We start from the raw sequence: 56653 nt of genomic DNA, 5'->3' as shown, positions 1-56653 counted from the left end.
TGGGCACCCTCTGCCAGAAGCTTGGGCTGGCGGCAGGGTAGTTGCCGTGACTGCGAGCGGGTTACGGTCTCCTTGTGAAAAGGCAGGGAGAAGAGGGTTTCCCTGCAACGCAGGCATGAGCAAAGTCCTGTCCTGTGGGACGGGAGCTCACTTAAAAGCAAGGCGGGATAAAATCCTGTGCACAGCCGCGATTGCCAGCTCACCAGACTTCTTTTTCTCTGACGCCTTGCGTAGTTCGAACTTTTAAAAGTCATGGTAAACGAAGCACCTGGTAAATGAAAGGTTTAATAAGGATATTGCTTCTGTTACGCCACTGAACAGTCGTGTGTATTTCTGGTTTTCATTGCATGGATTTAGCATTGCTAAAATTCACTCACTTGGTGAATGTTGAGACAGAAATGACAGTAGCTTAAAACCAGTGGAAACTCATGTGCAGTTGCCGGACTTGCTTTTAGCTGTTGGCATGGACAGAAGCACCTGAAAGAGTGAGGGAGTTGCTCAATCACGTCTGATGGATCCTTGGTCCATTTGTCAATATAAGAGCATCTAAGATTTTGGCACTTGCCGTGTTGGAAGGCTGGCTTACTAGAGTAGAGGTGTTTATGACTTGCTGTTACAGTTGTGTTTTGAATTGGTGACCTGAAAGTGGAAATCTGTGTGCTTCCATAAATGTCTGAAGCCATCTCTACACTTTATCCTTTTTGTTCTGAATGGGCCAAATGCAGCAATATGTTACACTTTTTTTCAGTTAGGCGTCCTTAAGTAGTGTGGTAGAAATGAAAAAGCTTCATTCAAGTTTGAAGCACTTTGTTTAAAAGGCCTTTGCAGTGTGTCTTGAAGGTCACCATGCATGGGTTGTTAAGACAAGGCTCAGTCATGGGACTGTTCCTGAGCATAATTTCACTATTTGTTTGATAAAGAAAGAACCTAACTAAGTGTTGTGGCTGAAACCAGGACACTAAGCTACATTTGTGGTTCTGTTTGTAACACAAGATGATGAACTCTTGGAACATACCTTTAGAGTCATGGCCAACACCTTAATTTCTAGCAAGATGTCTGTAGGCAGCTTATGCCCTCCTAAGTTTGCTCCTGTGTTCAGTGTGAGCTGCTGTACCTTGAGCATTTAGTGGCTTTCCTTAGATAAAGCGTGGGTTGCTGCACACTAGTCTCCTAAGGTGACAATGGCAAAGTCTGTACCTGAAATTAATTCATAACCCTGCAGTTTAGCATAGCACCTAGAGCTGAGCTGGTGACTGCTGTGAACTGATTACCATTATCATCTGTGTGTGTGAATAATGGCAAAGCATTTTAAAAATACGCTTTTGATTATAATCTCGGCATATGTGCCTCTTCACTGCTTTTATTACTGTTGTTGCACATGCACTTAACTTTAGCTACTTTAGATTAAGAAATATGGATGAGAAAATTTAGTGAAGCTTGAAGACAGTATTAAATGTGCTAAATAGAATTATGTCTCTTGATCATCCAACTAAATGATAACATTGGAAGACAATAGTGTGCTGGTCATACAATATGCTAGAATAATTAAGTTCAACAATGTGAATTTAAAATGATTGCGCATCATGACAGTATCCTCTGTTCTGTTGACTCATCCATTCATCAAAGATTTCACTTCATTCTTTTACCATAGTCTTTTCCAGTCTTAGGCAGTGGGAGTAGAAAGCTGCCAGAGCTGACCGATCGACTTGCTTGGTGTGGGTAGTAACAGTTCAGCAGTGGCTGTGGCTGTAGACAGATCTGGCTGCACCCATTCCTCAACTGCCCATCGCTGCTTTCCATGGACTGCTAATGGCGGTAGTTCAGTGCTCTTCGTTAAGCAGCTCTAGGTAGTACATGAATGTATGAGTTTTGTCCTAGCTTCGTCATTTTTGTTAAGAAGGAATTTTTCTTCCTTGGACAACAAATTGGAAAAATGACTGCCCTTAACACAGTATGGTAAGGATTGCTCACCAAACTATTACCCTAGCATATAGGCAGGAGAACTAATTTTTCCAGCTAGGGGAAGGGAGCCCCTTCCACCAGTATACTTGATCCAGAAAGGATGTATGTCTGGGCTTGTGGTTGGCGGGCAATAGGCAAAGCAAGCATCTTGGAGGCAAGTGTATTATTTCTCCCCAAGCAATTTTATGGCGTTGGGATCTATAAGACAGCATATCTAGTGTGATTTTGCTGATGCCAGATTTTCATGACTGGAGAGAAGGCGCCACAAACAGAAGAGCCGTGAGAGCAGCAGGGTTTTAACAGCAATCTAAGTTCATATGCACAAGCTTCCTTGGGCTCCTTTTAGGAGATGGGAAAAGGTTTTTGTTTCTGCCAAAGCAAGAAAAGGGAAATAAATAGATATGGAAATGTTTTCTGTGTTGGGAAGAAAAATTAACAAACTTGGTTGTTAGGGCTGAACAAGGAAGTAAGAGGTAGCTCTCGAGTTTTGTTGGTAGCAGAGTTTCTTCAATTCTGCAGTCCATATAAATAAACTTAATATTAAAAGGTTACAAAACAAAGGTGTAAAGAACACTTTTAGCTTCAGGTATGTGTGAGAAAATGAAACATAGTAACTATGGCCTCTAATGTTGATTTGCAGATTGTAGGTGCTTTGTAAAACCTTGTGCGGGTGACAGGGTCAGAAGTTTCTCTGAAAAAGAACATGGTCTATTTTGAGAATAACTTCCTCATATACAGTTCTTATCTTAGATATACTTTATAGGTAAAGTCCACCTCTTAATCTATCTAAATTCTGAAGAAAAAAATTGAAAGAAAATTTCAAGTTTTTCAAACCATCAGAGATAGAGAATTCTGAATTAAATGATACTTTGACTGAAAAACAGCTATCTTCAAAATTGTGAAAATACTTAAACATTCGTAACAGCATCTCTTGGGTACAAACTTAGTCTTGATTAAGCGTGCCAGCTGATTATGAAAAAGTTAAGTTTTACTGAAAATAAAACATGAGTTCATTTACAAGACTGGACACTATAACACTAATAGTTACATGTGTCTTTTTACCAGAACTCAGTAGTTTTGCTGACTCTTTGAAAGGGCAACTTTTTTTCTCTGGGGGAATCAAATTGCTTTCTTCTGGGCGAGGACACCCCATTAGTTACAAGACCTGTTGTTGTTTAAGGGCTCAGTGCAGCCTTTCCTAATTATTTTTTAGTGTTCTGAAGAAAGTTAGTAATATGTTCAAATAGAGTATGCAAGGTTTTTACTTTCTGAAGTCTAGTTTAGAGAAGGCGGAGGTTCATGTTTCTGGGATTGATTTCAGACTGTGCAGTACTTCTGCATTAAATGAAAACCAGCACTTCATCTCTAGTGCAGTAGCTTTGCATACTTGTAGGAAACGTTACAAAAAGTTCAGAATATCTGGCATAGACCTACGCATGAATACGAAGTAAAGCACAGAGTTGATTCTGTGCAGATTATGTGTACTAACACAATACTGATAAAGTACTCTGTACTCATTTGTTGTGGATGGATATGCCAGTAGGGTTCAGTTTGCTATGGCTTTCACGAGCTCCTCCAGCATCCCAGGATCCTTTGCGGCCCTCAGCTCTCTGAAGTGTGTTGAGTTTACATTACTTTTTGAAATCGTCAAGGACAGCTTGAGTTTCAAGGATTATTGAATAAGGCCATGGATGTGACAATGCTAATGAGAGCAATACTTGAAATCTGAGGGAATCAAACATACAAGAGAACAGTAAAACTGCAATTGGATAATCCACTTTCATGAGCCTAGTTTGAAGAATGTCACATTAAAAGCAACTGGAAAATAGACATAATTTGGTTTTAAAACTGCAAAAGGAAGTGTGATGTGGCTTGATAGAACTGTTAAATCAGTTGGTTTTGGTGAGGGAAGGTGTCCTGGAGTTTGAGAAAAGCAAGAACAAATTATCTCTGGTTCTTTGCTCTTACAGGTTATTTGCAGCAGAATTGCTCAAGTTATGCTGTTAAACACCTTTACAGTAAGACAGACAGCTTTTCAAGAACTCATAAAAATTACTCTCCCTCTAACTTCTCCACCTAGCAACTTTAAGCTATCTGTTGGGGGAGAAAAAGAGAAAGAGACTCGGGTTAAGCCTTTCTGCTATCTCCTGAACTGGTTTTATTTATTCTGAAATCACTGGGGTGCATAATTTGTCTCTTGGCTCTGTTTTGAAGAGGGAAGACTTGCTCACATCACAAGTAAAGCTGTAAGGATTGCTTAGATGTTACTAAATGATTGAAAATTCAGTGTCTTCTAATGTACAGTTATGAAGAAAATTAAAAATGAAATTATATTATAGTTGTCTTTGGTAGTTTTGAGGGAGAAGAGAGATGGCTTTTCAGCAGATTTGAGCTTCAACCTAAGTTTCTTTTTCTGGAAGTAAAGTTCCAAGGTGTCCTCTAATGGCAGTAGAACTTGGAGTTGTTTCTGTCAACAGTACTGGGCCAATTACTGCTCACCTGTTGCATTGTAACAAAACTAAAACCCCTAATTTTCTACTGGCATGTATTCTGCATCTCCCCCTCCTCCTCGTGCTTCTCTTTCGTGGAACTTCTGCTCTTCCCTTCCACATCCTCAGTGTCCTCGCTGGGCTAAGCCTGGCCATCCCAGGGTGCCCACCTCCAGTACTGGGTGACTCCTGCACCTCCTATAGTAGGCTGCATCCGCTGTAACTGGTTTGAAACTGCTTGTATTGCCTGACTAGCTGCTAAACTACTGGCTGGCCTCTGAGGTCTCGAGGGGAAGGAATGTTTTTTTTTCTGTCAGAACTAACTGCAGTTCCTCTTCCGTAAGGCAGCTGACTTTCCTGAAACCCATAGGAACCGTATCTCTGAGAACGTGGTATCACTTTGACTAATGTCAGTCAGATAAAACAGTGGCACCAGAAGTTAGTTAGCAATTTAAAATTCTTAAGCTGTATTTTTCCATGCTGTGTTCATATAGAAAGTCATGGCACTTAAATGCTTTGCACTATTCTTTATTACTTAGATTGCATAAAGCTAGAAACTGTTCCAGGTACACAAGCTTCATATCCCATCTCTACGAGTGGCAGTAGCCCTGCCTTGTGCTTTGCCGTGAAGATAATGCTGCTGCATTACAACGTAAGAACTGGTCATACATCCTGAAGCATCTGGAAATGTATAGCAGGAAGGAGCTCTAGTTTTAATAAACCTGTCCACTTAGTATTCTTAAAAAACCCCATCAAAAAACAAAATCAAACCACCCTCATGCAAACTGTGGTCGGACTGTAGAATTTCCTCCATGGTCTACCAAGTTAGCATGCTGTTCAATTCTAGTAAGTTTTTCTTTTGAATGTAGTTATGTCACTTGAAAATGTTCTACTTTGTTTCATAAAACATTGCTCCCAGTAATTTGTTTCATTATTTGATGTGTGCTCAGACTATGTAGATAGGGATTTTATTTTTTTAGAGACCCTGAAGGCTGGTTGGATTCTGTGGGAGCAGCAAATACTTAGCAGCCTTGAGCTATAGAGTATCTTTTTCCAGTTCATCAAAGGAAATGTTTTGTGTTGTGCCTATTTTATATTCACTTGACATATTTAGTTGCTGCATAAAAATATGTTGTATATTGTGTTCAGAAAGGGGTGCTGGAATGCCAGAAAGAATGATTTTGAGTAACTGATTGATTGCTGTGGTTGTCTCAATCTGCAGTAGAAATAACTAGTGCTAAAATGTCATAGAGGCTAATTTCCAGTTGAAGGATGTGTTTCAGCATTTAAAATTAATGTTCAGGAACTTAGTGATGATAATGAAATTTTGTGAACTCTACTCTGCAGCACAATATTCATCTGTATAGTCTGTAAGCTTCCAGAGGAGGAGTAACATCCAGCAGTTACTTTATTTGTAGATGAAGACTTAACTGCAATAGCCATTTATTTGACCTCCACCTACTATCTTCTAAATTTATTACCGTTCGATGTTTTTCTGTATCTCAAGTCTGGACATTAATGAGCATTTTTTTCCCACCTGTTAATTTAGAAAAAAATCCCTCAAAGTTAACAAAGTTCAAGTAGATTTACATATAGCCCTTAATACTGAAAACAAGATTCTAAGCTAAAACACTAGCTAAATATCATACAATTAATTTAAAACCCATGAACTTTTAATACCCATGTTTATAACTAATTTTTAATACAGACTTTCATTTTAATGTTTCCCCAACTATGTCCATCTGGCAAGTGTAGAGTTGTTCCTTATTTGGTGTTGAGACTCTCTGCATCTTTAACAGGTAGGATTACTAATTCAAGAATAATGTTACTTTGATCTTTTTCTGGATCTTACTTGGTTCTTCTTGTCTTTCTCCTCTCCCTGTCTTTGTTGTCTCTCTTACTGTAAGACACCAAGTGATCTGGTTTACAGCTGTTGGAAGTTTTTTTTTCTTTTTTCCTGCTCCATGTTGGACTCTTTCCTAGCAGGTTTCTGTAAGAAGTTCGTTTGCATCAAGGTTTCTGGTGACCTCTTCATGTCCAACATGGGGAGTCACATTCGTGTTCTAGTCTGTATGTCACATTTGCTGACTTTTTTTTGTGAAAAAGTGTTCTGTTTTGGGGTAGCATTATAAACTGAAGTGTAGAACTTGTGGATTAGAGTGTTTGTAATATTTCTATATGAAAGAAGACTACAAGCATTACTCGGCTCTTTTTTTTTTTTTAAGCTGGTGCCCTAAGGATATTGGTCACATACTTACCTGCCTCTGAAAATTGCACCGAGCGAGCAACCTATTTGCGTAAAAGTCAATGGAAAAACAGGCAGCTAAACACCTCCCATTAGCTATGAAAGTACTTACATAATTTTGTTTGTTCCCCTAAACAGTGAGAAATAAGTTTAATTTCTGATCATAACACTTGTGAAATGAAGTATTGTGCTTATATGAACAGAATGCAAGATAAGGTTGGGATTTGGGCATTGATAGTGTTAGCCTAGCATTTGAAAAAATTGAAATGTAACTGAGTTTTCAGTTACAGATTATTCCCTGCCTCCTCCTCCTCCCCCCTGCCCCGGGACTGTAAGCGCAGTGAATGCCTTTGGACCCTCTTACCAAATATTACAAGTTCCATTAAAAAGTTATGTTCTGCAACATCAAAAGACTAGAGAAGTAACACATCATTGAACTGTATTTGGATGTTGAATGCTGTTTTGTGGTTTCTTTGACCTTAGAAGAGAATGGCTTTTTGTTTGCAGCCTGTAAGTTTTCTTATCACTAAGTATAAATGTTCTTCTAAACATGCTTCAGTGTTTCAAGTTCTGAAACATGATGGCCTTGTACAATGAAAATCTGCAGGGAGTGTTTGCAGCATGGGTGGTTTCTGTCCTTGAATTTTTATTTCTGATGATATCTTAAAATGTAAGCCATTGAAATTTATCCCAATGACCTTTAGTAATAATGCTTCTAAAAAGGGCAATGCTTTTTTGTATTTTGAGCTTTGGGTTTAGGGTTTTTTTCCTGTTAGAGGCAAAATTATAACATTAAAGTCACAAAAATATAGATATATTAAATACAAAGTGACTTGGCTGTCTTTAGTAGCAGTACCAAAATAACAACTGATGTCATAAATTCACATTCCTGGATTGACAGCTTACAACTAATTTCACCTTTTTTACCTTGCTTGACCATGTTATTGAGAGCTTACCTCAGATCAGTAACTGAATGTAAGTGGATGTTTAAATTTTGATACACTTACTGCATCTTAATATCATGGGTTATATATAGTAAGATGGAAAATTTACGTATTTGTATAATGTCACCACAGAAGTATTCTTCCTTCTTGGAGGTTCCTGCCAAGTTTAACCTTTTTTTTTTTGTATGGGGTCATAGCTCCAGTTAAATCAGTCCTAGACATGCCAGTGTTTGCTATATAATCATGCTTTGTTCTCTTCATAGTGACTAAAATCTGTGTTTTGGCAGGTGTGCTATTAACTTGGAGCTGATAAGCTGGCCCTCCCTCTTGAAAATGCAGGAGTAACTGCTTCATTGCTGTAGTTCATTATGGGACAAATTAACCCTTGAAACTGGTTATATTTTAGCTCTAAATGTTTAGGCAGTTTTGTGATTTTCTTTTCCATTAGGATTAGATGCCACTGTTCTTCCTGAAACTAATTGTGTTTATTTCCTCATGTGTTATGTAAAAAGGAAAAATATGTACTTTTTAACTTATTACTGAATGTTACACTAATTATTGAGTCAAAAGAGCAGGTTTTCCCTTCCATTTTCTCCTCCCGAGAGAAAGAGAGTGCTGCCAAGTTTGCAGCGTTCTCATTTCAAAATAAGTGTTTTGCCTTTGCTATTAGAGAAGATTAGACTTCTTGGAAATGCACAGTCCTAAGGGGCTTCAGCTACTAAAGAAACTGCAAGGATGGAATGCAGGAATCAGTCTACCCCGCAGAATATATTAAAAAGTTAGAATTATTTTTTTTTCCTCCCAAGTTTTGTTTGGTTTTTTTTTTTAAAGCAGTCTGAAAAATTCAGTCTTTTTTTTTTTTCTACTTTGTTTTGGAACAGGTTGTTTGGCAAAAATTGTTTTAAAGCAATAAGACTCTTTCAAATATTCTGTATAAAAGAAACTGACAACCGAAGTCAGAGTTCTTTATGGAGTGTAACCTGTTAAAATTCCTCATAGAAATTATATTAAAGGAGTTGCATGTTAACTGATGAGATCTGAAGGGAACTCAATGACTAAACTTGACTAAGCATCTACAACCAGAGTTTGTCTGGGTTCATAGCATTAAGCATCTTCAAAGGGAGGGAGAAAATTTTTTTGTCTTCAGTTTATTCAACTGGTTCTTTTCAATAATAAATTTCATCAAAGATGATTTAAAATGGAAAAAAGTAGCAAAGCTGTATTCTATCTTTACATCTTTGACTAAAACTGGATGTAGAAGGTTAGAGCTGTTAATTCTGAAATGTTGCTTGACTTCTCAATTACTACACAAGGTGATACGTGGCTTCATTTAGCAGCTATCTGTGCAAGGAGGTTTCCTCACCTATATCCAGGCACAGGTTCTCCCCACTCCCACGCATCAGCAGAATCTACTCATCTCTGCCTGCATGGCCAGTAGGTCTGGGTTAAATCAGCTGAGGTATCCAGCAGAAAACTACTTGTAAGTTGTTTTATTTGCAGGCTTAATTTTCTGCTGAGCTATCTGGCTAATTGTGTCTCCGAAGACTACCCAGTTGCTAGACTCAGTACAGGGGTAAAAAAAGCAGTGAGGATGAGGGGCTATAACTGGAGAGAAAGTTAAGATAACTGTTTTAGTGACAGCAAGCTCTTATGGTCTTGGTTGTGACATCAGCCTACACCCTTGTACTTTGGTTAGCAAGTCACCTTTAAAGGTAGAAGGTGCTTTTAATTTTCTATGTATCTATCTATCTATATATTTATATTAAGCTTTTCTAAACTTTCTTTCATTTTGAAATTATTTTTTGTGCATTAAATATCCTAATTACAACACCTCAAATGCACCTTGATATAGATCACAAAAAATAAAACAACAAGGAAGTCTGTAATTGCTGAGTGTAATACTTTACAATCAGGAAAAGCATGTCAACTATGTAAATACTTGCATGTATTCATAAGCCAGGTATTCTCCTAATTAGCTTGAAATATCAAATTGCATCAAGTAATGTTCTATTTACATTAATAAAAAACAAAACAAATTTGAATGAAATATTCTTGTTTTTCAAATTAAATCTTGAAAAAGTCATTTGACTAATGATAGATAAGTTAACTTGTTAATTCTGAAGAAAGGTAACCTCTGTCAGCTCTTGCCCCTGGATGCCACTTTTGAGATTATAAACCTAAGATGCATTGCCCTGATGAGTTCTGTATGTTGTATGGCATATGTGGATTTACTTCATTTTGAAGGGAATAGCCAGGCCATGAATTTGGGTTAGGGAAGTGATTAATATGTCTTCTGAAAGTTTCTTTTGGAGGAAACTCTACCTGATGCATTATATATTGCCTAAGACTCCTTTTGCAGTTTGAATATAATAGCTTTAGTTTGCCTTGCATTTTGTTTTTTTTTTTAGGAATAGAAAGAAGTTCCTTAAGAAAATAAATAAATCACCATTTCATAACAAAGGTGATGTTCTCTACGGAATGGATACACAGCCACTTTGTTCTGTAGAGTTTGAAACTAGAAGAGAATCATAGTCAGGAATGACTGATTCACCACCTGACTGTTATTACTAGTTGGTTTTAGCATTTCTTTCTAATCTACCTGCATTTTGGTCGCTGTTTTTATTGCATAGCTGCCTTTTAAAAACTAATAGCCAGAAAAGAAGAAAGAGCTTAAGAGAAAGTAATTGCTGTTTCAAATAAGTAGGGAAGTTCCTGGTAGATGCCGCATAAGTGAGTGTTATTGAGTTTTAAATTTAAGTTTCAGTGTTGACTGATTTCCATGTAATTGTAAAATTATGGAGGAATTGCTGTAATGAGGTAACTTTTCTTAAATGTAGTATTTAAACAGGAGAACTAAGCTTAATATGTTATTAAACAGAGAACTTGGGAATGTTTAGTGTACAGTCGGCTTTTGATTTTTTTGCTGATGCAATATCCAAATCCTGCATTTTCAGAATTTACTGTTTAAATGATGATTATTTGAATGTCTAATTATAAATGCTTGTTACCTCTGGTACTTCCTTTCACGGCACAATAGAAATTTCTGGTTTGCATTGCAGAGCTATCTGCAGTGAACACAAATGGCAGGCAGTAATTCGCAGCATCTGCAGCCTGTGCCAATAACTTGTTAAAACTGCTTCTTTCTCTCAAGTTTCCATTTGCCCAAAGTTGCTTTAATAATGGTTATTAAAGAAGTGAAGGGGAAGCAAAAAATGGTGATGCAAGGTGTGTTGAAGCTGTTGAAATTTCCCATCCCTGGTTCTCTCTCTTCTTTTCCCTTCATTCCCTCCGGAGAGCTAGGTGACTCCCTGTCCTTCTCATGCTTTGGTGGTTTTGTGCCACATGCCCCACTATGGGATGTGTTTTTCTTATGAGGTTGGTGTGTATTTGTCAATTTGTGCTGTCAAGGTCTTTTTGTGTCAAGTCTTGTCTTGTTTTGGCTTTCCAATTGGGAACACTTTGTTCGGGATTTTTTTTTTTAATCTATGTTGGTTCCTGTGAGGTTTTTTCTTTTTTTTAAAGCTAGATGTTTTTAGGCAAATACATTTAAGAACAAACTGTTGCTTTCAATTTAGTGTGAAAATTAAGAAATAGTTATATGCCTGCTGTAACGGGACATAGATGATAGAGGAGCACAGTATCCCTATGACAAAAAGTAGAGAAATGTCTCCTGCATATGTGATCAGTGTTTAAAGGGTGAAATTCCCTTGCTGATGGTGAGCTATAAACTTAGTATAGTGAGATAATCACAATTTGACAGATGCTGGCTACAGAGATAACTGCTGATATCCTGAGAACTCATAGGAGAAAGGCAAGGTATTTAAGAAACAGTGATGTATGAGCAAATCATCTTTTGTATGTATTGAAAATGTTCTTATCAGTCTGATGTTTTCACTGTGATAGTTAATTTGCAAGTTTTTAAACTGGGCATAGCTTCCATAAGCAGTATTGAAATTTTAGTTTCTAATTACAACTGGAACCAAACACCAGCTCCAAGCAATGGAGGTGGGTCTCTTAATATTTACAAGGTATATGCAATGTTTAGCAAGGTTTTTTTTCTACCTGTTAGTTCCCAGGTAAAGATACAAGGTTGCCCTGCTGGTTTTGTTGCGTGTTGGTTTAGTGAATTAAACAGGAACCAGATTCACTTGCAAACAGTTGGAGAGGGAACTGAGTGGGTGCAGGGGGGACAGATGACAGTAGCAGCATTGTCTGGGCAATCTCTATTTGCAAGGAGAGGTGTATAGTATAACATCTTTCCTTTCTGTCTGGTATTCTCTAAGAATGACTTTATCACTGGTGGTAAACGTAGTGGGCACGTAGGCAGTCTTACCTATAGTCATAGTAACTTAAATAGCTGTGCTGTTAAATAGCTTGTATTTGTGAAAACTGTGATAGTCAGCTATTTAGCAAATTGTAGATAAAGTAACAAGAAGCAGTTGGTGGCAAATAACTAACTTGAGAAAATATGGTTGCTTAACTTTTTATTTTTAGTAGCAACAAAATGAAGAATATAAAGAGGGTAGAGTAGAAGGTATAAAGAGAGTATAAAGAGGACAGAAGGGATAGAAAGGACTCGAGTATTTCAGGATGATATTTTTAAATTTAAGGATTAAAAGATAGTTTGATTTCAGTACATTAAACTATTAAAAAGGTGTTCAAGCTTTTTTCAAGGCTTCTCTCAGAATACCTTGTTTACTCAGTTGTTTAAATGGCTAATAACTGCAAATGGTCACCTGTAAGTGCTGGAATGCATTATGAAATAAAACTGATTTTAACTGCACAAAGTCTTTGGATTTCAAGAAACTTGTCAAATGAAATACTGTATTAAATGAGAACTTTGAGGTAGATAAGGTTGGAGAAATATAATCTGTAATTTTTAGTAACAAAAAGAAAAATAGGACTGTAGGCATTAACCTGCATTAGAAGAGTAACGTTGAAGAGCTTAGTGCTAGGTGGAGGTTTCCTGGGTATTTTGCCAACTAAAAGGTCTGTCCAGGCTTCCCTCAGGCTTGCTGTAAATACTGTTTGTTAAGCTACAGGAATTTTAAGAAACAAGAAGGGGAGAAGCTGAGGCAAGAATGTGAGCCTTTTATTTAAAATTGTGCTGTAAACAAAATGCATGCAATTTAAATGAATTCTTTCAATTCCTCTCTAGAATTGTGGCTTAGTCCTGAAAGCATTTGGGGTATAGTTCTGGACCTGTTGGAATTTGGTAGAGCAGGCATGTACCCCAAGAACCTGATTTGTCTAAATATGTTCTTTTCTATTATTTTTTGACCAGTTACAGCCTATCTGTCCATACCCTCTTGTCCAAATCTGGCCAGACCTGGACTGCCACTTTATACCACTGAGCTGCTGCAGTTGATCTCTTACATTTTGCTCTCAGTAGCTCAAAGCAAATGTTACTGCCAGAGGGGAGGGTTTTGAGATAGAGTGATAGAAAGGGAATGGGACAGGAAAAGGAGGGGGGACTGGGAGCATTTGGGTGGAATTTTACTGGGACTTCTGCTTCCTTTTCAAGCCTAAATTCTGTGCCTTTCCTGACTGAGAACAGCTTGTATGGGAACAGTAGCAGTTTGGCAGAGAGATATTGCCGGTTCTGTTTTAGTTAAAGAGACACAGAGTTGGGAAGTACCAGCTGGCTCAGCAGGTCCAGTTCTGTTGCCATCTTGGGCAACTGTGTGATAGATTTTACTTTTTAAAGAGAACATCTTGTCTGCATACTGTTACACCATAAAATGCTTGTGGTGTGCCATAAGATTAGTAGAAAAAGACTCCAGCTGTAACTATGATAATGCAGAAAGAAAGCAGGAAGGATTAATGGCATTGCTATTTCAGGAACCGTTAGGTTTGACAGGAGTGTATGTTGGATCTTATGACTTTTTTGAGGAGTAAACTGTGCTTTACACTGCAGAGGAGGGCCAAAAAGGACATGGGAGAAAAGAGGCAGTATCTTGAAATCTGATGGGACTCTCTCCCCACCCTGGTAGCTCCAGATCTAGAACTGAGTTTAAATCGCAAGCATGCCAGTATGATGGATCAGCCAGGGCACCTAGGAGAATATTTTATCAAGAAGAGCCCTAGTGCTGTAGGTCTACATCCTGTTATAGGTATGGCTAACTTCTGTTCTCATAACTGTTCTCAACATTTGTTTAGCCTAGCAAAAAGGACAAGCTCTTCTGATTCATCTAAAGTAAAAGACATTACAGGTTCCTGATTATTATTCTTCTATTTTCTGCATCTGCTCCAGTTTAAGTTCCTGTTGTTGAATACATATGTGCAGTTCTAGTCATCCAGTATTTCATATGAGGTCTTTATGCTTTGTACAATTCTATTGATACTTCCCTGTTTCTACTAAAAAAAGACTTTTTAGTGCCTTTTAGAGCTGCGCAACTAGCTCATGCAGTTACGTGTAGTTGCTGTTTTGGTTTTCCCTCTGTTAGGCAGACTAGCCAGCTATTTCTTCTTCCTTCACCTCTGCTTTATAGCTGTAAGTTTTATGATTGATACCTTCCAACTTTGCATATTTTCTAGTATGATGATGTGGTCTTCTTCAGAGTCGGCAGTATCTTCTGACTTCGCTGTCAGTTCTTGAAACACACCTTATATTTTTACTCTGATTGCATGCAAATTGGCTTGTGAAGCAAACATGCTGCCTAATGATGATTCCTTTCTATCCCGATAACTTCTCTCTTAAGATTTTCCTTCATACAACTGCTGTACTGAATTATTTGATTAATTCTTATTCTGTCTGTGTGATTAAAATTCCTAAAAAGTACTCACATCTGCTCAAGTCTGCTCCCTTATCCCTTTCTAAGAAGCCATCTATCAGGACAAAATGGGATTACTGTGATATGTGCTATTTGTAATGTAACTCTTCTATAATTTTGCTGCTATTTCTATGCCTTGATGTCCCTAATCACTGTCCTTAATTATTTTTTTCAAAATCTATTCTAAGAATACATATAAGTTAAATTAATGTCTATAGTTGGATGAATACAATGCAGTTGTTCTGAGTATAGATAATGGGGTTTTTTATTCTGTTATAGTGCCATAACTTTACAGATTCATAAAAACGTTTGATAGTAGATTTATACTTTTTACAACATTAGTCCTACTCTGAGGGGGGGGGGTGTGTCTGTTCCAACCTGTTATTTCCTAATTCTTTGAGCTCCTTGTTCAGTGAGCTAGGATGACTAACACTTGGAATTCCATGTTCTTTTCATTTACATTGGACAACTTCAGCGTGTAAGTTTTTTTTCATCTCTGTGGTTAAATAGCAGTATCTTTGTTAGGGATGCTATTAGAATCTTCATGTACACTTGCTGCATTGTCAAGAGTTTCTTCGATGTTTAGGACACATGCAAAATGGTATCCACCAATTTCAATACCACTTTACCACGCAGCATTTGTTTTTTTTCACACTTTTATCTCTGAAGGTTTTTTTGGCTTTTCTCTTCAACATATGGATTTATATTTCATTGAATTATTGAAAATAACATGCAATATCTCTTTTTTCCCCCATCTGTAAATGGTTCTGGGCATGTGTTGTCTTCTGTATTCAAAGCATGCCTGGTATATGGCAACCTAACCTCTGCTGCTATGATGTTAACAACTTTACTTTCCCCTTGATCTCATTGCAAAATGGTAGTGTCACAAAAAGAGGTGTGTTAAACTCAGAATTGAATTGAAAGTGGTGTCACCAGTAGGAAACATACATGGCCTTAAAATATTTAGTCAAACGTTTAGTTCTGGCTGTAGCACACAGAATGTTTGAATAACAGTCCAAGATGAAGTTTTATGCTAGTTCACACAAGTCTTCTCACTTCCAACTGAATCTCCTTCTCTTAGAATTTGAGTCATTCAGAAATAGTCATAGTCTCTGGTTTTGCTTATGTCAAAATAAATGAGGTGGACGTAGGATTTTCCTGCACTTTTGACGTTCCTAATCTAATTCTGTTTTATTTGAGTAGGTTTGAATTTATTTTCAAATGAGCTTTGTACTTTTAAATATTTTAGGCTGTGTTTGTCAGAATGATATCACTAATGTAAGTATGAACTTTACTCTTTGTGGAAAATAAAAGTCTGAAAAATGTTAACGTAAACCAGAAAGTACTAAACTGGCTCTTACCCAACTTAATATTGCAGATGTTTTGGAGTCTGAAAAGACAATTTAAGGGATTTGAAAAAGAAACAAGTGGGGGCTGAGTGAACAGAGTAAGTGTGCGATTGTCAAAGTGACTCTTTGCAGGTTAGCAGCCAGTGAGGGCCAGGAAGCTGTGGAAGTGGCAGAAGGATGCTATAGCAAAGGTTGCTAGGCTACTGCCAGGGAAGCACTTACAGAGCTCTACTCAGCTATGCCGAGCATTTTTACTACCCAGCTGCTAAGTAATCTGTGTAGAGTATTGCTGTTTTCCTGGCTATCGGCTGGAAAGGGAAGTTTGAACTGCTAAGAAACGTTGTCCCTTTGTAGGATGAAACTTGGCCACATGCCAGTTATTACCTTTTGCAAGACTGACTGTTTTTGGTTTCGGTCACATTGACTGACAAGGAATGTCAGGAATTCTGCTGAACATGTTTGAAATGGAATAGCAAACAATAGGTCTTTGATTCAAGTATAAAAGTATAAAAAACTCTTGCATGAATTTAACTTGTTCTGGTGGTGCTGACTGGTGAGCTCTTGGTTTGTCTGTACCATTTTGGCTTTAATTTCTTCTACTCTGTGTTAAGAAGCTTACTGAAAATGGAATGTGGAAAACGATTTATTGCAAATGCAAGGTCAGTTTTTTCTAAGGGAAGGTAATTCTTCATCTGCTTTTGTATTAATGGGTTTCCTGTACTGTGTTTTGCCATACATATAGTTGGAAAACACATGTATTTACGATTCTTCTTATTTGTAACTTAGCCTGTGATCTTTGTCCCAGGAGATGATTTTAACAGAAAGTTAAATCTAACAGTTACTACTACAGACAGGGACAGAGGAACTGAATATGGAATTAAAATTATGGTGTGTTAATAATGATTACTTTGCACCTGTTGTCTTTCTCTTTGTGAGCTCTAACACGATAATGCAGTTCTTTTTCCTTTTAACACAGTTTTGTGAAGGTGTATTACAACTCTGCCAATACTGTTGTGTAATGAGCAAGTCAGACACTGAATACACACTGTAGGATGCAACAGCAAAAAAGATAATTTACTGTAATGCCCATGAAGGTGCAGTGGATATGATATGCAGTGGTAACACGGATTTGATCCAAGTGCAGTGTCCTGTTGCCAGTTGTGGACTCCCAAGCCAAGCTAATTCCCCTGATACAATCTCCCAACTTGTACTGATTTGTGGCCTGGGGATTTCTTGACCTTAAAGCCACTTTTTTGATGTAAATGCTCTTAATGGAGTTGTCTTCATAAATTTGTGTAGGTGCTTTTAAATCTATGTAAAATAACAATATTCCCATACTATGCCAAGAATTCCAAAGTTCACCTACCTGTGTGTTGTGTGAACAGCTGCCACGTGTTTGATTCTTATCTGCTAATTTTGCTTGATGATGTCCGTTTCTTGTGCTGAGAAATGCTAAAGAATTGTTACCTATAGCTTCCTTCATTCCATAGGTGGTGTTATAGATGCTGTTCTTAGCTGTTTCTTTCCCTAGGGGAAGACTCCCTGTCTATTAACCATTTCTTGTAGCTGTGGATATGCTGTTTTGAGCACCCTGGTTGTGTCCTTCTCTGCCTCTTTCAGTTCTGTTATATACTTTTTGAGATGAGTAGGAGCCAGGATTGGGTGCAGTATTAAGGGCAGATTTTATACAGTGATGTAATGTGTTCTGTTTTGTTTTCTAAGTCTTTTATAAGAATTCTTAACATTTGTTTTTGTTTTACTACTGCTGCTATTTTTATTACTTCAGAATCTCGTTCCAAAGTGAATAACTTTTTCACAGCCTGTCATCATCTGGGTGATGTTAGGATTCCAGGCTTTCTTAAACTTAAGTGCTTTATTTTACATCTCTTTACAATAGATTTCTTTTGCTGTTTTAATATCTACTCACACAGTTGCATAAAGAACTCATGACACTGTAGGTATTTCTCACTTTTATAGCTTAGAATTATCAAAAACCTTTTTCATGTTTATAAAAACTGCAATAATATTTTCACAATATTTAAAGTATACAATTATCTGTGCAGCACAACTTGTATGTGAAATTAATAACAGAACTGGATATTTTTGATTGCCATTGCGTTAATTTACAAACTCAATCTTTTGCAGTTTTGTTGCTAGAGAAGATGGAACATGATGACATTTGTAATAAAACTCTGAAGATTACAGACTTCGGTCTGGCTAGAGAGTGGCACAGAACAACCAAAATGAGTGCAGCAGGGACTTATGCATGGATGGCTCCAGAAGTTATCAAATCCTCCATGTTTTCTAAAGGAAGTGATATTTGGAGGTAAGACGTTTGTCTGCTTGAAGACCATGTTCAGTAGAACTATATTGAGGTCTTTGAATTAATTTTTATTTGGATTTTTTTTGGTGGTTTCCTAGGCTATTGTCTCAGCATATGGCAAGTACAGCTGTTCTAAGAAACATATTAATTTCTCATTATGTAGTTCATTTGATCTACCTTTAGTTATTCATGATTTACAAATTGGGGAAGGGGGAGGGGAAAATAACAGAAAAACTTTTTTTTTTTTTTTTTTTAGAAAGCAAGATCTCATTAAGAGATAAAAATATCTGTTGGCTTAGATACCTTTTATCTGTAGTATTAATATAAAACAGCCATATGGTCTTGATACATTAACATACAATTGATGTTGTATTGGTATGTTTACTTTATATCAGATGTCTGAAAAGTCTCATTCTGCGTAAAGAAATGGGACCAGCCAGTTGTTTACCTTATATGTCTGATAAATAAAAACGAGCTGCAAACCAGAACTTTGCCAAATATTAACTTAAATTAGTGCTGTTTTTAGGAATCTAGAATGTTGTTATGTGTAAAAGTGAACATCACATCTCAGCTTTTAGTAGCTGGAGTGAGAATCGTGTGTTCAGCACAAAATTGTTTTAACTTGCTCTCTAATTTTACAGGTGGGGAACTCCCTATGTTAAATTTGTAATTTCTTGTTAAAGACATTATTGTGGATCATATAAGTAATATGACTCTCAATACTGATGCTATTTTTTAGTGGTGTAGTGAGATATGTGTATTGTAGAAAGGTAATTTAAAATTTAGTTTTAATTTAGTTCTGTTTGTGAGTGGGGAGAAGCAGTGATTGCAAAATAGGTTATAAAAGCTGCTGTGCCTCACCCTGAAAAGTCTACGTTTCCTTTCTTTTTGAAATGTTTTCTCTCTAAAGGATCCAAAGTAGCTATTCGGGGAAGGAGGGAGGGATTTTAATCTGTTTTCTCATGCCTTCTTATGCATGTTCTGTATTGTATAATTCTTAAATAGGGTCCAATTTTGCTTAGGTACCTGATATTCGACAGCATGAAGTAATACTTTTGGTATTCTCAGAGTGATTCTATATCTGCACTACTGTTTTGTGACACCCATTTGTCTTGTATCTGGAACTGATTTTCAGCATTTTGTTTACATCAGTCTGAGTTGATGTCCAGTTGAGAAACATCTTTGGCTTCATTTCTTTTTTTTCCATTCTTTCTTCCCTTTTCTTTTAAATTTTTTTTCTTTTGCGGGGTGGAGGTTGGGTGTAGGCGTTTCCCTAATCAGCTGTATTCCATGCTTAATTACAGGTCCTGTCCAGTCTTGTTGCTGTGATTTTAGGTATCTGAGGGGGTATGCTTTGGTGCAATTATTTTATATTCTGCTGCAACATTAGTTTACATTTTTGGAACCTACAGTATTTCTCTTCTTCGCCTTCTCTCCTGCACGCCTCTCTTGTAAAAATGTAAGTATTTAGCTCAATGATGGACATCTAACAGGAGAGGTTTTTAAGTAGAAAGGCTGTGTTGTACAGTATAGTTTAGACCTTCTTGGCTTCTAAAGATTTCCTGCTTACTGCACCTTGACCTATTCTGTTGCTTATCTTTACTCTTTCTTTAAAAGAAAAACAAATAAAGAATACCCTGGTTATGGGAGTGTGCTTTGTTTTAAAATGCATTCGGGTTATATAAGGTTACAAATTTAAGTATGAGCCTCTAAGACAAGAACACAGTATATGTCAGGAAAGTTCTAAACTTCGGTTACACATACTGAGTACTGAGTCACCAAAAGAAGTCTGCAGAGCTCTTACTGAAGAAGAAAAAAAAAAAAAAAAAAAAGCAGTTGAGGCTGCTCAAGTATACTCACACTTGCAGCTAGTCTTCCAGAATCAGCCAGTGCTTGGAAGTGTTGTGGGAGTATTTTCGTGTAGAGCCTTCCAGGCTGCATGTTCTCAGGTGTCATCCTAGATAGCAGAGCTGGTACTTTCCAGGCCCTGCATGTGTATCCTTTTGCTTCCCAGAGTTATAACTACTGCATTTATTATTTTTTGTGTATGCGTCCAAATTCCGAAACAAGAATTGTACTCTTTCAGCCCTACCCTTCCATTGATCATCACACATTTCTTAGAGGTATGTCAGTCTTGGGTTTGTGTATGGAGACTGAAAGTGCAAATATGCCCACACATTTCCAAGTGCCGGTGGTGTGCTTCAGCGGTGGTCTTTACAGTAACACATGCTTCCACTGTACAAGCTCTTGGCAAAGCTAGGAAGCACTTACTGTACAGCAGAATTAGCAGCTGCTTTTGCCTGGCACATTCATATACTTTTGAAGTGATTCATATAGCAGTGCTTAGTAACCTCTGCTTTAGAAGATAGACTGTAGAGTAAAATAAACTTTGAGAACTTCAGTTACCTTCATTTTGATCATCTTTTAAAACATGTAAAAACAAGTTATTGCTGGAATGAGATACAGTAAGGCTTATCACATTTGATGGCAGGAGAATAATTTTTAATAATGAAAATACTTAATGCACTTTCAAAAAGATGTCCTTTTAGTTTTCGTGGGTTAGAAATGTATAATTCAAGCATGTTATGTCTTTATTTTTGGCCTTTTGCTAACAATGGAGAAGGAGATGGCTTTTGCTCTTTTAAAAAAAAGCTATTTCTTAGAAACTTTGACTGTATACATAGGACAACTATACATGGGCTGGTGAAATTTAATGCACAAAGTAGCTACTTCTGTAGTTAAGAGAGTTAATAAGTAGTTGTCCCAGATAATGATAGATTAGTACCTTCCAAAAACTCCAGCACGGCAGACTAGAATGTCTTTAGGGTTCCTCCTCACAGTTTTCCCGCACAGCGCTGGCTTTTGTTACTTGATATTAAGACTACTTTCATTAAAAGAGACGCTTTCAGGCTATTACTGTATTGGTCTGTTTAAAATTTTACAACCACCTTCTTGGCATTGTTGAAAACTACTTAGGATTAAAGGCTTGAATTGTAAATACAACTAAAGCTAATAGTGTGACACAACTTTTTATAAAGGGTGATTTCTTTTTAGTTACATATATTGTTCTGCTGAACTTAAGAGTTCATGCTAAAATATGTATAGAATAGTCTGAACGAGGGAATTTCTTGAATTAAGAACAGTCTACACTTGTGGAGAGAGCATGGCATTATTTTCATGTTTTCTCTAAGCACGCAGATGAGATGTGGTTCAGTAGTATTCCTCCATCATGCATAAAATGTGTATGTACTGCAGGAAGTGTTGTACTCATTAGTGTCAGAAGTACCACTGAATTCAAACAAAATTTGAATTCTTTGTTTTATCCTTCTTTGAGTATACAAGCAAGTGCAGAGGCTAGACTGGAAAGAATTGTGAGGAAATTATTAAGAAGCCCTTTTATTTTTTATTCTGTTGTTTAGGAATAGACCATATTCATCAGCTTTTGATTAACTATTAACACTACTAGGACTTTGTGATAGGCAAAACTTCTTAGATGGACAGAAAGTTGATAAACAAAACACTGCTGATATTTATGCTGATATTGTGTAGTTTGCTGTTTGATTATTTATTAAAGTGATGTTGTATGGTCTTGCATAAAGTTGAATGACTTTTTCTCATTGAGGAGAGAGTGACAGAAAAACTTAACAAGTGTGTGTTCTTCTCCCTGTCACATCTGCTGTAGTTAAGGTGGTATTTCTAGTACTAAAGGGGGTACATAGTAAGAGAAGGGGTACATAGCTCTTACCTCCCCAGTGCTGTGTGCATTTCTCATATAGGAGAGTTCGATCCAGTCCTGCAAAACTTGCAGTAAGTTTCTTCACACGCCTGGAGAGAAAGGGCAAGAGCAATACTTCGTATTGTTTTTTTCCCTTTGTCTGCTCACTTTATTATTCAAAAGCAGCAATAGGTTGTCCTTTGTATCCTTGTTCTACAGAAAGTGGTTCCCTGGCAGGAAGAGAAGCCGGGGGGAACCCCAAAAACAGTCATAAAGTCCACTTTAGGCTTAGATTCTAAAAGGAGTAATTCCTGCTTCCACAAAAATGACTGTGAAAGCTGTCCATTTCAGTGGTGGTGGAAATAGGAGCTCTAGAGCAACAGCAGCAAGCACTTTTTAGTGGGGTTGGATCACTTGAGCAAGCCATACAGGTCCAAAGAAGGTAAAAGCAATACCCAGCTCTTCTTTTAGAGTGGAGCACATAGCAGAAATTCTTACAATTAATGTTGCTGCAGTAGGAATTCCGATGATACTTGATTTCCGTACCTGATCCTGAGAAAAGATCTCTTCATGCCACCACTTTTCACTGGAGGCAATGTTGTTTTGTTTGTGGGGTTTCTTGTGTTTTGTTTTGTTTTCCTAGCATGGAGAAATTAGTTGTGTGTCTGTAATCATTTCTCAATCTTGTTGCATCTTCTGTGGGAGGTGAAAAGTTAACAGGCCTTTATATAACACAAAAGAGATTAGAAATGCAAACTTCCAAACAAAGCTGGGGCTTTTCTGGTGTTTTTAATTACTTTTTTTTTTTTTTTTTAATTAATGTGTACGTCTAGGTAAATTGTTGGGAAATGCTTGGAAAGGGGAATGGCCTGAACGCTCTTCTGAGGTTTTCTTTTTTTTTGCTTGGTTTGCTTGTTTTCTGGTGAGGAGAAGGTTGCTTGTTTTCCTGTCATTCAGATATCTGACTAAGTGAGATTCACATGATACTAGCATTTGTATAAAAGTGAGTTCAGGCTACATTTTGAATAGGAGTGAGAGCCAATCTTAGAGTCACATCCAATTTGGTTAATTGCTATTAGTGAAAAGGTGCAAGATGACTAAAGTAGAGCTGACTCTTAAAAGACATTCACCTTTGTCATGGGAAATCATCGTGAATTTCAGTGCATGGTTGGACAGATCCTTGTTTGTTCTTGAGTAAACAATGTGTCAGTATTCAGAAAATAACTGTTAAAAAAATTACCTTTTGTAGTTATGGAGTGTTGCTGTGGGAACTGCTTACAGGAGAAGTTCCTTACCGTGGCATTGATGGTCTTGCTGTGGCTTACGGAGTTGCTGTCAATAAGCTTACTTTGCCCATACCATCCACCTGCCCTGAACCATTTGCAAAATTAATGAAAGGTATGTATCCTTGCCCAGAATAGTTACAGGGTTGGAAAATAAACACCTCATTTGATAATGTGCTGTGTACAGAGTATTTTGGTTTTTCTTTATACAGCAATCTGGTGTTACAGAGAGTTGAATGTGTTTTTGAGGAAGTCACACAGTGTTACTGTGCACTGCATAAGTTCTTCAATAGTGATAAAGTACATTTTTGCTCTGGTTATACTGATTTCCTTTTACACTCAAATTGCATTAATTTTCATAAGGTACCGGATATACTTCAGGAAGAACTGCAAATGCCATTTTTTCCTCATTGTTTCTTTCTGACTGTCAAAAATGTTTTGGAAATACTTAGAGAGAAATAAACATTACTTGCTAATGTCTATTTCCTTGTGTTTAATGAACATTTTTACCTTTTATATGTATCCCTTCTGTGCAGTACTTCTAGTTGCTGTTTCAGATCCTAAAGATAGAAATGAAAAAAAATTGGTTATTAATACAAAACAGTCCTCTGACTACTGGTAGGTAGATATCACTTCTGTAAATGGAAAAAGAACCAGGGAAGCCTTGCAGTTAAAGGGAACACATTAAAACTTGAAGTACAGTAGCAAGTAACTTGAAATTCATGTGGTTCTTCAAAAAGTTCTGTGTACTATTAAAAACTGATGGGATTTTGATAAATTCTAGAATGCTGGGAGCAGGACCCTCATATCCGACCATCGTTTGCCTTAATTCTTGAACAGCTTACTGCCATTGAAGGGGCAGTTATGACTGAAATGCCTCAAGAGTCTTTCCATTCCATGCAAGATGACTGGAAATTGGAAATTCAGCAGATATTCAATGAATTGAGGACCAAGGAGAAAGTAAGTTGATTATTCCAATTGCATGGCAGTGAAGGAAGGATGTGTGTATATGCAATTATGTGGTAACAGAAGTTTTGAACTTTTGAATTGTGACTTGCAAATATAATACTAGAAGTCTGATTTAGTGGAGATACATTTGAGAGGATAAACTACTTGGAAGAGAGGATTTACTGTCTCATTAAAACAATGTTAGTTTAATTTGCCTATTCTTGTTGGTGGATGTACTATTCTTGAACTCCGTTAATATGTTTCCGGACATATGAACAACACTTTTAAGATAACCCTGTAAATGTCTTGCAGCAAACTTACTTTGGAAAAAAAAGGTTGCATACTGGTTTTCTCAAATTTCAGACAATGTTGCTTTTCCCCTTTCTTCCTTAACAAAAACAGTAAACAGTTCTGTATGCTGAAACTATAGCTAGAGGTGTTTCATTTGAAGTGAAATGTTAAGTTTGACAGGAAGCGTAATGTTATTACAATAAATGAGGGTTATCATATGCATGGCTTATTTGAGAAGTACAAGCAGTTGAAAAAGAAACGTATTCACACCTGTCTCCCCAGAGGAAGTAGGGTGTAGATCTGTAAATATGGCACGTAGGCTCTTTTTAAAATGTGGGGTTTTTTCCTTCAATGTTTGAATGCATCACTTAACAAAGAAACCAGAGTTTATTTACCCCTTAGCTAATCTTTATAAGCACTGCAAATTTTCAGCTGCTGCTGAACAGTCTCCTCAGCTGTGGGAATGAAAAGCTTTTCATCCTGTTATATGACTCTATCACATGGCTTCTTTTCCAAAAATGGAATAGTGCTTTTATCTCTCTTCTTCCTGAACAGACTGACAATATTGATCTCTTTCGGTGTTGCAGTTTTGGAAATCTTCTTGCCAGATATTAATAAGATCAATTAGGTCAAACTTATACTCATGAATCAGCAAATCCATTTTCTCTTGTTTATTATCCAGATTCCTCTCACTGATCTTCTTTCCATATTATCATATCATGTTATGTTTGTGCTAAATGAGCACTTACTGTTAATTCTCTTTGCCCTCTCTTTTAGTTACTTCCACTAGTTTTTAATCACCCTGAGGTTTATATTTTCCTTTAGACAACTTGTCAAAAATAACAGTTGGAATAGGCCAGATATCCTTTTGAGTCCCTGTTAGAAATGCTTCTAGTAGAAACAGATTCCTTCTTTGCAAGTCTTTCTTGCAGTATAATTATTGCCCAGTATATATTTGTTGTTGTTTTTCATGAAGTGGTAATAGATGAGGAAGAAGAGAATTGAGATGCAGTGACTTGTGAAGAAATCTTTGTAAAAGACGTAGTCACTTAACTTTGACAAAAGCAAAAACGAAACTCTTGTCTTGCAAGTCAATGTCAGTAGCCTCTGTCCCTCACTTCTCATCGTGTGTCACAAATGGCTGTTTGTGGACTATTGGCTGGAGATGTGTGTGACATTACAGATCTACTATAATATCAGCATATGTGGTATCAGAATTTATTGATCACCCCTAAGATTGCAGTATCATCAATAATGATCTTACATACTTCCTATCTGCCTTTTCTTCCACCTTCTGCTTTTCCCTCTACCATTTTCATTCACAGAACTGGGTAAGTGTTTTCTGTGTGGTCTCTGCCCTGCCTGCAGCGGGCATACATATTGCTAGAGCTGGGCTGAGTGCCTCTGGAGCTGTCAGATCTCTTCCTTTCCATATGGGTTATAGTCCCTCTACAAAGAGTAGAGACTTTCCTTTTTACATGCTGTGGGGTCACCAGCCACTGCGTTTACTTGCCACAACCTGCCATAGGCCATAATTCTCTTTTCTGCCCCTCCAGGAACTGCTCAACCAACCGTTTTCCCCTTTTTACTCTGGGAGCGTTCCTGTTCAGGTTTTTGGGGTTTTTTATTTTTTTGTTTTCTGGAGACATTAGTCCAGTATGAGATTTCCCATTGAAGAAAAAGCTGACTAAATCAAGCTTGGGATTAACTAAGTCGGCACAAAGCTTTGGGAGAAGAGTCATATTTTTGGTGTAAAAGTGAGTTAAGTTTAATTAGGGAGCAGGAAAGATAAAATGCAATTTACTTCTCATATGCCAAAGTAAATGCATCTGCCCAAATTAGATAAACCTGTTAAAGAATGAAAGCATGTAAATTTGACTTAGACAAGGTTTTCGTATATGCGGGCTTATTTAATTTGGCACATTATCAATTTTACTGACAGGCAGTAGGGAGAAAGTAATGTCTATGAAGTATTTATATAACAATAAAACAAACAAAAAAACCCTGCATGGAGTCTCATGCCCTGTAAAAGAGGAACTTCTGTAGCTGGAGGAGTTTCCTCAAGGGCTTGCTGTAAATGAGCAGTGGTGACGCCCACTCCAAGAGAAGATCACAATCTTCTTTTCACAAACGTTCTTGAGCAACTTAAATACAGAATTCTTTCCTAGCTTCCTTACAATGATGTTTTAATTGTAGAGTGGTGTAAAAACATTGCATAACTAATTGCACTAAGTCTGTTTTTAATTAGTTTATTTGGAAAAGAGTAAATACTTAATCTCTCAGTGAGGAAACACTATTCCTTTTTCTAGACTGTCTACCTTTTTAATATGGGCCCTCAATTTTTGCGTAGTTACTGAGCTTTATGAAATCTGGATTTGAGGACAACAAGAGGCAGATAATCAACAGTGTCTCCTAATAAATCTTTATTACAGCATTAATACAGTAATAAACACCTTTTCTAGTTAAACTCTAATGTACTCAAATGCCATTTTTAATTGTCAGTTTCTGTCCAGGTAGCATTTACATAATCATATGCAAAAATTAAAAAATTCTGAAGAGCGTCACATAGAGTATCAGTCATATCATAGCTTCTCCTTTTCCTGTAGTCTCTTTTATTAGCATTACTGACTACAACACTTCTGAGTAAGTCTGTGTCATTCATATGCCCCATACCATGAAGGGAGGTCTACTTAAATTTCAGATATATTTTAACATATTTTGGAAGCTGAAGATTGAGGTAATTTTAAGATGGTAGGTTTACAGTTGTTTAGCCTTGGGGATTCATTTACCCTGAAAAACTAACTAGCTTTCTCACTAAAGCTTTTCCTTCTCCAAAATAAAAAAGAATAAAGGGAAAATAACAACTATTCTATGGGATTGATGGTTGGAGAGTCTATGTGGTATATAATTCAGTGGTTAGCAGCTGTTTGATGTCATACAGATACCTGCTAGATTTTAATTAAGAAACAGCTGTCTTCTGTCGTATGACTTGGTTTATCCTATTACACTAATCCTCATTTGGTATAATACTGATTGCTTTTCTAGATAGAAAAGTGCTAGTTAATACATGACTGAAAAACAGGAAAGGTTAGAAAATTTAAGATAAGGGCATTCATTTGTGTATTTGTCAGGTCATTGACTTTGTTAGTGCATAGGAGCTATCTAAGAGCAGTCCTCATGCTATGAAACAGTCTCTGATGTGAAGTACTTTGAGCACGTTTTCTGCTAGGCTCTAAGCTGTTAATCTTTGATGGGATGTGTTGTCCCCATTGCCAGTGCTTACCTACCTTAAGTAAAGTGACTGAAGTAGTTAAAAGGAAATCTGTATAATGCCTGATTCCATCTGGATACAGAATCTTGGCTTATGCTGAATGGAGGACTGTCAGAAGGTCATATGTGCATGTTACATGTGTATAGTGCATCATGAAAATAGATAAGGAAATACTACTGTGCACTTTATGTATGCTTTAATACAATCTTTACATTAGTACTTAGTTTCACTTGGGTGAATCTTATCCTCAGGAGCTTCGATCACGAGAAGAGGAGTTGACAAGAGCAGCTCTTCAGCAAAAATCTCAAGAAGAATTACTTAAGCGCCGTGAGCAACAGTTAGCAGAACGTGAGATCGATGTACTGGAGCGTGAGCTGAATATCATGATATTCCAGTTAAATCAAGAGAAACCCAATGTAAAGAAGAGGAAGGGCAAATTTAAAAGAAGCCGGTTAAAACTTAAAGATGGACACAGAATTAGTTTGCCTTCAGGTTTGCAATTTTTTAAAAGTTCACAATATATGTTACAAGTAAATATGCAGGCTTCAGTTACATGGTTAATTGGCTACTATTTTAATTCATTGCCAGGTCGCCCTACCTTAATAATGCAAAAGGATATGGTAAGAATTGTATAAGCCTTTTCTTCTTTTATTAAGAAAACAACTTTCACATATATTCTTGTGGTCCTCATTTCAGCTGGAAGAATATTTCACCTGATTCAGCAAGAAGTCCTATGTATCTGGAGGGAAAGGTTACTAGCATGGGAGCCAAATGATTTAAGGCTGCTTCGAAGCTCACATTTTTGCTATTGTTCTTTTTGTGCAGATAGAAAAGTACATTTTTATCATAGCCCAGAACTGTCTAACATGATCAAATATTAGTGCTGTTTGCCCTAACCTTGCAAATGCAGCACTTTGTAATGGCTGGAGGTACAGGTGTGGTCGGTCCAAATTGCATGCTTATTGCAGTCACAAAATCCAACACAGCAGCTGCAACCTCAGGTGTCTTCTTGCAAGAAAACGCTGTAATAGCAACAGAAAATATTATTTCAGAATACAAATATGGTATAATTTGAATGTTAGAGCATTTAATTCCACCCATGAGTGCATTAAAATGCCCCCTTTTTGCAAAGGAGGTGTGTTAGTAGAGAGACAGATTTTTTTAGTGTCAGGGACTGGTTTAGTGGTGCCTTTTTAATGTTGCCAGGAGATGGCACTACAGAAACTCAAGGTTACGCCAATGGTTGGAAAGCCTTCAGTTGTGGTACCAGCATCCTGGTGTCGATGGACTTGCATTTAGTGGCTTCCAGGTCAAGTCTGTCAGTTTATTACTAATGCAGTAAGAACTTAATGCCATGCTAACACAGGTCTGACCAAATCATAGCTGTCTGGTAGTTGGAAAGAGACAGAGGGCAGTAATATTTAGAGTAATGTTTCAGAACTAGTGAAATAAGGTTATTTTTCCTTGCTTTAAAAATAATAAAAGCAGTAAATAAAATAAATCATACTACAGCCTCCCAGAGAAGTATGTTAGATTGGTTTATGCTGGATCACGAGCTTAAACTAACTATTTGGTCATTTGTTTCCAGTTCGGCTCATATTTAACTTGAAAAAGTGATAAAAATAAACAGTTTTATTCAGAATACCACTTAGCACTCTGTTGTCAAGAATCACACAGATGAACTTGTCCTTGAGATGATTCTATTATAAGAGCAATTCTAATTGCTCCTCTATTAGAGAGAAGCATATCATCAAATTTTATTTCATAAAATTTTTCCTACTTTGTTTACTTTTTTTACTACATTGCTATAAGTATTTGTAATGCTGTAGTTTGGCTTGTTTTTCTCACATGTTGATAGATGTGACTTCTTTGTTAATGCTACTTTTTGTGTTGTACATGAATTAATTGTTAAATAAGGCAAATCTGATTGACGTGAATATTGATTGATTTTAGATGAAATATTGAGATTTTTCTTTCCCCCTGTGACAACCAATAAGATTGAATAGCAGCTTGTGATATGGACATGTCTCAGTTTGAGTCCACTTGGGCTTAACTGCTTTTGTTGAAGTTACTGCAAACCTATCATACAGTGTCTGTGAGGGTGTGAGTGAAATCCTGACCATTTGACTCAGTATCTAAATTGTTACATTAAGAGTTAGAGTTTCTTGGTGTTTTTAATATGAACTTATACTATCAAGTCTAATTCATTATATAGCTTTAATTGTTTAAGAAGTATAGCAGTATAATCTCATTAAGATTTTTTTTATTTGGAACATTAAAACTGATTTGTTTTACTCTTGTAGATTTCCAGCACAAAATAACAGTGCAGGCATCCCCCAATCTAGATAAGAGGAGGAGTTTAAACAGTAACAGCTCTAGTCCATCAAGTAGCCCCACAATAATTCCTCGTCTTCGAGCTATACAACGTAAGTCTCCACCATTTCTATTTGTTCATTTGGTCAATAGAAACTGTTTGTTCCATATACCCACTGAAACACTGATAGTAGTAGTATCAGATTCCAGACAGATTTCTGTCTGATTTCCAGGTCCCTTAACTTGTTCTAACAGTTGCAACTTGTTCTTTGATGGGAGGGATAATCTTGCTAAAATGCTGACTAATTTTCAGTAATTCAAAATTATTGTGAATGCTTTAAATCATATCTTTCCTTAATAACTTCAGGAGGTCATTTGTAAACTGACTGGGATAAAACAATGAAGAATCAAATTCAGTTTATGATGGCAAAAGTCAAAGCATCACATTTAGAACCCATGTAAGATGGAAAACAAGTTTTTATTAGGTATTGGAGTTGGTAAAGGAAATTGGTTATGGACTATTAAAAGGGAGGCAAAAAAGAAAGATTCAGAGAATAAGGGACTCATGTGAGGTGGAAAGGATGAAGAATCAGCCAGCAGCTGAGCTTGCTTATGTCAAAAGAGAAAAAAACTTTAAGCAAATACAAAAGCAGAAGAAAATAGTAAAGAAAGCTTGCTTTAGGTTTTTTGAAAACAAGAGGAAGAAGCAAAAATAAAATCGTGGGTATACTTGTAGGCCTACATTATTCCATGTATAGTGACAAGGGAACGTGTGTTCATGCTCATGTAGGGGAGGTACCATGAATACGGAAGAAAACTGATCATATTACAGTGAAGCCTGCATTTATATTTGGGAATGACATGTATAGATAGAAAACAATTCCTACAGGATTAACTGCTTGCATTCGTACTGTCTGATATATTGTGCAAAGTAGATTGTCTAATTGTCCATATTTGGCATGGAATGCCATGCGAAATGAAAAAGCCTCAAGTTTCTCTCTCTATATGAAATCAGTGGAACCTGTTCCAGCTGTTTGCTTATGGATGGTGACTATGTTCTCTTGCAAGGGTAGTCACCTCCGAAGGAAATTACTTCAGAATCTGGCTTTATCAGATGTAACTAAGGAGGACAGGAAATCAAAATGCATGTTTGGTTGTTTTTTTTTTTCCTGCATACTGTTCTGTAGCTAGTTTAAAGGGGTTTTTGTTTGTTTGGATGGTTTTTTGAAACTTTGTTTAAAGTCTGGATAGAAACCAGATCACTGATCTCCTTTGGAATACCTCTGCCTTATGAAATCCTTTTCATTATTAATGTCTAAAGGAGTAGTGTCTTTTCTGACAGTAGCTTTATTATTTGTTTGAAATGTAACTGATACAGTTCCTTCGGCGAAGACCATTACTACCCATATGTTGTGGATAAAAGAGAGGTGGGCAAACTCTGTCTTGCTTTTCTTAATAAAAATTTGAGATGGAAGGAAAATTGTGTAGTCTTTTTTCAGTAGTTATCTGAGACAGTATCTGTGTTGGTAATGGCTTCCTAACCTAAAACTGTGTGGTGGGTTTATTTGGTTAGTTACTTTTTACTGCAGAAAGGTAAGAAGGGTTTTTCTTAGTAAAATGTCATAATTACATACAAACAAGACTGTTTTGCTTTATCTTTGATTCTCTTTGCTCTGTATGGAAATGCTTGAAAATAAAGCAAATGTCGGGTATTGGCATGATTCTGAAAACTTGAGTTTGTTTTTTTAAATGCATAGCCTTATGGAAGCTATAGCAGCGCCACTCCTTGCATGTGTGCTAAGTGCCACAGGGGATTTTTCTTTTTTTTTTTTTTTTGTTATTTGAGCAGGCATTTGTATTTGTAGGACCAGAACATGCAGGACAACATGAAGGCTCTCCTTTAAAAATACTCTTATGTTTCTGAGTTTGGATCCCTAGGCTTTACCTAAAAGCTTATCAGATCTCTCAGGAGTATCTAGCTGAAACAATTCAGCTTCCACACCCATCTGCACCTGTGCAAAATAAATTCTCTTTCCCACAATAATGTTTTATCTTGATTTAACTTCAAAGTATCTTTGTTTCAAGAAGACTTGCTCAAATACAGGTGATTTGAACAGGCATATCTAACAATTGGTTACCTGATTGCTTCACCTTGTCATGAGGGAGTCTAGCTTCCAAATCTAAAAGATCTTAAGTTAAAATAAGAATGTAGTTAATTGTAAATCTTGTTATTAGAACAAATTCAGGTGATTTTGAAAGGTGTTTTAGAAGGAGGAGGAAAACCAGTAAGGTATATATTCCATAGGTCCTTGAATGTGGTTGAAAATGAGAGTGTAAAGAAGGCAAGTAAAGTACTGTTACTACAGGGAAGCTGTGTTGGCGAGGAGGAGTATGGTGAGGCAGGAGGAGGGTACTGTGCAGTGCAGTGCAGGAGCAGCAGAACCACGGGCATGTAAATGCCACCTTATTTATTGTGCTGTTATAACTGGCTAAGTTGTTTTTGTCTTGGGTCTCTCCATGATAGCTGTAAGCTTGCTATGTTGATAGCAAGTTGCTCTTCCAGTTAGCCGTATACAAAAATCTACTTGCCTGGGTCTGGTCCTAGAAAGAGGATCCTCTAAACTATACAGTAAAAACCTCTATCACTAGATGCTTAGTGCCTTTATAGGTCTGGGCTTTATGACTCAAAGATAAAAATACAAGAAGGGAAACACTTCCGTTTCTGAAATCAACTTGACTAAGATCTCTACTACATTCTCTTACTTTTTTCTCAGTGATTTCCAAAACAGATACACACACAGCTAATGGCCGAAGAAACAGTGTATATGTGTACCAGCAAGATGTAGATATCACAAGTGAATATGAACTTCCCAGTGGGGTTATGAAAAAAGGCAAGATTTCATTATGTTTCAAAGGTGCTGGTTCTGTTTAACTTAACAGTTGAGACAGTGACAGACTAAGCATTTAATGAAGGTTAGACACTTGAAAAGTATAATTTGGTTTGGAGTAGTGAGAAAGAAAACATTAATAATTGTCACAATTGGAATATTCTGTTTCATTTGACACCAGTTGTTCCACAGCATATATTTTCTTCATTGGAATTTAAGTGCTCAGTCTAACTCACTTGTCTGAATTACCTAAATATAAGGTTTTCAGTTAAAGGAAGCATGGAAAATATGATTGTTTTGCTGCTTTATCTTTAATTTGGGTCTCTTGTCAGCTCATAAATTATTTTTCTTGCTTGCTCATCTTTTTGGATCAGTGCAGTTTGTGTGGTGGTTTTTGTAAAAGAAAAAAAATCTCATATTTTATCTACTCCTCATTGTGTTACTCTGTCAGAATGATTTTGCAGTGGGGAAAATATTCTGTTCTGTCAAAGTATTTTGGTTTAGAAATATTATTCATGTGTGTGTGGTTTTTTGTTTGTTTTTACATCCAATCTCTAGTAACTTCAGATGAAAGCAACAGAACTTGGGGAAGGAGCACAACTTATCACCAAGAAGAGTTTGAAGATGTGAAGAGAAGTTTTAAAAAGAGAGGTTGTACCTGGGGACCAAGTTCAGTTCCAACAAAGGATCGTGCAGATTGTAAGGACAAGTATGTCTACTACATTTTGTTTGATAATACTAAGTGTTCTTGGTAACTGAATCACTAACATAGGTAGTGAGTGAGAGAAGTTCTGCCGTCTCTAGTAACAGCTAAAAGTCTGTCTCTTCTAGTGTGTTTAATTATTTATAGCGCTTTTTTTCTTAATAGAGCCATCCACTCACCTGTGGCAGTAGTTGTTCCAGACCATCTATTGAAACTGGCTTTATGATATTTTTGTTTGTTTTAAAGTCACTGTGTTTAGTAAATTTCAAGTATTCACATCACTTCTTTGACACAGTGAACTGTTGTCCAGGTTTTCACCAATTTTTAATAGGTAGTCAAGGTCCATTTTTCATTTGCTTTCCTTTTAGGCTATTATGTCCTGAAATTTTCATCTTATAAGAAATAGCTGATATAAGGCATGTATCAATTTATAATCATATGAGTCTGTGCTTTTATTTACATATTTTTTTTACCTTTGGAAAGCTTTATTGTTTTCAAGTTATGTACTACACGTTTATAGTTTAAAAAGAAAAATGTTCTAGTAATTTTCTGTCAAAGTGTATATAAGCATGTTATCCCCTGTAATGTCAAAATAACTATTCTTATTTCAGAGTAAGACCCCTTTCAGATGGCAGCAACCCTTGGTCAACACTTTTAATGAAAAATCAGAAGGGTGTTCCTTTAGCTTCACTATTTGTGGACCAAGGTAAGAGCTGTTTTTGAAAAAGTGAAAGTTGCAATGTAATGGCAGTAAGTCTACCTCCGGTGTTATAAATTGTATTGCTTGAATTCCTCAAGGATTATGCAGGTTATTAGAAGTCATGCCACAAATAATTTTCCTGTACAGAAAAACTCTTTATAAAAAAATGCAAGTCTTAAGGTCTTTACATTTCCATCATCAGCAGCTATGTGTGCACATGCATGGTGTGCAACCCATACCACATAATCATTTTTTTGTCACGTTTTTGAGTTGCAAGCTGCTCTGCATGAGGTCTGAAGTCACCACTTTTCAACTTCTTTTAAAAAGAAATATCTAAATCAGTAATTTCTTGACATTGAAATGACCATTAATGACTTATTGTTAGTGAGCTCTGCATAGTTATTTAAAAAAAATGCATAGTCATTTAAAAACTATAAGCCCTGATACATTCCCAATTATTAATTGGTTGGTTTTTGAATGAGACTTATTCTCTAAATTTTCAAGAAGAAATATGTAGATTTCAAGTCTTAAACTTGTTTAAGCAACATTTTGGGATGTACAGGTAAATCACAAGGAAAAACATACTTAATCCTTTTAGGATCAGGAGCATAACAGCTGTATGTTGCTCTTTATGTCCATTACTATAATGTGCTGTGCCTATACAATATTAATAATAATTTTCAAACTTGCACATACTTTCTATACCACGGATTCTCTTATCTGAGAAACTAAAGCTATCAATATCAGGAATAAAATTGTGATATAACTTGGTGTCCATACCAGCAGCTAGATTTATGCCAGCTGGAAGAGGAAATGGTAAGCTGCTTGGACTTCCCCCCCCCCCCCCCCCCAAAAGGCATTTTCATCTTCATTTATACTGGTAGGGGTATAAATCAGGGTTTCAGAGAGAGTAATGTTATAGATTTATTAGCTTACTACTAAACCCCGACATATAGAGAAGATTATACAAGTTTACATATTTTCATTTCAAATATTTCTGTGTTTATTCTGTAGCATTCAGTAGTTTATAGTCGAATGACACATGTAAGTCAAATTATACATTCTCTTTTATTTGTCATTAGGTGTGAGACATCAAATTTACTTTTTACTCCAGACCACCACGGCCTAATGAATTAATTGGAAAAATTTCTAGTAACTTACTGGATTTTGGAACACAGCTTAATTGAAAGTGGTGTAAAGAATGTGTTCCAGATCTTATCTGGCAGTTTGTGTATGGTAAATTACTTCACAGTAATCCATACACAGAAATATTTTTTGTGACTTGAAAAGCATTGCAAATTCTCAAATATCACAGAAAATGCAAAGACCATATCTGCTCTTCAACTGTGTTGAGTACATAAAGGTTGGGAGATGTTTTATGCCTTTCTTAAAGGTGACTCAGATGTGGAAAACATAATTTGTTTACAGTTAACTTATATACTCAGGAAGATTGATCTGCAAGTTGCTTCTAACAGAGTTTGCTTTTGAGTTGCTAAAAAGATGAAATTGTAGCAAAATGGTACTTCTGCTATTTTAAAGATTATCAAGAGAACATGAAGAAGTTCAGGCTTAGGATGCGTTTCTGAAACACACAATGTGAGTCTGAGCTTCTGACAGCATCTAAAGGGGTTGTACAGTACACCTCAAGGTTCATACTTGTGCAAATGAAAGGAAATACTGGTGTATATATGCAGACATGCAATAGTAAAATAGCTGAATTGCAATCCTAACGTCTGCTAATGTTTTATAGGTGTCTGTACTGATAAGAAACTTTTCCCTGAAGGTTTGGACAGTAAAAGACCAAAGCCAATTAAGTTGCCAAATCAGGCCTATATTAATCTACCTCTTTGGAAAGATGATCAGGGAGAGAATGCAGTAGAACATGAGAGCTTTGAAGAAGGAACCTCTGCTAGTTCTACAAATAGTACTCCTCAAATGACACCAACAAACAGTCTGAGCAGGACACTGCAGAAAAAGAAGACTGATTCAGTGCTGTATGGGTGTGCTGTCCTCCTTGCATCAGTTGCTCTTGGCATAGATATCAGAGCGCTGAACAAATCGCAGAGTCCAGATGAACTCTTGCCTAAAGATGAGAAGAAGAAGCGTGATGGAATATTTCAGCGTGCTTCAAAATTTCGCAGGAGTGCCAGTCCTACAAGACAGCAGTCCAAGAAAGAGGAAATAAGTATTCCATCCCTAAATACAGCTGCAAATACTGTGAATCTTCTCTCTATGCCCTCCATTTCGACAAAATGCCTGCTTCAATCTGACAGTGAAGATGCGTTTGTAAGCACTGTGCTTGGTGATTGTGGTTCACATAGTTCCACTGTTGACTTTTCATCTGAAACTTCTCAAAGTAAAAGAGAACAGAGGATACAGCTGGCTCCTAACACAGTTTCTACACGATTAAAAAATCAGCCTTTTAATCTTTGTCTGAAACAAGAATTTCAAAATGTGCCAAATGATTCCTCGACAAAATTGAGTGTGTTGGGTCACAGACGAACCTTATCAGATGGGAGCAATTTTAAGACCACAGGTGGGTAATTAAGAACTTAAAATGTGGGGGATTTTTAAGCGTAGACACAGAAAAAGTAGGGAAATTAATCATTCACTAATGAGTTGCTAAGTTTTTTGTTACACTGTTATGTGCTAGCTGAACCACCATAACTGTACCTGGGTAAGCCTTCTGTGTCTGAACCCTGAGTAAGCTACCTGCACTTGGAATAGTATCCTGTTAGGAGTGTGGGTATGGCGACTTAAGCGGAAGAGATGGTTCGTTTTAAGGCCATATTGATTTTTCTCAGGTATTGCAAAAATAGGTTTCCCATGTCTTTTCATGTCCATGAGAACCTGTTTTTTGTGAAATGTAAAATATTAGCATTATGGCTGAAAAACTGAGACTGTGAGGTGCATGCATCTGAGCGACCTGATCTAGTTGAAGATGTCCCTGCTTATTGCGGTTGGGGGGGGGGGCGGTGCTATAGATGACCTTAAAATGTCCCTTCAACCTAAAGATTCTATGATTCTGTAGTTGTGGACTTCCTGAGGCTGAGAGTACACATCTTTTAATATAGTTTCACAGTCCGCCTAGGTGGGTGATTGAACATCATTTTAGTAGTGCACTTTTATTAACATCAAGAAAAACAAGTCTGGTAAGTTTTGATTTGCTTGCTTGACCTGGAAGTTATGTCACATGTTCCATGAATTCTTAAGTAAAACTCTGATAAAAATTTAAGCTGAAAAAAATGTCTTTAAGTCTGGTTTCCATGTAAATGGATAAGTTCATGATTAATGAGTTTTTGAAAAGAAGTTCTGAATTTCAATACTGTTGTTCTATGGTGGCTTAAACGTAATATTTTTCGTGGTACTCTATGCATATGTAATTACTCTGCTTTCTCTATCTCTTCTGTAGCAATAAGAAAATAAATTATTATGGCCTCTAGCAAAGAGTATTGATGCAGAAATATTATTTGAGCACTGCTGGTCCTGTCTTAAGAGATTCCCCACAAATGGACGAGCCTCTTAGTTTTTCTGGTGGGGAAAAAACCCCACCAGTGTTTATGGCAATCCAGTTTCACGAATGGCAAAGAAATCAAGAAGTCACATGGTTTAATATTTTTTTTTGGCCTTTCTTTTCCCCTAGCTAATGGATTTGCTTCAACCAATGATGTCTCCACGTTACCAGTTCTCTCAGTTACTGGAACTCTGCACTCTCCGTCTGTTCAACAAAGAAGCAATCACAGTGGTGGTTCAACTGAAAAGCAAAGCGCTGTCAATATTATATCAAGGCCTCGACCTTCTTCTCTAAGAAGTAAAATTGATGCATGGCAGATTATTCCACATATTATTAAACCAAACTCTAAAGACTCTGAATATTTAGAGGGCAATGTAGATCCAAATGTTAACTTCTTGCCAGATACTGAGGAAAGAACTAACTGCCACATGCCCTCATTACTTGATATTGATGTGGAAGGTCAAAACAGAGACTGTACTGTGCCTTTATGTAGAATGAAGAGCAAAACTTGTCGGCCATCTATATATGAACTGGAGAGAGAGTTTCTGTCGTGAGTGCCTTTCATTTTAAAAATATTTGCTTTTTAAAGGGGAACAAATACAAAATTCTTGTCCATCTAATGCTTTGTGCTGCTATTTTTTGATGTACTGTGACAAATAGTACCAAAATTATTAAAATGGGCAGCTAATTAAGAAAGCGTAGTAGGTGCCTTTTTCAAGTGTTCCTTGGACTCCCAACTGGTAACTCTAAAAGCACAGTGCTGCAAAATAATATTCTAGGTGAACTTCATAAGCATATTTTGAATGACTGAAATAATATGCCCACCTCCCTCTGCAGTGTCACGGTAGTTCTCTTTAGGTTTGAAGGGTTTTGCTAGAAATCTAACTTTTGTACATTGAAAAAATGAATGACATACAGTTACATGGTGTTCCATCAAGAAGAGTTTCACCTAAGAAGCGGTTGTTTGCAGCTTGCCTCCATGACCTGTAGAATTAGGGAGGGGGGCAGAGGATTTAAGGTACTGGTGCAGGAGGCTCCGTTCACTCTTCATTAAGTAGCTGGTTACTTTTTGGCATTTGATACTGAAGTTGGTTAAGGACCAGCAGCTGAATTTGCAGTCTTTGTCCTTGGTTTTTGTGAGAACTTTCAACTGTGTGCATTAGTTTCTCCAGAGAGTTACGCTGCTTGCCACCATATTGATCTGAGAGGGTAAACTTTATTATTGCTATTGGATTAAAGGTATTTGACATACTTTATAATGTGAAACAACATTCCTTGTAGGTAAGGATACACTGGAACGTAAATATTTGTGCTCTTAACCTTTTGATGACTACTGTGTTTGCACTGAAAACAATATTCTTGGTTTGGGATTTTCTGTTTGTGGTGGAGGGGTTTGCCCCCCTTGTTTTTTTAAACTCTGCTGCACCTTCATGAGGAAAGATGATGGGTTTTAAGGATGATTGGTTTTGGTTTTAAGTGAGCCAATGGTGCATTTTACTGCACTCAAATTTTAAAACTGCAATAATTTATTATTCAGTCTTTCAGTATAATCTCTACAGCTTTTCTTCCTAAAGTTGCTACTGAGTGCCCAGTTGTTCATATTTCGGAATTAAAGGACAGAAACGGATATGCTTGACTGGTTTTCAGTGATAAAAAGGTTCCAGAAAATTCCAAGTAGTTAATTGTGGGGGAGGAACATTTAACCTTGATAACACTAATAGTTTAATTTTTTGCAGTATCACCGAGTGATTGAATAAAACCAAACATACAGTATACTTTCCCTGATGAAAGTATTTCTAGAATTAAAGGAACGTCCCTCATATTCCAGTATTTGAAGTCTTAATTTTACATATCATTTGACATTTAAATAGTCTTCATAAATAAAATTAGATAATGTTAGAATAAAACTGTTCCCATCAGAACACTGTTTTGCTGAGTCCTTTGTTTTAAATGTTTTCTTCTCCTTTGCTCTGGCGTCTGGGAGTTCAGTTGTTAAATAGAATACACAATTGCTTAAAGCCTCAAAACCGAGGGATTAAAAAAGAAAGTTTCTGTTCTAAGACTGGTATGCAGTATGGTGGCTATCTTGAGGATAACAAATAATTATACCTACAAAATCATGAAGTCTTAATTACGCAGAGCAGAACACGGAAAATGCAACTTCCCAGCTCTCAAAGTGAAAACAGAAAAGGATTTCCTTAAAGTATTGGTTTACCAAAAGTAAAGACATAACCACTAGTTGTCTGTAAAACTAAATGGTGGCATAACAGATTATTAAATTATTATGTTTTGCTTAAACCTGTTTCTATTTCAGTATTCTTAGTTCTTTGTCAACATGATTCAAGATGCATACTGGTTTTTGTCTTTTCTTTAAACTTTAATTTCATCAGACAACTTTAATAGATGAAGTCTATTCCAGTTTTAATACAAACTGTTCTCATAAAATAAAGTCAATTAGGTAATGCACGTGGATCAAATGTAAAGTATAGCTTGACAGCAGATTTATCTTCAAGGCTTGATTAGAATTTTGGAGCCTTATGTATATTTCGACTCTTTCTTGATCGATTATTCCTGTGTAATACTGAGAGAAAAGGAGTTGACTGTATTACATGTTTCTGAAGAAAGTATCTGTGTTTGGCTTTCTACAGGAAAATCTCAGGTGCTGAAGTATTTTGACTTGTAAACTTCTGTTAAGTTTTGTTCTGTACTTTTAAGTTTTATATAAGCTTAAATGTTGAATTTTGCACCCTATGCTTTGTAGTCAATAGTATCAGCGTAAAAAAGCCCTTTGTGAACTATATTGTTTTCACTTATCAGTGGCTTATCTCTCTTGTAATTAAACAAAGATTTATCTTCCTGTTCAGTGGTTAATTTCCCATAAGAGTGGGACATATGATATGACCAGCCCAGCATGTTGTAACTAATTTAGGAGTTTGTATTCCACCTCTTATTCTGAGACGATTTAGGTAAGCTGCCTCAAATATTTCTCTTATGTGATGCAGGTTTTTTTTAAGCTATAGTCTATAGTGCTTTATCATTGTTTTTATAGTTTAAAATTATAGGCCAGTCCTCACTGAAATTAAAAAGTGAAAAAGAAAAAAATTATTGCAATCATGGTTTCACAGTCTGTATTTCACTTGTCACCTTTCTATAAAGGTATGGTAATCTGGTATGCATTAAGTGATCTGCCCTGGTTAAAAGTGTATTTATTTCAATATAGGTTAATAGCCTGACCAAATAATAAATTATGTTAATTGTTTTAGCATAAAACTGAAGGTGCTTACACTACAAAGATTAAGATAAACACTTGATGTACTGTTTTACAAAACCTGATGATTTAAATGTTTTTATTTAAAAAAAATAAATGTTTTGTAGCTACTGTATTGCAACATGACCTGAATTTTCTTGAAAAATATATTTTAATGCTTTCTTAACACATACAAAGGAGTTGTTTGGTGAATAACCAGGAACTATAGACTATGGCCAGCCTGTTCTTGGAACATCAGAATGTAATTGTTAACTTTAAGATTAATTATCCAATACAGGAACATGAATGTTCCTGTAATTTCTTGCAATTGATATTGGCAGAAACATATGGTTTAAGCTTGTTCTTTCTTTCATGTGACCATAATATGTCTTTTAATGCTTTTACAATGTTGGCTGAGTATCTTAGAGGAGGTAGAGCAGTGCATATAAATAACTTCTGCATCTAATTCAGCATCAAGAGTACAGGTAAGGAATAACATATTCTGCTGTGGGGTTTGTGGGGTGGGGTTGTTTTTTTGTTTGGGGCAACGGGGTTGGTACTTTGGTTTTTTGGCTTGGTTAGGGTTTTTTTTTTAGGCAAATGAAGCCAGTATTTTTCCTTGTAATATTTTCTAACTTCATCTTTTGTGAGCTCCCCTCTTCTTTTCCCCCATCATGCCATAGGTGCATTAGCCCATCTTTCAGTAAGAAGAGGAAGTATCCATTTGCACAGTGGCAACAGGCAAGGTACAGCAAAGTCTGTAGCAGTGCAGTGAAATTCAAAGCTATAAGGCCAATCTCATAAGAACATACCTGCATGGAGCTTTCAGTGAGGCTAGCTAGATAACAAATATTTACATGGCCTGTGAGCATCAGTATGAAGCCTGGATTATAAACCAAGCTGCACAGGCAGTTTGTTTTATACACAGTGGTGTAATGGTAATATTAAGGACTGCATGCAAGTATGTGGTAATGGAAAAGATCCCATTCTCACTAGCCACCTCCCTTCTTAATAGAACTAGTCAGACCACTAGAGTGTATGCATTATGAGGAGTTAATGAGACTCTGTTATCTATGTTATTTTTTTGATGTAAGTTGAGGGTTCTTAAGACTGCAGCATTAGGTATTCTGAATTAAGGCCAGAGTTCTTGCAAGTGTGTAATGGATTTCTTCCTGAACGTAAGTGAAAATGAGCAAGCCAAATATGAGTTGGTCATCTCAGTACTGTTAGAAATCCGGTATCCTCAGTGATCTTGCTAGTTTGATAAAATAGTTTTTTTAACCAGAAGAAAGGCTTTGTGTTCTAATAGGCTGGAGAATAAATCCACAGAGCTATGAAAGTCTGATAGATTTACTTTTCTATTTCACAGAATCACAGGATCATTTAGGTTGGAAGAGACCTCAAGATGAAACAGTCCAATCCCCTGTACTAGAGCAGGTTGCCCAAGACCATGTCCAGTCCAGTTTTAAGTATCTCCACAGACGGACACTCCACAGCTTCTCTGGGCAATCTGTTCCAGTGTTTGACCACCCTCACAGTCGAAACATTTTCTCATGTTCAGAATTTCCTGGGGTTTTTAGTTTGTGCCCATTGCCTCTTGTTCTGTCACTGGGCACTGCTGAGAAGTGAAGAGTCTGGCTCCCTCTTCATTCCCCCTTATCAGATATTTATAAGCCTTTCAGCCTCTCAGCCTTTCCACAAGATGAAAGATGCTCCAGTCCTTTTAAGCATCGTTGTGGCCCTGCACTGGATTTATTCTCATAGGTCCGCAACTTTCCTGTGCTGGGGAGCCCAGAACTGCACCCAGCACTCCAGGTGTGGCCTCGCCAGTGCTGAGTAGCGGAGAAGGGTCACCTCCCTCAACCTGCTAGCAACACTCCTAATGCAGAATACCATACAGCCTTTGCTGTAAGCACACATTGCTGGCTTATGTTCAGCTTGTCCACCACGATCCTCTGGTCCTTTTCTGCAAAGCTGCTTCCCAGGTGGTTGGCTGCCACTGTGTACTGGTGCATGGGGTTGTTCCTCCCCAAATGCGTTTCTACTTTGTGAGATTCATCTACGCCCAATTTTCCAGCCTATCCAGGTCTCTCTGAATGGCAGCACAAGTATCTGGTGCATCAGCCACTCCTCATAGTTTTATATCATCTGCAAAGTTGCTGAGGATACACCTTGTTCCAGCATCCAGATCGTTAACGGAGATGGTAAACAGTATCGACCCTAGTATCAACCCCTGGGATCCTCCACTGGTGACTTGCTGACATTTAAGCAAGTGGTAGTTAATACCTCATATTTTATTCATATTATGTAAAATATTTTTCCTAAGTGATTTAGGTAATTGCTATTCTTCAATTACTTTCAAAAACTGTTCCCGTTTCAAAAATAAAGGCATAATGACCATTCTCACATCTAGGCTTTCCTGAATTGCTTCCAGTAGTTGAGCTCTGGCATCAGGATGGCCAAGTTCAGTGCTTCTTATTGTAACAGCTTCTATCTGTTCAAAATCAGTTTGCTTTAAAAGCGGAGTCATCAGTTCAGCTGGGGTGACTGAATTAGTCAAACTTTAGTTAAGTGTCAAATTTGGTGTTACTCCTTTGAGTGATCATTAATATGGAGACCTGTGCTCTGCAATACTGCTAAATAGACTTTTTAAAAACATTTGCATTACATCTGAGAACATCAGTCTTCCCTCTCGCTGCACCAAAGCATGCCATTACAGGGTCTGACAGCCTGAATCTCTTGTGGCTGATGAAGACATTCATGAATACTTCAGTCTCCAAAGGGGATACGGAGGGTGCGCAAGAATGAACTCCTCAGCAGAAAGCTGTTAACACTTCTCCAAAGAAAGGGGTCCAACACAGCCGTGTCTACCATAGCTGCTGAGTTCTTTGCATGCCAGAGAATTTACATAAGTGCAATGTTGTCCTTTCTCCCTGCCAAGAGTTCAGCTATACCTAGCTAAGATAGTAGTAGTCACTGTGAATAGTCTAGTCATCTGAGGGCTTGCCAATCATTGTGAAAACAGGTGGGAGTCTGCATATTTGGGGCTCAAAACAGAAATAATAGGATTATTCATTCCCCTCACTGTTTGGCAAATCACTTGCATAATTCAAAAGTTTCTACACTCCATTTTATGGCACACAGGATTAGGCAATAGTATTTTACAAAGCCTTATTACTCTCTGCCACCTTCCAGACTGAAAATGTTTCTTCCTTGTGTTAGATGCCACTTATTCTGCCTGATAAACATTATCAGCAGTTGGAGGGATGCAAGATTTTTTCCCATGCCTGATGGAGAGAGGTAGCTGTGCTAGAAAGCAGATGGATCAAACATCAGGTGTATCTGCCAGTATAGATAAGTCAGATGTATCCTAGATGTATATTGTCCAGTGATTCAAGCTATTTTGAGTGCATGCCCTTTTCCCTTTGCAGTTACAATATGATTTTTATCATATTTATATTGATTTTGTATTGTGGATGATGTCAAAAGATGTCCTGCAGATTTCTTCTGATGTTGTTCAGGGTGTGTGCACCAGTGTAGTTGCTAGAAAGAGAGGCAGGAAAATGAGTTCTGTCCTTGTCCTCTGATGTAGTAGACTTAACAAAGCATCACTCTTGACTCAAATCTGTTCTTTCTCACAAGTGCAACTATGCTTCCTGGGTCTTTTTCTTCATCTGTTTCTGAGACCTATGTTTCTTTTGTTTCTGGAACTATGCCCAGGGACTTGCTTCAAGATTTCTTAGGATGGATTGATCCTATAGATAAGCGACTTTCATCTAACAGCTCTGTTTCTGTGGTAGGAGGCACCATCAAGATGTTTGCTCATTTCCTCTTTTTAACAGTGATCCCTTATTGTAAAAACACCTCAGTGCACAGCAGGTCTCCCATATTTACAGATGTGTGTAAGTATCAGGAAGAAAAAAATCACTTTTGTGGTCTACAGCACTTCACCAGTTCTTATAACAGCAGTTCAGTGGCTGCTGCAATGAAGTGGTGTTTTGTTAATATTAGATGTGCTGGTGGGCTCAGGAAGGAGGTTTAAGGTAACTTTGTTTTGAGGAAAGATGGAGTATGGTTTTCTTAAGAGATGGCTATCCTATTTCCAAGAGGCCTCATTTTTTCAAACCTTCTAGAGTAACCAGTATCATTCCCTTACTCCAGTCTGTTCACAGATACGTACCTTGACTTGTTGATGGTTATCTGTTAAGGAATAAAAAGCTGATCCTTTAGAATACACTGCAGAAGAATTTTTATAGTTGTCCATTGCCAAACATGACCAAGTGGAAGTTTTTCCACAGTGTTGTAAACTGAGTTGTTTACAGTAGTGGCTTGGCTGATGCTCCAAGAACGTTGCTCATTCCATGCGAAAGGTACTTGCAATGACAAGGGAACAGATTGTTTCTGTCCTTATTGCCAACAGTCTCTAGGTTTATCATATTCCACCTAAGTTCTTTTCTTTACAAGAGTAAACCATACAATTCTTTTAAGCTTTCCTCCTGAATAACTTCCTGGAAATCAGATTCCTCTCTGGGCGCTCTATCATATTCACAATTCAGGAGGGAGGCAAAGCAGTGTCAAAAAATCTCCAGCTGAGACCTTACTTGCATCATCTGTGACAGTGTTAAAAGCCTTGTCATGGTCAAAATGCACCTGCTGCTTCTCCTGTTGCCAGAAGGCTTGTTATTCTTTCTTAAAAAGAAATTAGGTTAATTTGTCAAGTCTTGTTGAACACATAGTAGCTGCTACTTGTCATCTTTGAGGTGCTTTCAAAAGGGTCCTGATTGTCTTTTCAAACATTTGAAGGAAAATTGAAGGTGAACTGGCTAGTTTGTAATGTACCACCTCCATACAAAAAAAAAATCAAAATAACACCATCTGTTCTTTCCACAGTCTTTTGCTTTCCCATGGTTCTTAGAAATGACTGCTCTAATCAGCTTCAGAACAAAGTTCCTCAAGCCCAGCTAATTAGTAATGTCTCTCTTTTTTCCCCTTTCTAAGCTTTCTCTAGACTGCTTTTTACCTACTTATGTTGAAGTCTTACCTTTACTTGTCGGTCTTAATTCGGCTAGTAATTGTTTGACATCTGCAAAATCTCTTTTGCAAAAGGTTGATGCAAATGAGGTAATACAATTTCTTGGCATCACCTAATGAGGTGATGGCTTTGCCTGCCTGCTGCTAATTGTATCACCACTAGTGTGTGGGGGGGGTTGTTTATTTGTTTTTACTACTATTGTATCTATTATGACTTATTTCGGAGTTTTTCTTCCAGTTTCACCTCACTTTGTCTCCATGTACTCTTGCAGTTTTTTAAACTTATTTTTTTACAGGCTTTTGCCTTGTATTTGATATCAATAAAGAATTCACAATTTACCTAGGTCAGCAGTCTTCTATAATTTCATTTCTCTCACTGAAATAGTTTGAAGGCATACCCTTGATCCAAACTTTCTAACTTATTTTCCCCTTGTATTTTTCAGCCTATACTCAAGTCCTCAGGTACCAAAGTCTAGATTTGTCAGTCTGGGGAAGGGAGATTGAAATAAGTTGACAGAGATACTTTTTTTTCAACACCTATAGTTCTTCCTATATTTGACTACTGAGCAAGCATATGAATCTTTGATAAGTAGGGTATCATTTCCATCTGTTTCCCATTTTTTAATAAGCTTTGTCTTTTATGATTTGTGTTCTGGTCATGATACTTCTCATAAATTATGCTAATTGTATTAAGACTTTCAGCTCTTCCTCATCCTTACTGTGGTTTAAGACCAGTTTCATTCACGCTTCTCTGTACTTGCTTTACTGTGACCATATTTATAAATAAATGTGTCTCTCCTCATTTTTAGGTCCATGTCCAGGTTGCCTTATTATTATTTTCCTATGTGCCTTTGTCAACTGCCTCATTAAATCCTTTTTTTAAAAATCTTTCTCACTAGGTTAAGAAATCAGTGTGCTAGATGGAGTCTTTGTCTAGTAGCTTGTCTAGGTAGGCTTGTCCTCAGAGGTGTCTGATATTCAAGAGTTAAAAACAGTATATCTAAATGTTATCAGTTCAGTGACCTCTCCCATGACACTTTCAACAATAATTAACAGTGCTGTTTCAAGGCAGGTTTAAAAGAAGTGCCTACGTAATTACATTGGATCGATGCAGCCAATTTAGTTTGTATTTGGGGTTATAAAATTCAAGTACTTCAGGAGCTCTACAGATTTTTTAAAAGGTCACTTGGACATAGGCTTCTGAAAACTTTTACTTACATTTGATTAAATAAACGCTGTTTTTTTACTTTATGACATGTTTAATATTTTGTCCTGAAAAGGTAACACTGAACAGCATCTTCTAAAGTAGCTTTGCTTTTCTTCTAGTTTTCAGTGCAACAAGTTCATCAGGAAAGCTGTAGCTACAGGCAGTACAAACAAGATCAGGCCCTGGTTCCAGGACAAGCTTGGCATTTGACCTTGGGCGAGTCACTTAACTTCTTTGTAGCTTACACTGTAGCTCTGGTCTGTAAGATGAGCACAACGATTTCATCCTTTTCTGTAAAGCACTTAGTGAGCTGCGATCAAAGGCACCAAGTTTCAGTGGTAAACAACAGCTACAGCAGAGTTAAGGCATTAACTTTACACACAAAGAGGAGCTCTAACTCGTAGCCTGGGAACTGAATACACAGCAGCTGTACATACTTCTCCTTCAAAGCACAGGTTCCTTGCAAGTTAAACTTTAACTTTGCTAAGGAATAATTCCAATAACAACTGTCTGCAATGATTTAATCAGTAATTGCCACATTAGGGAAATAATGACACAAAGTGTAGTGTTGGATTTTTTTTCAAAGATTCTAATGATTGATCAAAGCTATTAAAACTTCGCATTGATTTCCTGTTTCGTACAACAAATGCTGTTACGTTCTTCTCCCCCACCCTACATTCATGAGCATACTAGGTATTTTCTTTTGTCTGAATAAAAAGACTTTTTATTTCAACCACTGCTTCTTAATGCTACTCTTGTAAGTATCCACTGCGTTACCTGATTGCTCCGTGTTTACGACGGGGCAGCGAGTATGCAAATCTTCCCTAAAGAAGACTTGATGTTACAGTGTATTGGACAAATGTCAGGTTAAGTTCCTCATGCTCTTCTTCACAGTAGCATTCTCTCTTGGAACTACTCCATCTTGCCTTGGAGATAGGATTTAATAAGTTAATGTGAAACATGAGGTTGAGGGAGGAGAAAACTTACTCCATCATCTAGATTTAGGCATCTGACTCTATACAGAAATAAGTACCTGCTGTGAATTAGAATAAGAGTGACCTCTGAATGGGCCTCTGGAGGCTCAATCAATGATACAGAAAGCCTTGGCTGCTAACTGAGCTACAGAAATCGGATGCCTAAAGCTATACTGTAAATCTCGTCTCCCTGAAACACAGGTTGTGCAGTAGTACATTGCAGAGCTAGTGGGAGAAACGGTTCGTTACTACCAGCAGGCACACCACTATCTGCATGCTTTGAAGGTACGAATATGAGAAGTCAATAAGGTTGAAAGGAAGTGTGGTTTGAAGTCTCCAGCTTCAAGTTCCAGAGGGAAAGCAGTTGCTGGAAGAACTGGAGAGCAACTGCATGGCAGCCCAGTGTGATGCCAAGAGTCCGTTCTGCATTTTGGCTTATTTAAAGTTCTCTGCCTTTGAATCTAACCACCTAGAAGAGCTGAGGAGGTGTTTTCTACTAAGTCGCTACTGATTAATAGTTGTCCGTCTCTTTTTGTTATTTCTTTTGCACATGCAGCCTTCAGTGTTACTGTGGCTGTAACCTGCCTGCCATGTTTGCACACGAATGGTGGGACATTTGCAGGCAACCAGAGACCTACAGGAAACCACAGCCAGTCTCCTTTGTTGCAATGATACATTGCATTTAGTGGCAGAGATGCTTGGGACTTTTCAATGATACGTTTTTGACAAAACAAAAGCAAAACTCTCAAAGCCAAAACTTTTTATCAAAATATGTTTTTGATAACCGGTTTATCCTTGGTTTATCTCTGGGGCCCCAAAGATTTCCCATCACTGAGAAATTATAAGCCTCTTTATTAAGCTAGAGGTGTCCTAAAGGGACACCTTGTATTTACTTGAGCTTCCTGTATTACCTTGGACTTCTTACATTACAAGTGATTTTCTTATTAAGGTATTATTTTGAAGTAAAGTTCATCACACACAAACTTGAAATGGATAGATGTGAAAAGCTCTGAGTCTTTCCACACAAGACAGAATAATTCCTAAGAGGAGTCTTCTACTTCAAGAGAACATATTTTGGATAAGATAATAAAAACCTTTCTTAACCTCTTTTTCTTAAGGTTAAGAGGTTAAGAACCTCAAATCCTGGCTAGACTCCAGCATACTTTTAACTCACTACTGGTCACAAAAACGGATTCTACTTTTCTTACTCTTAACTACATTAGAGAGTTGATAGCTGAGCCATTACATTGCCAGGTACAACTGCCTGCATTGCAGCAATAACTATTCTTGTTCCTCTGTGCCCTCAGTCTTGTACATTTGTCTTAGGATTTTAAACAATGTTATAAATGCCTTTTGGAAGGTGTCATGGAAGCCTAAAGTTTTCTGAATTTAATGATGCTTCAGTTGCTCGCTCATTGGTATGCTAGATAGTATGCTTGATGGACAAGTATGCTAGTTTTCATAAGACCTACTATAATCAACTTTCAGATGTAATTGGAATCATCATGTGATGAGTGGATGAGAAATAGTAATCGAAAAGTGCTATCTTATAAACTCAATGGACTTAAAACCGCCTCCCAGAGATGAAGTCTGCCCAGTGGCGCTTTATGCAATAGATTAACTTGCTGGGAGAGTAAATCAAAATTAATCTGCTCTCCTTGGTGAACCTTGGAGACAGTCCAAATTATGACAACTGCAGTTGCTGGGATGTAAAAATTCTGGGGCTTTGCTGTAGGGGGGAAAATACCCAACACCCAATCAACTCACCCTTCAGCATAGTTTCTATCGTGTAGACCTGTGGACAAAGTTGCATGGAAGATGCCTATATTTCAATGGCGGATAACCAATAAGGGCAGACACACGCACTCGCTGTGGCAAGTAACTTGCTAACAAATAAAACATTGACTGCAAAGTGAGAAATATTGCCAACCAACCTAACCTCCAGCCTTGCTTGGTGGGGAAAACTGGAAGGTGTAACTTGCCTGGCATCACTGGAACCTCTGCTGGGATGGGCCAAAGCCAGAGTTTCACAAGTCTTGATCCCAGTCTTACTCTGCTCATCACCTGTGCCCTTTATGAATAAGACTAATTGAAAGCACTAGGTCTTTTGAACATCTTAAACTTGTAAGAACTGCATGTGCTCTGCCCCTGCAAAGTTGGCGCGTGCATCTGCTTCCCTTAACTGAGAATGGAATGCCAAAATAAATATTTTCTCTTCCAACAGCTTTTTATGATGGCTATTTAAAACACTCTCATCTTTTGGTACCCGAGGCAGCTAACAGGGGTAAATGCTGCCCCCTCTTCCCCCTGCCCCATACTGATAGTGGGTATAGCAACAGAGCGGAGCTGTTTTCTATTCAAATATAAATATTCAATACCTGCTTGTCCCTGCTGATTAGGGGGAAAACTGAACTTTAACCCATTCAGGTAGCAAGCCTGGTTACACTCCTTATTCCTCCAGTAAATGTGGGAATGTGCACGATGCCGAATTCCTCTGCTGCTCGCAGTGATGAAGCTGGGAACAGGAACATCATCTGAGGAAACGAGTTGTCTTTGCGCTTGGAAAAGTAAGGATCATCTTGCAGATAGCTTCAGTGTAGGACATTGAACCTTATGCTCCAGGTAATTAAACATTAGAGCTGTAAGCTGTAAGGTATTTGTAACTGTAAGGTAAGAATCCTGACAAGAAAGTCATCCGTTAAAAATTGCCTACAATGATGTAGCAAAACCAAAAGCAGGTAAAGAAAATCAGAATTCTTTTATGTAGTATGATTAATAGGCATGATCATGTATAGGCAGCAGTGCAGCAGGATTATTAATTAACCCACCTTTGCAAGTGGGATAATTAAGCAAAGCAGGATTGCATTGCAAACGTAGAACTAATTGACACAAAAATGTTTTTTCCATTTGTTATTCAAAGCTCACAGGGGTGTCTTCCTGCTCCTGCAGTATGGTACCATAGCATTACCTGGGGGTACTTATGTCTGAGCTTCCTTAATGCTTCCTTCGCTGCAGTCACAGCTGGCTGAACCCGTGTGTTTGTGGTTTGAGGGGAGGCTGTGGGGTGACTGTGAAAGAGAAATTCCGCGGCATTAGTTCAGGGTCTCTTCCCCGGGATTATACAGAATGGGAGTGTATCACAAGCACATGGGCTGGGCAAGAAATCAAGGTTGACTGGATGCCGTTCCCACCTGAGGGGGGGTGAAGCCCTAACAGTACGGGGGACCCAGGGGCCTGAGTCTGGAGGGGCGGGAAAGAGGAGGCCCACGAGTGTGAAGGGCCCAGCCGCTTTCCCTGGGCTGTGACCAAGGGGAACCCCATTGCGTCAGCGTGGTGGGTGTACGATGCCACTGCCCTTGTTTTGATTAGGGGGCCTGAGGCTACAAGTAGGAGGAGAGGCTTGGGTTTTTCTGTCTTGCTGCTTTCATTGCCTTTTAAAGCTTTTTCAAAATGCCTCAGTGCAAATAATATTCTAGAGCAGAAATTCACTGAAGTGTAGGATACCAGTCCCTAAGCATATGTTGCATAAATGCTTCTGGGGGTCAATTAGTGTGGAAATTCTTGCTTCAAAATACTTTTAAACTTCAGTGTTTTAAACTTCAGCTTTCAGTGAAATGAAGATTTTTTTTTTTCTAAAATAAAAATAAGTGAATAGAAGAAGCATAAAGTTGCTACAAGCGTAGCCTCGCAGCTCCAAAAAGTGCCTTTGAGTGTCTCTTTTCTCTGCATAAAGGTCTCCAGCTTACCTAAAGCTTCAGTCCTGTGCTTGAGCTCTGGGAATATGAGACTAGTAATTAAGGTTAAAAAGCCTGGCAGCCTTGGTAGCGCTGCGCAGATGTAAAAAGAAGCTGGGACTCGAATCCTGAGAAGAAGCGACATAAACCATTTACTCTGCCCACTTTCCATCTCTTGTCCAATATGAAGTGAGGCAGTTTTCCTTCCAGCATCTGGCTATCCCTTTTCAGTCTGCCCCATTGGAGACCCTCCTCCTCTCCAAATGGAAGCAAGTGGGGAGAGGCTGAAAGGCAGCAGCCAGCGCTGGGGCGGCAGCCCTCCCGACAGGGAAGTGGCCCGCGCCACCAGGATGGGTCTTAGCAAATAAACGGTGCGGCTTCATTTCTTGGATGTTCTTAAGACGAAATACTTGCAAGAAACCATCCTGTGGGACAAGCACCTGTTCAAATGATGATCTTAATTGCTTACAGTCATTATCTCTTATCTCAAGGGTCTTGGCCTGCTTCAATCTGTTTCCACAGGCAGAAGGTGGAAGTACCTGTAAATAGCATAATTTCATGGCAAAAAAAAAAAAAAAATCAATGCTCTTTGACAATGTCTCAGACTATTTTTCTTCCCAAAGAGCCATTTTAAAAAAAAAAAAATCTGTGATATAGTGCATTGTTTGTCCTTTTAAAGGATCATCAGGAGAACTTCTCAGCAACAAGCCCTGGTGTGAAAAAGGAGAGAAAGCAGGGAATAGCAGTTATCTCTGGAATAGCTGGAGGAGCTTAACGCTGTAAGATACTAGGTTTGAGTTCAGATTTGTGATATTTACTCTCATGCCAATGCAGAAATTAAGCTCAAGAGATTGAAGCCAAAGCTTTGTAGATATAGCGCAGGTCAAGAATTATTTTCACGGGCTGAATTACTCAGAAGCGGGCAACTTGGCTGTTGCGAAGTTTCTTGTCCCCACTAGATGTCAGCGATGTACGCCCTTCCAGTTACCGCGACTCCCAGCGTTGCTCAAGAGGCTTGGGTCAAGTGGAAGGTTTGTTAAAATTTGTGGTGGTGAAGGAGTTGGTGTTTGTTGGTAAACGGGCAGGTAGCAGGTGAAACCACGGCAGGCAAAGGAGCGTTGCACGGAATAAAAGCAATATGTTATTGTTTTGAGTAAGGAAGTGACCCTTCTCCTCTGATAAGACTCTGCCACGTGCCTTGTGTAAACTTTTCCATCTCTTCCCTAATTCTTCTCCAGGACATGCACCAATTAATGTAATGAAAAGTGTGATTTCCTGCACATTCCTGATCATCCAGCAAACGTACAGGTTTGAAAAGCGTTCACGCACTTGGCTGTTACTGATTTTTACCATTGCTATATGCAGGATTGGGTAGTGGCGTTCACTAGCTGCAGCAATGACGGGGAGCAAGCTTCAAAGTTTAAGCAGAAAAGTACGCGGTACAGACTGGGTCTCCTAAAGAACGAAGCTCTAGTCTTGGGCTAGTTCCTTTAGCCTTAGCTGCATTCTCCAGAAATTACGAATGGCTTGAGGAGTTGCTGTGACATTTATTTACCTTGATTTTCTGATTAATTTCCTTTTGATATAAAGAGAACCAGGATTATTCTTAAGGGTAATAAAGGGCTTTTAAATATGGACAGGAATATTAAATCCTAAGTATTTTTATTTGAAGGACCAAAAAGAAAGAGGAAAATGGCAGAATTACCCTCTTTCACATAGATTTCTTCTGGTGAAGACTTTCACTTAGGTTTTTTTCTAGCAAAGGAGAAAGAGGTCATCTTGCTGAAGCCCTTGTCTGGAACACAGGAGATGTGGGTTTACTTCAAATTCTTTTGTATGCCCTTGGGAGCAAGGTTCAAGGAGAAGACTTTAAATATACTTTACCAGAGAAAAGAAACTTAGCAAGGGTCTCTGACGAAACTGAATGCTGAGGCTACATTTTTTCTCTCAATGCTTTCATCTCCTGGCCTAACTACTTCAGATCAGATATGCCTCATAATCTCTGGCTCCTCTTGAAGCAACCATACCTTTTCTTTACTACTTTTCCATTCTACCAAAAGAAAATTATCTAATGTTACTACTGTGTGGCAAAACTCATTTAGCTATGCAGGCTGCTTATCAGTGCTTGTTACGCCTTGCAGGATCGCGTTATGTCCTGGCTCCTCTCAGAGAGGCGTTTTTTCCTCTCAGTTCTTGTTTCTTTTCACTCCTTTTGTTTCTGCAAGGGTTTTGGATTTGCTTCATTTTGTGGAGATATTCAAGAAAATGGATTTCTCTTCCATATCCTTATTTCTAGAAGGAAGAAGATGCAGATACTTCTGTTAGACCATGGTCCTAGCCTGTCTTGTATTTATTCCTATGCTGGTTTCACATGGGTTGACAGAGAAAACGGAGTACTGGCCCATAAGTAGATCATGTAATTTTTCTTTTCTGTTTTGCTTACCACTGTGACCTTCATGTGTCCTTAGAAGCAGGTCAGGCTGTAGTGCATCTGGCAGCACCTTTCTCTCCCATAAATAGCAAGCCAACAACTACAGAAAGGCATGGTAATTTGAATTGGTGATACAGGCATGGTATATAATTCCACAGCCAACCAAGAAAGCAAGCCTTAATCACTTTCTGCAACTATCTCATCTTTTATTATCACTTTTGTAAATACATTCCATATTGTTTCTGTGACTAGTTAATTCTTATACATGGAAGTTCTATGCCTGGTGTCATTTTTCGTATGGTTCTCAAGAGCAGATTGGTTAGGTGCTCTCAGGAGCATGTCTGCCATCAGCAGCTAAAGTTGCAGTTTATACGGTGCTGATGAGCCACACCGTAAGTTTAAAAAGGCCAGTTTTCTTAAGGTGTAATTCTTCTCTCTATAGGTAATTCTTCTGCATCCAAAGCAGCGTGGCCAGTAGGTTGAGGGAGGTGATTCTGCCCCTCTGCTCCGCTCTGGTGAAATCCCACCTGGAGTTCTGCATCCAGCTCTGGAGCCCTCAGCACAGGAAAGACATGGAGCTGTTGGAGCGGGTCCAGAGGAGGCCACAAAAATGACCAGAGGGATGGAACACCTCTGCTGTGAGAACAGGCTGAGAGAGTTGGGGTTGTTCAGCCTGGAGAAGAGAAGGCTCCAGGGAGACCTTACGGCAGCCTGCCAGTGCTTAAAGGGGGCTTGTAAGAAAGATGGGGACAGACTTTTTAGCAGGGCCTGTTGCGATAGGACAAGGGGTCATGGTTTTAAACTAAAAGAGGGCAGATTTTGACTAGATATAATGAAGAAATACTTCACAATGACAATGGTGAAACCCTGGCTCAGGTTGCCCAGCGAGGTGGTAGATGCCCCATCCCTGGAAACATTCCAGGTCAGGTTGGACGGGGCTCTGAGCAACATGGTCTAGTTGAAGATGTCCCTGCTCACTGCAGGGGTTTGGACTAGATGGCCTTTAAAGGTCCTTCCAACCCAAACTATTCTATGATTCTATATGCAGTATTATCATTGCCAATTTTTGCCATAACTGGTCTCCACTGAATATGCCTCTGTGCCTGTGTGCAGTAACACTCTATTTCGGTAAGTGTTCTGGGGGCATATGTCACTTACACCCTAAGTTCATCATATTCTTGCACATAGACTGTGCCTTATGCTGTCTTTTGAGGTGTTTGCAGAAAAATTGCTCTGTCTTCTCGTGTAAAAACATGCAAGGATGACAGCTTCATTTTAAGCCTTTTAAAGCAGAGAAGTCCCTTCTCAGGAGAACATTCCAGCTCCTTTTTCTCTATACAAGGACATGGAGATGAGCATGACTGACAAGACTGATATGAACATTCCTCCAGAGTTTACTATGCCTTCATGCCTCTGTGTTTGTTGTATCTTATTTTCAGTCTTTCTCCTAGCGATATTATTTATATGACCTTCAAGTTGTCTCTCAAATTTCAGTTCTGCGCCTTAAGCCCTGTCGAATGCTTTCTGCAGCCTTTCATTCAGATCTGTTCCTGTCCCTTCAGGACGCTGCCGATAGATACTTTGCCCCGTAGTCCGTCAGGAAGCTGAGATACTTTCTTCTAGGGGGAAAAAAGAGTACCAAGATTTTAAACCACCGAGTAGTCTGTAACAGTATTTGCTCCCATATGGCATGTTGGAAGTGCATATCGGACTCGCCTCATCGAGGGGAATATGCCAGAACCATCAAAAAAATGGTTAAAAATAAGGAAAAAATTTCTTTTGGGCATTCCTCATGGACTCCTTTTTTGCAAATGTTAAAGCCCTGCAGTCTGGTTTTCCTGAGCACCTTGTAATAGCTTCGCGTGGCATCACAGCACAATCTTAATTTGAGATATTAAAATGCACCTTTCCACAATTATTAAATGGGAAATATTTGTTGTGTAACTCGTACATGGTTACGCTGATGTAGCACTTCGGATTTTTACTTAAATTCTGTTGAAAACTTTCTAAAAAGGTTTCAGTGCGGCTGCAAATAAAGTGGTTTGTGTTTCATAAAACTTTTCTTTTCCCTTCCCTTTGCTCTCCCTTGCTACCACCTCCCGCTTCACTTAAAACGTGCATATATTTAGCATATAATTCAGCACGTGTGACCTAAGCATGCAGCAAATTAATGACGTCTGGAGAAAATGCCCTTCCAGAAGAACGGGTACAGAGCGCGAGGATCGGTTCCTCTTTAGCCCCATGTTCTCTGAGGACATTTTTCCCCCCAGCGCGCGGAGGAAGAGCTGCACGAGGCGGTGACACGGCGATGGCAGCCG

General features: G+C 37.9%; 1 protein-coding gene across 1 annotated transcript; it reads left to right on the top strand.

Moving 5' to 3' along the window:
• The first annotated feature begins 14694 nt into the window (after window positions 1-14694).
• Window positions 14695-38325, top strand: LOC104619424 (mitogen-activated protein kinase kinase kinase MLK4). The gene is made up of 11 exons (XM_010285304.1): window positions 14695-14728; window positions 17908-18088; window positions 23050-23198; window positions 23868-24043; window positions 27845-28085; window positions 29897-30019; window positions 32681-32821; window positions 33353-33503; window positions 34109-34203; window positions 35948-36733; window positions 37841-38325. Exons 2-11 carry the CDS (start codon window positions 17925-17927, stop codon window positions 38263-38265), a joined length of 2451 nt encoding a protein of 816 aa, XP_010283606.1. The 5' UTR covers window positions 14695-14728; window positions 17908-17924; the 3' UTR covers window positions 38266-38325.
• The last annotated feature ends 18328 nt before the right edge of the window (window positions 38326-56653 follow it).

This window comes from Phaethon lepturus, unplaced genomic scaffold (genome assembly GCF_000687285.1).
Source record: "Phaethon lepturus isolate BGI_N335 unplaced genomic scaffold, ASM68728v1 scaffold3794, whole genome shotgun sequence".
Classification (NCBI taxonomy): domain Eukaryota; kingdom Metazoa; phylum Chordata; class Aves; order Phaethontiformes; family Phaethontidae; genus Phaethon; species Phaethon lepturus.
This window is presented reverse-complemented; position numbering and strand designations above follow the sequence as displayed.

Excerpts from the sequence above, each read along its gene's own strand:
- LOC104619424 (XM_010285304.1), top strand. The coding sequence starts at position 17,925 with ATGGAACATGATGACATTTGTAATAAAACTCTGAAGATTACAGACTTC. Across the intron at positions 30,020-32,680 it reads TCGTCTTCGAGCTATACAAC|TGATTTCCAAAACAGATACA; the intron begins GTAAGTCTCCAC and ends CTTTTTTCTCAG. Across the intron at positions 34,204-35,947 it reads TTCACTATTTGTGGACCAAG|GTGTCTGTACTGATAAGAAA; the intron begins GTAAGAGCTGTT and ends AATGTTTTATAG.